The sequence below is a fragment of the Phocoena phocoena genome, chromosome 12, assembly GCF_963924675.1.
Source record: "Phocoena phocoena chromosome 12, mPhoPho1.1, whole genome shotgun sequence".
Lineage (NCBI taxonomy): Eukaryota > Metazoa > Chordata > Mammalia > Artiodactyla > Phocoenidae > Phocoena > Phocoena phocoena.
In genome coordinates this window covers 53457885-53529973 of record NC_089230.1, presented here as the reverse complement: position 1 = coordinate 53529973, position 72089 = coordinate 53457885, and the positions used below count along the sequence as shown (strand labels likewise).

Sequence of the window (72089 nt, the reverse complement as noted above, 5' to 3'; positions counted from 1 at the left end):
GATTTGTGTGATGGCTAAATTAAATGAATGGGTAAAAGGCTACTTGGGCAGTATTTATTACCAATATGAGCATAAATTAAATAGTTTTGACATATCCTCAGATAGCAGTGATCATAAATATAAAACTTACTTATTACAGGACAGATGGGGAATAAATTCCGTCTGAATGAAGGAGGAAAGGTGTGTCCCGTCATCACTAGGAATCATTCTGCGTCAGCCAGCACGGACTGTGCAAGCTTGTGAATCAGGACACATACTTCTTGGGGTCAGGAAGAGTAGCCCGAAACAAAAGTGTTCAAACCCTTTTGGAGAAAGCATTTTAGAATTTTCCTCCAATTTTTTTCCCTAAGAATTTTCAGGTATTTGAAAAGAATAATCAAGGCCAGGTGGCACCAGTACCAAATATCTAAACTGTGAATGTAGATTTACCAAACTTTGTATGCAGCCTTGGTATTCTATACAACCAACTTGATAAAACCACCGAGTTCTATAAATTGGCCAGTCCCACAATTACACCGATTTTCTTTTCTGCTCTACATCTGGATGATTCAGGTTTTTTTCCCCTTGTGGTCTACTATGAAAAACAACAGCAACAACAGCATATAACTTCATCTACCATGTTAGCCAGTTTTAAAGAGTACAGTTCAGTAGTGTGACGTATAGTCACTTGTGCAGCAGTGAGTGGGTGACGTGAAGAGCTCAATCGTGAATGCTCACGAGGAGGTTATTACCTAAACATTTCAACCATGTTTATTTTCATTGATAATCGCTGTTTAAAAGAGTAGCTTTTCGTTGTAGAAGTAGTGCTGTACTTTACTGTAGAGAATATGGAGAACCTTGAAAGAAAATTTAAATGGTACATAATCCCATCACCTGCATCTTATTAATTCTAAGTTTAAATTTAGTTTTATTAAATTTTATTAATTTCAAATATGGACCTTTTAAACACACGTTATCCCATCACCTATAAATAACCATTAACGTTCATTATTAATTTTCTTCTGGTCTTTTTTCAATACATTAGGTATAGATTTTTAAAAATAAATTCCAACTATAATTTCTGTCATCTTCAATGTAGAAATCATCATATATTACCCTTTCTAATCCTTCTTTCTCTCTTTCTCACACACACACACACACACACACACACACACACACACACACACACACTTTCCGAAGTGGTCTTAGGTATCCTGGAAGGTGATAAATGTTTCTGAGTCTGCATATCAGGCATGTTTCTTAGCCCAGTATTTCCACTTAAAAAGTTTCTTGACTTTAGGACATATGTATGCATACTTTGTTTCTAAGATTAATCAAAGTTGAAGGTGTGAATTGTTTTTCTCAAGGTCAAGGACCTCAACTTCTAGTTAATTTCTGAGCTGCCTAGCATCTGGAGCCATCTGCCTGTTCCAGTTTGTAAAAATGCTTTAAAGTACCAACTCCGACCTTGGGATTTTTGCTTTACACTCAAATGACATGGTTCATTTTGCTCTTTTGTCAGGAGAACTGGACTGACACCTAAATATTATGGCAGCAGCAATACTGCAAAATCTGAGCATAGAGAAAGACAATTTCAAACTTAACACTCAAACGATATTTACATTTGACTTAGTTCAAATACAGGTATTATTGACATGTGGTCCTTCCTTACTGTTTTCCACAATTTCCTCTAGGAGTGTGGCCTCAGATATTTCTGTCAGATATTTCAAGTTCTATTTATAATCACTTATTTCCTTTAGATCGTCATGCCGTTACAGTTATCTCCACATCGGCTCTTCAAAGTCTCTCATTTCTTCATGAAATTAATTCTGTATGAATAATTTTCATTAGCTAGTCCAGATATTAGTTTGCCAGTCCTGTGTTAAACTGCTTCTGTCACTCATCCAGAGCAATCCATTCAAAACAATAATAATAAAATCTAATTATGACCATAATAAACTTTCTCATGGTAGAAAAGTTTGAAGAATACAAAGGAGGGGCTGAAGTGTGAGCAGCTGTTGTAGAAGCATTCAGGAGATGTGCCAGAGCTTACTCTATTTCCTTGGGTTTGTATTTTCGTTTTATTTAATACTGCACAGCATTAATGGGGAGACAGATCAGATTGCCAGGGAAAATTTAACATAGAACAAAGTGGTTGGAAGAGACCCTAGAATGTCATTTGGCCCAATATTCTGTCTTTACCTAGGATCACACTGGATCATCCCAGCTGGTTATTCCCAAAACCTGCCAGAGAAGATTCAGCAAGTCCCATCCAAACCCCAGCACAATGTCTAAATATTCCAACGCCATCCCTAACCCCACTCAAAACCAAACCAAAACAAATAGGCAATAAAAAAACCCTCTGGGCCAAGGTCAGATTATTTAAGACATTCCATTTGGAGGTGCCATGTTAACCTACAGTGCTGCTTTTTAATTAAAAATTATTTCTTTTTTTAAAAAATTATTGATTTATTTATTTAGACTGCACCGGGTCATAGTTACAGCATGAGGACTCTAAGTTGCAGGATGCATACAGGATCTACTTCCCCGACGAGGGATCGAACCCGGACCCCCTGCGTTGGGAGCGCAGAGTCTTATGCACTGGATCACCAGGGAAGTCCCTAAAAAGTATTTCTTAATGGAACACTGTCCCGACTAGAATTTTCTTTAGGGCTTCTGTAAAAGGTAACCTAAATAATATAACACAATTAAAAATCATGTTCTGATATAGTCCATTGTACACTGGGCCTCTGGAGGTGTAAAAATTCTTTATGGTTAAGGTGATCGTCTGACTTTTAAGAAACTGTAGAACTGTAGTTTAATAATTCTATGATTAAAGACCAAGTATGATCCATTTCAGTTATGCATGATACCACCAGAGGGCACTCTTCCCTCACAATTTTACATCACCTCATAGCTACCACATATTTGAATTTCTAAACATGAATGATAAACTTATCTAGGAAAATTTCTCCCTAGAAAAATGTCTAATTATAAGTAATGGCTTTATAGGCTCTTATGCAGAAGACATAAGAGGCTGTCAATATGAAGTTCATGATGCTGAAGGGATACTGATAGTCTCAAAGTATTTTATCCAAGTATTTCTAGGTTTTCTTGTAATAAGAAACTTCAAAAATATAAACACCTATATAGCATTAAATGCTCATATTGCATCACTACCCCATAAATTCTCATCTACCTTTTAAGCTATAATACAAGACTTTAAAAATTTTTGTTTGGCATTTTATTACATAAAACTTTGGTGGCGTTCTTCTCACTTGGACATCTTAATAAGTCTGTCTATGCTCCTGTTATCTAAGAATCTTCTTAAAATACTCACACTATCACACCCAGGTGTTCTAGATTTGGGATCTGAACATGTGCACCTAGAGGCAAGGACTAATTAGATACAAGTTCCAAGAGAATTCCCAGGTGTAATTTAGTGAAGAGATATTTCTTTCACCTGAAGCTTCCATTTAAGTGTCACTGGTTAATATAATAATAGCTTTCACTTTTATAGTGTTTTATAGTTTACAAGGGCTTTGAAATTTCGTTCTCACGGAGCCCTTCTAAGGGAAAGATGGCAGATATTTCTATACCTATATTACAAAGGAATATACAATTGGGCTCAGGGAGATGACATTAACTGCTCAGGTCACACAACCAGGCTTGGAGCTAGAAAAGACACTTCAGAATTCTGATTCTAAGTATTCTTTTCTCCCAAACACCAAAACCAGGCAGTAAGCTTCTTTCTGACTCTGCCCAGGAAGCTAAAGGGAGCCAAAGAAAGTGAGTAAGGGAGTTGAAAGGATCACAATCACACACCACCAGTGGTCAAAAGGTACAAACTTCCAGTTACAAAATAAGTAAGCCCTGGGGATGTAATGGACGACGGCATGGTGACTCTAGTTAATGATACTGTTTTACACATTTGAAAGTTGCTAAGAGAGGAGATCTTAAAAGTTCTCACCACAAGAAAAAAAAAAATTTGTAACTGTGTGTGGTGATGGATGTTAACCTGACATATTTTGATGATCATTTCATAATGTATACAAATATCAAACCATTATGTTGTACATTTGAAATCAATATAATGTTATAGGTTAATTATATCTTAATAAAAAAGAGGAAATGTTCCAAAAAAAATATTGGTATTCACAGAAAAAAATCACACGCCAAGACTGCCTACATTTGCTTTGGTCTAACCGTTTCCATCTCTATCGCCCGCTTCTGCTAGTCACTCTTCAACATTGTCGTTTTTTGTTTCCTAAAGCAGGAAGCAAGACCAAGAAAAGTCTTCGCCCGCAAAGTCCAGACCAGCCTGCAGCTACAGCCAAATCACCTGGGATGCGTAGACTAGTGAAGGTTTCTGACCTTCCTCCAGCCCAGTGCTTCTCAAATTTACTACCCATTGGAATCATCTGGGAAGCTTTTAAGAACCCTGATGCCCAGATAAATTACTTCAGGATCTGTGACTCCAATGCACAGCCAAGAGTTAAGACCCACAGTTCTAGGTGTGTTGAGTTACTGGAGCCAGATTTTAACTGGTTCCCTAAGTGACTTATATTAAAAGTTTGGGAACTATTGGCCTAGAGCCAAAACAAAACCAAAACCAACAAAAAACCACACACAAAAAAAGTTGCTTTTTTTTTTTTGCGGTACGCGGGCCTCTCACCGCTGCGGCCCCTCCCGTTGCGGAGCACAGGCTCCAGACGCGCAGGCTCAGCGGCCATGGCTCACGGGCCCAGTCGCTCCGTGGCACGCGGGATCCTCCCGGACCGGGGCATGAACCCGTGTCCCCTGCATCAGCAGGCGGACTCCCAACCACTGCGCCACCAGGGAAGCCCAAAAGTTGCTTTTTTAACTGAAAACCATCGGACTATGAATGAGTATGCTTGGGTTCAACTTTCCCAGACATACCCTCCTCATCTGCTAATAAGGGGGTTGGACTAGTTAAGGGGACTTCAAAGTGTGGTCTCGTTAATAGCAGCATCAACATTATCTGGGAACTTATTAGAAGTGCAGCTTTTGGGCTATACCCCAACTGTACTGAATCAAACTCTGGGCCGGGGCCCAGTGGGCTGGGTGGTTTTGTTTTTTTTTACGATGTTGGGGGTAGGGGTTAATTAATTAATTTATTTTTGCTGTGTTGGGTCTTCGTTTCTGTACGAGGGCTTTCTCTAGTTGTGGCAAGCGGGGTCCACTCTTCATCGCGGTGCGCGGACCTCTCACTATTGTGGCCTCTCCCGTTGCGGAGCACAGGCTCCGGACACGCAGGCTCAGCGGCCATGGCTCACGGGCCCAGCCGCTCCGCGGCATGTGGGATCTTCTCGGACCGGGGCACGAACCCGCGTGCCCTGCATCGGCAGGCGGACTCTCAACCACCAGGGAAGCCCCAACGGGCTGGGTTTTTAAGGAGCCTCCAGGTGATTCTCATGCTGCTCAAGTTTGAGAACTTCTGTGCTAGCTGAAATTTACATACTCTATTTGCTCTAAAATTCTACAATTCTGTCCCCTCCCAAGGAAACCTCAATCCACACCATTCTGGAAGGGCTAGAAGGGGTTTGTCAGCAAGCTGACTGCGTTAAGGACAACTTTGGAGAAACCTTTAAATGATAACACAAGGAAACATTGCTTGATGATGAAAGACGTGGGTGTCGCTCATGATAATGCTATCACAACTTCAAACCGACGCGGCATTCGCGAAGGACAGTCCAAGGACGGGAGCGCCCTGGAAGACAGCAGGTGAGACTTTGCCTAACCCCTCAAATCATCCTCAAGCAAAAAAAAAAAAAAAAAAAAAAAAAGGCCTGACTCACTTGGATCACGAGGCTCGCGTGAAGCAAGGAGACGCCATGTCAGCGCTTAAGTCCGCACACTGGCCAATTACGGGCACCAGAACTGGAAGATCCCTCACCTGGTCGGACCTCCTTTTATAGACAGAACTGAGGCCCCATCAGGAGATGTGAGCTGCCCAGGGTCCTAGCATTCTATAACAATCAAACTGTGACCGGAATACATGTCTCCTGAGTGATTGACAGCTACCCCTCCTCCTTACTCTCTGGGGTCTAGATAAACTTCTCTCCGTCCTTCTATTGTCAAAACGTACTCATCACGTGCTCCAGCCATATCCATCCCACCTGCTCTTCGCTCTCACGTGGTCCCCGTGGGAGATCAACAAGGATATTGGTTGAAAACAACCACAGCTGAAGATGTCCTCTTTACCTCCTGGAGAGCCTCATTTAGCCTAATGCTGGCGTTTTACATCCATAGCCACCTCCCCCGAGAGGCGCTTGCAGCCTCCTTTCTCTGCCTAATGCTTCCTGGGGCCACATGTGGGAGACAGGATGGGCGCCTCTCTGCTTCAGTCCGACAGGTCCAGAGAGACAGCAGCCTGGACCCCGGGCCTGCAGACATTTCTGCCGTGAGCGGGAGGGATCTTGGTGACTGACCCCTGCCCGGCCTGCCCCTCAGGTCCTGCTGGTACCAACCCTGTGTCTCTTTACAAGGACTGTGGTTGCTAAGATTCCAGAAGCCTTAAGGATTCAACGTGGCAACCAAAGGAAAAAGAGAAAAGAGGATGAGAATGAATATGTACTTCATGCCAACTGCATGTTTGGGAAGGTTCTAGAATACACACAAGGACACAGCAGCTTAAAAAGGTGTAACTACTTGCCAAAGATCACATGGTCAGAGCTGGTGTTCAGAACAAGGTAGATCTGACCTCAAAGTCATGTCCAAGGATAAAGACTCGGCCTCCTTTTTCAGGTCGGTGCTTTGAGCTAAGAGGGAGATCAAGGTGGACAACAGAGATAAAAACCCGTTTGGGGCAAAGTGTAACTAGGACCCCACCCTTTCACATGAACTGATAGGTTATTTAAATAAAGGTCAATAGAAATTTTAGCTTTTCTTTTTTTCTAAAAAAGCCTCTCCCTCAAAAGTACAAATTGTTTGTTGCTCAAAAAATTTAAAGCGTTATATTTTTTTATTTCAGCATGGAAACTCCTTGATAACCTAAGGTGAGAAGCTGAGAACAAGATTTGTACTGGAGGATGCAGGCTTCCTATCTAAGAGGATTGGAAAAAGCAACAGAGTGAGCAGGTCCGCAGGCCGAGAGATCTGGGATGAAATCCCCCCCTTCTACTAGCTGGTTTGTTTTGGCAAAATCATTCTTTTTGAGCTTCCGTTCGGTTGTCTTAACCACCTTCTAGGATTTTTGTGAAAATACTAAATCGTGTATTCTCTCACTTTTTCTTTTTTTTTTTTTGGCTGCATAGCACATGGGATCTTAGTTCCCCAACCAGGGATTAGAACCCACCCCACCTGCCTTGGAAGTGCTGTCTTAACCACTGGACTACCAGGGAAGTCCCCTAACTCGTGTATTTTATTTAAATGCCTATAACAGTCTTTTGTAAATAGTAGGCACTCAAGAGACAGCTATTATTACTCATCACATTATATTGTAATTATTCTTATAGCAAAATGTATCAATACTAATAAGGAGAAGAGTTAAAAGAGGTCAGATGAGAACAATAAAAATAGTGGGAAGCACAATGAAAAAGGTTAGCGAGGCCTCCATGATAACAGAAACCCTTTAAAGAGAAATGAGTTCGTTCTGTTTTCCATTCATCACAGCCCCCATGGGAGGCTATGGCCTGAGGCTCGGCCCCTGGTCTGAGCTTTCTGCAAGGGACTCCGGGTTTTACCTCAGTCCGTGTCTGCACAAATGGCCTAATTATATGTAACCACCAGCGAACGGGAGCAGCTCCCAAGTTTTCATCATTTGCAGATAAATATCAAGAGGTAAATGGCGCTAATCATTTTCCCCTGAAGGCTCCCTTCCTCTGTGAGCTGGGTTTTGGTTGTGGGACCTCATTTACTCAGCTGTGAGGTAGTTTAGCTTCGTTGAAACCACGTTTGCTTCTGCTGGTCTGTCATGCGAGAAGTCAGAGGGTGAAATCCCCAGCCACAAGGCTTCGTCCCCAGGAGCGGGCCCAGGGCTGGTCCCGCGATGTGGAGTCCTGCCTGTACCGGGCAGCTGGGCCAGGCAAATGGGGCAGAAAAGCAGAAAGCTTCGCTGCATGCCAGGAAGCCGTGAATTCTCTCATGACAGGATAATGAAGGAGGCTGGGAGAGCTTGACGGTCAGTGGGGATATGTCTGCCCCTAGGATATAGCAAGGAATTTTTTTTTTTTTAATGTAGGACCTTGTGGTTCATCTGTTTTATATATAGTAGTGTGTGTCTGCTAATACTGAACTCCTAATTTATCCGTCCCCCGTCCCCTTTCCCTTGTGCTCACCGTAAGTTTGTTTTCTGTCTGTGAGTCTGTTTCTGTTTTGTAAGTAAGTTCATTTGTATCATATTTGAGATTCCACATACAAGTTATATCATACATTTGTCTTTCTCTGTCTGACTTGACTTCACTTAGTACGATAATCTCTAGGTCCATCCATGTTGCTGCAGCAAGGAAATATTGATGTAGTGTGTTCATTCATATGTATTCATCACACATACACCTTAGCAGAAAATTGTTTACCTATTGGTGACATGGCTTATTGAGAAAGAGAATTAATTACTTTGCTCGTCATGTAAGATGCCTCTTCTAGTTGGGGTCTAGTCTTGGGGCTGATCAGGGCAAGTTTATTAGGTGCCAAGGACCTACTATCAAGGGCCAAGAGATGGGCTGCCTAGTTCCCTTTCCAACACCGAGCACGGGTGATGGGAGGAGAGAAGGGTTTCTCCGTGAATAGAATAGACCCAGGGGAGGGGTTCTGGCTCCTCTATGTGACCCCTTGTGTTGTTGAATCTCAGAAAACTAGAAGAGAATGTTCAGATGCAGTGTATTAAAAAGTTGAAATCTATCCTCACAGTGTAACTCTGGAGGCTTCCCAGTTGCTGCATCCAGGCAACACTGCCCACTGCCTCGTGGCCCTTTCTTTTCACGGCCAAAGGCAGCAAGATGGCAGGCTTTTGAAACTAAGTGGAACTAACTCAAGGGCATGCCCTCTGCAGGTCTGCTCAGATTACCTAAACCAGAGGAATTCCCATAACCTCTGAAGGTTCTTGAACCTTTGGGCATGGCGTTAGGGCAAATCAGCTACATGTAAGAGACATGAAATTAAAAATACGCACATATTCCAAGTAAGAAATGTATTTGATCAAATGACAATACGTGAAGATATTTTAAACTGTAAGGCTCCATTCAGTCGAAATGTAAATTTATTATAAAGTAAAATGGTATCAGTGTAAATGGCACCTAAAAGCAGAAAGAATGCGATCCCTATAAATAATGTGTCTGTAAAAACCATTCACAAAATCCTTGTGTACTTTAAAACTAGATTGCAAGTATATCGGTAAAATCTGTGAATAGTACTTAAAGTGGGTTTCTTAAATTTCCCTTACAATATGTTGTTACATACAAGGTACTTGGGGTCCTGTGATGATCAGAGCATGGCTACCATGAGTGAGAAGATGTGTCCCGAGTGCATGGCAACCTCGAGCTCCCTGCACAGTGTCCTAACCCTTCACATCCTTGGGAATTTGAATTGAGTCGGTGGGAATTTCTAATTACTCTAGTTGGGGATAATTAGAAAAAGAGGTTGGGAAACCAGGGTTGGAAAGAGGGAAGGGAGGGGAAACGGGGTCAACGGTTTCTGCAGAGCAACTTTAGAAATGACCAAGAAGGGCTTCCCTGGTGGTGCACTGGTTGGGAGTCCGCCTGCCGATTCAGGGGACACGGGTTGGTGCCCCGGTCCAGGAAGATCCCACATGCCGCGGAGTGGCTGGGCCCATGAGCCGTGGCCGCTGAGCCTGCACGTCCGGAGCCTGTGCTCCAGAACGGGAGAGGCCACAGCAGTGAGAGACCCGCGTATCACAAAAAAAAAAAAAAAAAAAAGAAATGACCAAGAAAATGGATTTTAAAAATAATAATAACAGTGAATCCTTGGAGCTGTACCTCAGGGTCTGCACCAAGCCCCAAGGGTTGGGACTGACCAGCCTTCCCAAGTGCTCGGCCAGGAGCCACCATGCACTAGCATGAAATCTTCACTGGCAGGCAAGGTCATCACCTGGGTACACTGGAGACGGGGCAGAGTATGTAGCTTACACAACGTTTCCTAAATATTTTTTCCAGCATCCAAGTGACTCTGCCTTTGGGGCCATGATAGGACCTGGGAGGCAGGAATCAGCAGCTCCAAGTTACAGAATCAGAAAAACTTAAGGCATATGGAAGGAGAACCAGACACGAAGAAGGTGGTGTCTCCCAGTGGGCACAGCATTAAAGTGAAATGGACCATAGGGAGAAACGGAAAAGATCCCAGGAAGCTAAGGATGGTAAGTGAAAAATAATTATGTAGCACCCATTATTACTAATTTAAGATCTAGAAACATCATAGGGTTTGTGCTATTAATTTATAAATATAATATTTATGAGGGCTTGCAAAATATCATAACTGACATACATTCTGGTATAAACGTTACAGTCCAGCTTCATACAACGGACTTGATGTTACATTTAAACGTAGTAGATTTGGGGTAATATACAGAATAATTTTTACAGACCATTTTCTGGACCTTGGTCACACAGCTAAGTGAAGGCCAAAGAACACAGGAAGCATCTCATTGGTGGCTTTGGCAGCAAACATGTTTTTTATCTATGCATTATACAAAGATACACTTGTTCATTTGTATACATAAATTTATAAAAATTATCCATAGGAGATCTTTTATGTTTTCTTATCTACTTCTTTGCTGTCGAGTCTAGTGGGAAGACTACTCAATGTCTTCAGCTCCTTTTCTCTGAGACTAACTGTTGTCCTTAGAGGGATGTATTTAAAAATAGTTTCATGTTTCCCATTCAAGCTAAATGGCTCTTTGAAGATTCCTAATCTTTTTTTTTTTTTTTTTTTTTTGGCGGTACGCGGGCCTCTCACTGCTGTGGCCTCTCCCGTTGCGGAGCACAGGCTCCGGACGCGCAGGCTCAGCGGCCATGGCTCACGGGCCCAGCCGCTCCGCGGCATGTGGGATCTTCCCTGACCTGGGCACGAACCAGTGTCCCCCGCATCGGCAGGCGGACTCTCAACCACTGTGCCACCAGGTAAGCCCAAGATTCCTAATCTTGAAATTACAATCTTCCTTATCAATGGCACTGATGTGCACACATGTTTTAATAAAACCAGTAAATGACTTCATATCACCTAATTTTAGCAGTGTGCTTTTAAACATGTTTGTTCCCAGCCCTATAGAAAATAACCTCCAAACACATCCAGGCTGATCACTGGAGATAACACCCTCTGTTGTCTGTGGTTGACAAAGTGAGACAAACCTGAAGATGGGTCAGGGTAAGAAAATCTCAAGGTTCTGTGGATTCACAGAACATGAAAAACACGGCTTTAGCAGCATCTAAAATTACTTTCTACTCAGAGAAGGATGTAATATCTAATTACTCTATAGAGTGATTTTGTAAATTAGGTCTTATGCATGTGTAAACTCAATGGCCTACATAGCTTCACTCCAATAGTTAAAGGAAAGCAGTATTAACACCATTACCGTATATACTTGATTCGGGCATTGAAAGAAAGAGTTCAACCTATTATATCTTTATAGTCTTAAAGCCAAGGCAAAGTCATTCACCTTTGTTTCATGTCCCCAAATAAATTTCTAATTTAGCAAGCAGAAGAGACCACTATAGTGGGAAAGTGAAATCAGCCTTTCTACTGTGAGGCTAATAAGCCAGCATTTGATGGGTATGTTAGGAGCTGGACACCCAGTCTGTGGAAAGTTTCTCAGTGAGTGACCAAGCATGTAGATTTGACTCAAGTGAAATTACTAAAATAACTGACTTTAAAAAATGAGTTTAGGGAAATGAGGTGACCCTGGAGTAGCTTATTTTTATATCTCCTCTCACAGAAATCACCTCTTGGCAAAAGATGCTTTTGGCTCAGCTCACCTGAAAATAATTTCACTGGGAACTTTTCTTAGCTGTTTAACATAATGGGACTGACTCAGAGTTGGTTCCAGTGGATGACACAAAATAAAGGTAGTGGGGCATGACGGAGCACAGCCCATCAGGGGGCTTCCCCCAACTAGGTGGCCTGGTGGAGGGCCACAGTCACACTGACCGGCTGGATGATTTAAGCAGACTTCGAATTTCCCAAACACCACCATGTCTGGAATGCAGGCCCTCACAGCACTATCTAGGCCGGGCGATCATGGCAGAGCTTGTGGTGGACCGTCTGCCCGCACACAGCTGTGTCCTTGTTTGCATCTCTGGCACCTGGTCCCTGGCACACACAGTAAGGAGACATCTATGGACCTGGAGGAGCCATCTGCGTGTCGGAATAGCAGCTGAAGCGTGCAGCGGCTCCGTCAGCCTCGTCATTCTGCGACACTTGTTTGGCCACTTGACTCTCCAGTCCTCCCACCCCAAGGAACGTGCTTCCCACAGCGGAGTGTGGGGCAAGCTGGGCTGGTTTAGCCAAAGGCCGACCCCAGGCTCAGAACCGCTTCCACTGTTAATGTTTCCAGCTTTAGGGCTCAGCCCAACTTCCAAACAGCTTAATATAAGGGTAATGTGAGCAAAGTCTGACGAGCTTTGTTCATTATCAAGCTATCCACACAATGCCCACAAAAGGAAGGCAGTCTAGTAGAATGACGTGTCTGGCATGAGAGAAAAATATACATGAATCGCATCACACCTTTCTTTAAAATTTTCCGGCCAAAAAATCAACTGAGCGAAGCCTGAGATTCCCTGCTTTTTAATGTTACCTCAGCCTCAATTTCGAACTTACATTGTTTGTTAAAACTATCAAACGGACAGCCCCATTGCCACGGCAGAGAAAAAACTGTCTCTGACGAAAAGGAACAGCTCGGAAAGATAAGTGAAGGCATTTGCAATGACAAAGCGCTAAGATTTTTTTAAGTTAAATGATAACATATCTAGAAAACACTGTGAAAATATATCTCTCAAAAATAGCACTCGGTTTAGTCAGAAGGCTCAGTGGAACAGAAAGCTGACCAGTAAAAAGAGAAGATAACCTTCCCATGTTTTGAATCTCCCTCCCTTTCCTGCCCTCAGACTCTCCCAGGCTGGGAGTATCAATATTAAAGCAGAACAATTGAAAAGCTGTGAAAAAGTGCTGGTATTTTTCAGGATCTCTTCCAGACAGTTTCCCTCTTGGTAACGTGAATCCTCTCTTGGGATCAAGGCCAGCGACGAACTTGAAGCGTATTCGAGGACACGGGTTCAAAGACCTCGTCATCGTTTTCCGCCCCTTCCTCTATTGGGTTCATCTTCGCAGAGGCTCGCTGGTGTAGGGGTGACACATCTGTCAGAGACACAGAAAGAAGAACCACTTAACGGACAGCCTTCCCTGATGCTGGCCTGATAGATCAATGGCAAACTCCAACTGGAAGATAAAACTCTCTGGGCATCTATAGCTGGTACCAGGAATGCAGTTTCCGTAAACACTGTATTTTTTTTAACTTAACTTTTATTTTATATTGGAATACAGATGATTTACAATGTTGTGTTAGTTTCAGGTGTACAGCAAAGTGACTCAGTTATACATATATGTATATCTACTCTTTTTCAGATTCTTTTCCCAGAGAGGTTATTACAGAATATTGAGTAGCGTTCCCTGTGCTCTACAGGAGGACCTTGTTGATTATCTGTTTTATATATAGCAGTGTGTATGTTAATCCCAAACTCCTAATTTATCCCTCCCTCCCCCACACCTTTCCCCTCTGGTAACCATAAGTTTGTTTTCAAAGTCTGTGAGTCTGTTTCTGTTTTGTAAATAAGTTCGTTTGTATTAGTTTTTTAGATTCCACACATGTGATATCACATGCTATTTGTGCTTCTCTGGCTTACTTCACTTAGTATGATAATCTCTAGGTCCCTCCATGTTCCTGCAGATGGCATTATTTCATTTTTGTGGCTAATATTCCATTGTATATATGTATCACGTCTCCTTTATCCATTCATCTGTCGATTGACATTTAGGTTGCTTCCATGTCTTGGCTACTGTAAATAGTGCTGCAGTGAACATTGGGATGCATATACCTTTTTGAACTACGGTTTTCTCTGGATATATGCCCAGGAGTGGGATTGCAGAATCATATGGTAGCTCTATTTTTAGTTTAAGGAACCTCCATACTGTTTTCCGTACTGGCTGCAATAATTTACGTTCCCACCAACAGTGTAGGAGGGTTCCCTTTTCTCCACACCCTCTCCAGTATTTATTTGTAAACTTTTTGATGATGGCTATTCTGACTGGTGTGAGATGATACCTCCTAGTTTTGATTTGCATTTCCGTAATAATTAGCAACATTGAGCATCTTGTCATATGGCTTTTGGCCATCTGTATATCTTCTTTGGAGAAGTGTCTATGTAAATCTTCTGCCCATTTTTTTTTTGCGGTACGTGGGCCTGTCACTGTTGTGGCCTCTCCCATTGCAGAGCACAGGCTCCAGACGCGCAGGCTCAGCGGCCACGGCTCATGGACCCAGCCGCTCCGCGGCATGTGGGATCTTCCCGGACCGGGGCACGAACCCACGTCCCCTGCATCACCAGGTGGACTCTCAACCACTGCACCACCAGGGAAGCCCTGCCCATTTTTTGATTGGATTTTTTTTTTTTTTTATTGAGCTGCATGAGCTGTTTGTATATTTTGGAGATTAATCCCTTGTTGGTTGCACCATTTGCAAATATTTTCTCCCATTCTGTAGGTTGTCTTTTGGGTTTTTTTATGGTTTCCTTTGCTGTGCAAAAGCTTTTAAATTTAATTAGGTCCCATTTGTTTATTTTTGTTATTATTTCTATTACTCTAGGTGACTGATCCAAAAATATATTGCTGTGATTTATGTCAAAGTGTGTCCTACCTATGTTCTCCTCTAGGAGTTTTATAGTATCTGGTCTTACATTTAGGTCTTTAATCCATTTTGAGTTTATTTTTGTGCATGGTGTTAGAGAAGGTTCGAATTCCATTCTTTTACATGTAGTTGTCCAGTTTTCCCAGCACCAGTTACTGAAGAGACTGTCTTTTCTCCATTTTATAGTCTTGCCTCCTTTATCATAGATTAATTGACCATAGGTGCATGGTTTATTGCTGGGATTTCTATACTGTTCCATTGATCTATATTTCTGTTTTTGTGCCACTACCATACTGTTCTGATTACCATAGCTTTGTAATAGTATAGTCTGAAGTCAGGGAGCCTGATTCCTCCAGCTCCATTTTTCTTTTTCAAGATTACTTTGGCTATTTGAGGTCTTTTGTGTTTCCATACAAATTTTAAAATATTTTGTTCTAGTTCTGTGAAAAATGCCATTGGTACTTTGATAGAGATTGCATTGAATCTGTAGATTGCCTTGGGGAGAATAGTCATTTAACCATATTGATTCTTCTAGTCCAAGAACACGGTGTATCTTTCCATCTGTTTGTGTCATCTTTGATTTCTTTCATCAGTGTCTTATAGTTTTCAAAATACAGGTCTTTTGCCTCCTTAGGTAAGTTTATTCCTAGGTATTTCATTCTTTTTGATGCAATGGTATATGGGAGTTTTCTTTCTTTTTTAAAAAAATAAATTTATTTAGTTTATTTATTATTTTTGGCTGTGTTGGGTCTTTGTTGCTGCATGCAGGATTTCTGTAGTTGCAGCAAGCGGGGGCTACTCTTTGTTGTAGTGTACAGGCTTCTCATTGCAGTGGCTTCTCTTTTTGCGGAGCACAGGCTCTAGGAGCGTGGGCTTCAGTAGATGTGACTCGTGGGCTTCAGTAGTTGTGACTCACGGGCTATAGAGCACAGGCTCAGTAGTTGTGGCACACGGGCTTAGTTGCTCCACGGCATGTGGGATCTTCCCAGACCAGGGCTCAAACCCGTGTCCCCTGCATTGGCAGGCGGATTCTTAACCACTGTGCCACCAGGGAAACCCCATGGAAGTTTTCTTAATTTCTCTTTCTAATCTTTCTTTGTTAGTATATAGACATGCAACAGATTTCTGTGTATTAATTTTGTTGTTTTTAAAACATTTTAAAAATATTTATTTATTTTTTGGCTGTGTTGGGTCTTCATTGCTGTGTGTGGGCTTTCTTTAGTTGTGGCGAGGAGGGGCTACTCTTCATTGTGGTGCATGGGCTTCTCATTGCAGTGGCTTCCCTTGCTGTGGAGCACGGACTCTAGGTGTGCGGGCTTCAGTAGTTGTAGCACGCAGGCTCAATAGTTGTGGCTTGTGGGCTCTAGAGCGTAGGCTCAGTAGTTGTGGCGCATGGGCTTAGTTGCTCCATGGCATGTGGGATCTTCCCGGATCAGGGATCGAACCTGAGTCCCCTGCATTGGCAGGCAGATTCTTAAGCACTGCGCCACCAGGGAAGTCCCTCTGTATATTAATTTCGTATCCTGCAACTTTACCGAATTCATTGATGAGCTCTAGTAGTTTTCTGGTAGCATCTTTAGGATTTTCTATGTATAGTATCATGTCATCTGCAAATGGTGACAGTTTTACTTCTTTTTTTCCAATTTGGATCCCTTTTATTTCTTTTTCTTCTCTGATTGCTGTGCATGCCAAATCATTTTGGATAAGACCAAATATCAAGGGCCTTTTGGCATGGACCAAATGTCTCCATGGACATTCTGGACAGGACCAAATACGACCAAATATCAAGGACCTTGGTGTGGACCAAATGTCTTATGGACCAAATGCAAGGCATGAAAGTCAAGAAGCCATTCGTAGTCCGTGAGAACAGATGTGGAGCGGATGCCACTGCAGATGCCTGGATGGTATGAGCTTCTCAAACATATGCAGCTCCCAGTGGGTTGCCCCAAGGTCTGTTTAGAACTCAGAATGCACACTCCTACAGTAACATCATATGTGGTGATTCGAGTCCCTTGAAGGCTGGTTTAAGTCCTAATTTCCCTAAAGAATGGTTCTACTCCAAAATTATAGAACCTAACACCATCTGGATCACCACCTAAAAGAACATTTCTTTTTTTTTTTTTTTTTTTTGCGGTGCATGGGCCTCTCACTGCTGTGGCCTCTCCCGCTGCAGAGCACAGGCTCCGGACATGCAGGCACAGTGGCCATGGCTCACGGGCCCAGCCGCTCTGCGGCATGTGGGATCTTCCCGGACCGGGGCACGAACCCGTGTCCCCTGCATCGGCAGGCGGACTCTCAACCACTGCGCCACCAGGGAAGCCCTAAAAGAACATTTCTTGCCACCACCTGTCCAGCCACTACCTGGACTGACGGGGGAGAGGGAGAGAGAGAAGGTGGTGAGAAGGAGAATCCAGGCATGCAGGAGGGAAGAGCCGGGTGGAGGAAATAAATCCCAAATTGCAGCGGATAAGAAACCAAACAGTAACTCACGCATCCTGTCCATCCCTCATTCGTTCATGCATTCACCAAATGCTAATTGAGCATCTACTGTAATGGACACCATGCTTGATGCAGAAAAAAACATTATCTAACAGTAAGAGTAAAAGGTATTATAAATAGGTACATGGGCTTCTCAAGGTGCCTAATATTACAGCAAACTCTCTTCCATACTGTTCCCACGTTCCATGTCAGGCTCCACTTTGTCATGGTCTCCCTTGGCCCTACCCATGCCTGTGCTGGATTCTTGCTCTGCCCTCCAGCAGGGCAGGGTCAGTTAGCAATCAATCAACCAGCAAACGCTGAACTCAGGCTGGGGGTGAGGTTGCTGATGGAGGAACAGTGGGTGAAATCTGACTCTTCAAATACTTGCTGTACAGCAAAGGACAGTAGCAGGATTCTATGAAGACACAAAGCAGAAAGCCTACAAGAAATTTATCAAGATCAGCTGTTAATCCCTGGCCAGAATCAGCTGCAGACCAGAGGGTGCAGCAACCCTGAGAGCGTTCAGCAAGGAGGAGGGGTGGGGGCCGGCCGTGTGCTCCACGCACGGATTGGAATGTGGGAGGCAGTGAACGGTGGTCAGGACCAGAGGCTCAAGGAAACACTTCCAGGGTTCAGATCCTTGCTGTGCCGCTTCCTGGCTGTGCGACCTGTCCTCCATTACTAAACCTCTTTAAGCCTGTTTCTCTGTGGAAAGGAGATGTTCACAGGACCTGCCTCATGGGGTTGTTGGGAGGGTTAAACAAAATAATGGAATGTGCTTGGCATGGTGCTGGGCACATAGGAAATGTTACTGTCATTTTTTTCAAGATATATATATTTTTCATTTTACCTTTATTGATTTGGATGAAAAGTATACTACATTGCTTACGTAACTGATAGAATTTTGAGATCAGGATAAAGATACCTGGGAAATGGACTTTTGGGGGCCTGATATGTACACATCTTGGGGGGAGGCTCTGTGTGTTCCTTCCATGGACAGCTTCGGAATCAACGTGGCCATTGTTAGGAGAGAACATTAATATCGTATTTAGCAAGAAATGATATTCGTTTACATATGAATTATTTTAACTTAAGAAGTCTCTTTGGCATATATGACATTTATCACTGTTTTCCAGTTAAAGATTCATATAACATCATTACATAAACATTAAAAAAACTTTTTGTTAATTTTCTCGAAGTATAGTTGAGGTACAGTATTATGTAAGTTACAGGTGTACATTATAGCGATTCACAATTTTTAAAGTTTATATTCCACTTAGTTATTACAAAATATTAGCTATATTCCTATGCTGTACAATATATACTTGTAGCTTATTTATACAGTTTGTGCCTCTTGACCCCCTATCCCTATCTTGTTCCTCTCCCTTCCCTCTCCCCATTGGTAACCACTAGCTCTCTATAAGTCTGGTTTTTTTTTTTTGTTATATTCACTAGTTTGTCGTATTTTTTAGATTCCACACATAAGTGATCTCACACAGTATTTGTCTTTATCTGACTTATTTCACACAGCATAATACCTTCCAAGTCCACCCATGTTGTTGCAAATGGCAATATTTCATTCTTTCTTATGGTTGAGGTTTTTTTGGGGGGTGGGAGGAAGCAATAAGTTACATACAATAACTGTCATTTAATTATTAACTCTACAGTCATTGCCACACATCTGGGGAGATGCCCTGATCCACAGCCACATCTTCCAACATGAAAAGATCATAATTACGCAGGGCTGGACTTCAGCAGAGCTAGTGTGTTTGTTGTATATACATGGAAATTGTTCACTTTCCAACATTTACAGTCAATTAAAATACTGAGTTTCCAGAGAGACAACTACTGACGTAAACGGTAGAAAAGCACCCTCTGAGCACAGCAAGGGAGAATCTCTCAGACACGTTCTTTTTATCCCTTTTTACACAGGTGACAGCAGACACACCAAACATAACCTCAGATTCGCACGTCTACTCAAATGGCAACGTGACCTATCTGTGAGACCTTGGGCAGGTTACTTCACCTCTCTGTGCCTCAATTTCTCTATCTGTAAAATAGAAATCATAATAATACCATCTACTCCACATGGTGGTTAAGAGGATTACATGACTCAACACTTGTTAAGTTCTTACATCTGTGCCTAGGATGTTATAATCCCTTTGTAAATGTAAGTCAGTAAAACGAGTTAATAATAAGGCCTTAGGAGAGCAATGGCCTAAATCATTAGGAAACTTGTTAAAATTCATCTTCACTCATAGGAACAGCACATAAAGGAAATGGGACTTGTGCTCAAATAGGGGTTTGTGTTTCTCAATCTAAGAGTGCCGCAAAATTGTTTCTTGGTTTTTTTTTAAGAAAAAACAATAGCCATGGCTTCCATCGTATTTCTAGCCTCAAGTTATGATTGGGTCTCATGAAATATTAACTTAGGCTGAGTATTTGCAGACAGATAAAACCCTCAGAACAAGCAAGATGGCATGTCTAAGAGCATTATGCCCAATCCGTTACGTAGAGCATTCAGACCTAAGTGTACAACACACATAACACAAACACGCCCAACGCATTTGGGCTGGGGAAGTGGGGGAAATTGGTTTGTAGTTTTTAAGCCCATCTGTCAAACCAGGGGTGACGTTCTGTGGTAATGTGAGGGTGCTGTCTACATCGGGGCCAAAATGTTATCTGCCCCCTTAACTAACCTCACCAATCACTGCCTTTTTCCATTGAGAGAGAATGGAGAGAGGACCCAATCCCACTGGAAATGACCTAGAGAAACTTTGTGAGAACTTTCAGCTTCTCTGTTGTTGACTGAAAAAAGAATGCACACCCTAAACGTTGAGAATTATGTTTTATTTGACGAACAAAACTGAGGACTTAAGGCCGGGACATAGCCTCTCAGATAGATCGCTCTGGGTGATGGCTCCAAAGAGGGAAGGGAGAAGCCAGGATACGTAGGAGTTTTCGCAACAAAGACCAGGGAGTCAGAGCATCAAAAGATTACTGTTAATTAAAGGAAACAAGACATCGCAAGTTAAGGAAGTTAGCGCTTTTCTGGGTATCGGAAGAGGCAGGAGTCTGGGCTCACTGAAATCATTCCTTTGCTATGTACCTCGGCTATCTGGGGCCAGGATCCTGTGCTTTCGCACCCTGAGTCCCCTCAGGGTGCACGGTCAGGGGGTGGTGGCGGTGGCAGACTGCTAGATGGCGGGCATCCTGTTTCTCTCCTGAGCTCCTTCAGGGCTCACCGTCAGGGTGGCTGTAACATCTTTTGTCTACTGATATAGCCGGCAACATTTCTTTTTCACTGATACTGTGAAAGAAGTTATTCTGTCCCCACTCTATTTACCTGGGAAAGGAAGAGCTGTAGAGCTTATGATGTAACGGTAAAAGACAGTCAAGCAAGAGTCATCCACAGTCCTGGGGTGACATCCAGGGGCCTCCTTCCCTTCTGGTCCAAGCTCTAGCAAACTCACTGCTCCCCAAATCCAGCCCATCATTTTCCTTTTCTCCCCTTGCTTTTCTCTCCCTCCGACTGGTTTCTCCATTCTCCTCTCTACCCACCAAATTCCTATCCACTCCTCAAGGTGCGGTTCAAGCCCCACCTCCTTCCTTTGTAATCTTTCCTAATTCCTTCTGTGGGGAGATTCTGTTCTCCACCGGACAACAAATACTTGCATCTCTCCCTTACTGGAGAACAAGCATTTTGAGGGCAGTCATCACTGCCCCTTCTCTCCTGCAGCCTCTCTGAAGCACCCACACATAGCCAGGTCCTTGATAATTACTGAGTACATGAGAAAAATCCCTCCTCCGAAACTCTGCACGGGGCCTTCAGAAAGCTGATCCTGAGGACTTGGGAATATCACATGGCCATCAAACTGGATCTCTGAGGGTCAGGTCCCTGCCCTGGCAGTGGGGTGCCACCCGAGTCCCTCAAGTGCATGCAGGTCTCGGGTTATGGTAAAACCTCGCTATGAAAGGTGACTGTTATCACTATATTCTTTATCACGTCCCCTGAGGGACATCACTTTCGTATCATTGATGATTCGACAGTGCTTATAGCACAGGCAGGAGTACTGTCCCCTCAAGTCAGCATCAGTGAAGTTTGTCAGTATCGTCACCGGCTACAAAGTTTCCATCCAATCAGCAAAGAGAATCCCCAAGCGACTACATGGCTGAGAGGCTGGGTTAAATGTTGGGGAAATAAAAACGAATCAAACATAGTCTCTGCCCTTATATCATTTTACGTCTCAGGAACTACATTGTACTTTTGGGAGCAATTCATTCTCACCGTATCCATGTCATTATTTCTAATTTATACTCAGAGGCTAAATAAAGCAAGGACAACCAGGACACCTGTGAAGGAAATAGACACGGGGAGATGCTGTGGATAAACGCCTTTCCCACCGGGGCGGGACCCACTCGGAAACGTAGTTGGCCAGGGTAAACCAGGAGGCCCCGACGGCCCAGCGAGACTGCCAGCCCTTGTGCTCTTTTCACACAGAGAAGAAGAGATGCCCTTTCAGCCTTTGTGGCTGCGTTAGGGCCCACCAGCCCCCCAACACCCCAGTTCCCAGCACAGTGCCTGTTGCTCTTTCTCCATCGGCAGATGTACTGGAAGGTGACAGGGACACCGTCTGACTTGTAGCCGCCGGAAGCCGCCAGAGCCAGCCGGCTGCCTGACCCCTCGACAGGAATCAGAGTCGCAGAGAGAGTCCACTCTCTGTCTCAACCTCAGGGAGCCTGGCTTCTGTACCACTAAGGGCCAAGTATGAGGTTCGCCTGGCCCTACACGGGAACTGGCCACCGTCACGGCCAGGAGAAAGGCAGACTTCCCAGAGAAGGAGCTCACTCACCCTGGTGAACACCCGGTGTTCTCCGCCCTCCACAGGACACCTGCTGGTTCAAGTGGAAAGACTCAGGTCATCACGGTGCTGCCAGAAATCATTTCTTTGTCCGCTAATAAATCCAAACCCAATTTGGAGTATGAACAACAACGAAAAAAAGAATTCTGCTTTAAGGGGACTGTCTTACATTTCACAAGTTGAACATTAGTAAATTCTTTCTACAAGTTTGCCCAGTTCTTCATTAATCTTATGCATTGATGCATCCTCAGAACTTGGCCCAGAAGACCCAATACCATCCCTAAGTAGGAGAACATGAGGAGAGAACAGAGGAAGAAATTGAGCTTATCTTTAGCCAAATGCTTTTTCAAGTCACTTTTGCCCCTCGAGGACGTTACTGTGAGGTTCATGACCTCCGTATAATGCTTTACTTTTCATTTATCCCAAATTCTAGAGGGGCAAATCATTCCGTATCCACAAATTTTCCAGAAAACTGATTTTTATCCTTTTTCTATTAAAACCGCTTTCAGAGTTGGGAGACAGAAGTGGTTAACTATATCCTTTGGTGTTTATTATAATCAAGAAGAGATAATTAGCATTATTTTGGGCTATCAGCTATCAACACCTTCCAATTGGCACTGGCTGCCAATTAACACAGTTTATTCTCAAAGGATGTAAAACAAATGTCTTAGACTGAACTTCAGTCCAGACTTATCAGGTGTGAAATTGTTAAACGGCTCCATCGAGTTACTCTTGCTTGGGGGATGTTTCGTATTATACCACGTGACAAAAACAAAAACCCCAAAAACCATCCTGCCAAGAAGACGTACATATCCCTTCCACAGATAGCAAGGCCTGGAAAAGGCACAGCCAGCGGAGCAGAATTTACTCTGAGCTGTGTACCACGTTCGGTGTGTTCAGGTGGGAAAGAGAACGGGAACACCAGGCAGCCCTCCTGAGGGTAAGAGAAAAACCCAAAACTCAGAAACACGGGCTCTGAGCAAATGCAGAAGACAGACTTAGAGGTAAGAGCCCTGAACCAAACAGTGGACACCTCCACACACGCCAGACCACAGGAGGTGACAACACTGGGGATACCCAAGGGGGGCTTTGGATCTGGGAAAAGAGTCTCTTCTCAGCAGACCTGTTCAGGCAGTGGCTCGTGCTGCATCCTAGTTGAGAAGAAAAGGAGCTGGTGATTAAGACCCACTGTGCGTCCTTGAGGGTCATTGCCTGCAGTTGCAAACCAGCCAGGGGCCTCCACGGAGGATGGGCTCAGGCTGCCCTGCCAGGCCTTTTCCTGTCTTCCTAAAGTCCCGAGTTACAGAACCCCAGGAAGGCTTTTTCTACACAGACCACGGCGATCTTACATAAGAATCCATCGAAACTCTGCTATCCAGAGTGGTAAAAAGTTAGGTAAGAGACATTCCCTTTGATACAGCCCTATCCTTATTAAGCTTATTTCTGTTTCAGGTGCTTAAGATTACATGAGGGCCTGAGGGCCTCTCCTCACAGGAAAAAGTAAACAGACATATTTGTTGTTCTTAAATCCAGAGTGAAGGTCACATGTGTTCCAGAGAATGAATAAGCGACCTCAAGTTTGATCTTCAAGTAAGTACAGGACCGTGATATGAAGTTTGTCGAATGACTTCTCGCTCTGCTTCAGAAATACACTTTTTAACAAGGAGTGACACTTCTGTAAACTATCCGATATAATATGGTAAGATTTTTCCCCCTTTTTTCTGTTAACTTTGATGACATTTACTTCATTCCTTTCAAAGTGTTCTTATTTTTATTATGTTGAACCATCTGGCCAACTGCTTTAGCAAGTAATTAAAAACCTTACAGGGGATTAGAATTTTTATTAGATTATACATTTTTTGATGAATGGGAATGGGGAAAAATTTTTTTTTTTTTTTAGGCTGGGAAATGTCATTTGTTTTTTGGTTTGTTTTAACATCTTTATTGGAGTATAATTGCTTTACAATGGTGTGTTAGTTTCTGCTTTATAACAAAGTGAATCAGTTATACATATACATATGTTCCCAAATCTCTTCCCTCTTGCGTCTCCCTCCCTCCCAAGGGGAAAAATTTAATGGCTTCTTTGCTAGAAAGGATTATCATCCCCTTTCCTGCCTTTACCTACTTACATCATAAAACTTTTTTAAATTAAAAAGAGGTTCTTTTCATTGAGGTCATAAGATTGTTTTAAATTGTAGAAACTGAATTTGGACTGAAGCTTTCTGAAGAAGGGTAGGTTTGGCCTTTGTACCTAATTTCCCTTGGAGGGACTCAGCACCAGCACTGAGGGACTCAAGCAAGGAAGTATACAGATTATCACAATTACGGGGAGGAAGAGGTGGCTAGTGGCTCCTATGGGAGGTTCTCAGATCAGTTCCCGACTCCTGAGATGGGCGGTCGGGGCCCTGAGCTGCATGGCAACAGGTGTGAGTAGCTACGGAACAGCGAGAGTCCTGCAGCCCTTTTCTGCCCCAAAGAGAAAGCTTTAGGGCTGCAGAGCTGGTGGATAAACTCCGGGGAACAGGGAAGGCGGTTCCGGGATGGCAGCTGTGCAACAGACCCAGAGAATCACCAGTCCGGGGTGAGAAGCTCTGTGAGGAAGGTCTGAGAAAAAGGGGACACGGAATTGAAGGCCTGAGAGAGCGGGGATGTGAGACCAAAAAGGCAAGGATAAGGAAAAAGAGAGGCCACTGGAGATGCCCGTAAAAACAGAAAGCAGTATGAAAAGGCATGGCTCAAAGGTGAAATAACTACTCAGAGTTTAAGGAGAAATGAAATGGATTCACCCGAAAGAAAAAGCAGCTTTAAGATACGGGGGATCTGGTGACTAAGACAGCCCTAAGAGCAAAGCGACAAAAAACTTCAGGGGGAAAAAAGGAGAGGCAAGGCATGAAGTAAACTGTAGTGTTATGTTTGTGTTTGACAAAAGCAGAATCCATTTGAACTTATTAGAAACAGTCTGCTTTGAAGAGATCAGGAATCATGACACTGGAACCTAAAGAAAGGGGTAGTCATAGCCCACTATTGGGTTCTGAATAAACCATAATGTCAACACTATTTACTTGTTTTAAACTTTACAAAACAACCCACAGACAAAGCAAGGAAGACCTAACTGCAAAGAGAACAGACGTATTTAATACCTCTGAACCATAATTTTAAAATGGATAAGATGGTAATTTGCATAGTATGTGTATTTTACCACATTAAAAACAATTTGAAAACAAAAGAGGGAACAGAAATGTGTATGTTATCAACCTTGATTGTTTGAAAGTTAAAGATGAGACAACAGTTTGAAGGTAGCAGGGGTAAAGAGTAAGTAAGGGTAGGGATGCTAATGGTAGGGGTGCTAATGTCCTCACCTTTAAACAATGTTTCAAAGAGAAAAAAGAAATGGAGGTTTAAGTGTACTATTTAATGTTACAAAGGTAAACAATAAAGGAATAAAAACTAGTAGTGTCATACTGAGCAGAAGGGGGAAGGAAGTTAAAAGTGAGCTAAGTTAGGTTAGGAGATAAAGGTTAAGAGGATAAATCGAATAACAGCCCATTATTCATCATTTTAGACAAAAATTGTTCCAATGTGATTGCTCTTAGGGAGCAGTTAGGTTGGAGGGGGTCAGTTCTTTTCACTGAGATATTTTCTTTACTACTTGATATCTATGTGTGTATATTAACTTGATAATTAAGAAAATTTTTGTTTAAAAGACTAAAAATAGATAACCAGTAAAATCCTTTTACAGTCATTTTACAGATGAGAAAATGCTGGATGAGGATAGAGGCCATTTAGAGGGTTGGTGAGAGTGTGGGCCTTGGAGACGGTCCCCCAGCCAGGAGGGGCTGTGCTCCAAGGACCCAGAGGAGATGACTGTCGTACTCCTCAACCTGAAACGGGGGAAACGTAACACTTACCTCACTGGGGGGTTGTGAAGATTAAATGAGAACATGTATGACAGTGGTCAGCATGTGTCAGTGGCTGCAGTAGGGGTTGAATATCCCCAAACAAGTTTACGCTCACGTATGGTTATGCGTAAGGGCCAAAGCAAGGCAAGACCTTGTAACCCAGGGGTCCCCAAACCCCGGGCCGCGGACCAGTATTGATCTGCAGCCTGTTAGGAACTGGGCCGCACATCGGGAGGTGAGTGGCAGGTGAGCAAGCAAAGCTTTATCTGCCGCTCCCCATTGCTCGCATTACCACCTGAATCATCCCCCCACCCCGCCTGCATGCCCACCCCCGGGAAAGCTGTCTTCCAGGAAACCGGTCCCTGGCGCCCAAAAGGTTGGGGACCGCTGTTGTAACCAACTCACCACTTCTTTGTTTCAGGGTTGGCCCAGTGGCCCTAAGCAGGTTACTTAACCTCCCCCAGCTGCACCCTGCTCGACTATACAGGAGCGCTGCTTCTCACTAGCCCTCTTGGCGGGTCTGAGAACGGCTCACGGGCTCTTCCCCTGGGTACCTACTGCCCGATCACATCCCTGTCTCTCTCTTTCCCTATAATTTTATGTAAAGCTTGTTGTGTATAAGCCTACCGTTGTTCACAGGGGGAACAAAATACAAATTGGGTTGAACAGACTATTTCATGAAACAAGAAGGTTGTATTGGCTTTTTGTATCTTTCCAGGTAAAAAAAAATAGATAAGAGAGGTGAGGGAGACTCATTACGTCAGATATGCTGCCTAGTCTTTACAGCCAAGAATACGAACCAGATGCAAACTAACTCAGCTTAGAGCAGACCTGTGCATCTAGGTCATACGAAATTAGTACACTGTCCACAGCACCATCTTAACATTAATAACAACAAATACTTGTAAAGGTTTTTTTGTCAGTAATAAATATCTCTATTCCATAGTCTATCTAAGAAATCATGAATTTTAATTTCTGAAAAAATACACGGTTTAAACTAGCAAAATCTTTCAAAGATGAGTTCTGACTGGATCACCTACACTGACTCAGGATTTTCCAAAAACAAACCAAACAATAGGTTTATTTAACCCCAATTAACTAAAATAAAGTTCTCAACTTTCAAGGAAACATAGTATGTCCACCTGTTGCCATGACAATGCCTTGCTCAGCACCACTTATCATGATGGAACTGCCAAGTACAGTCGATCTCTGTGTGTGTGTGTTTTATACATCACACGTAGGGAGCCAAACCTTGTAAGGAAGGAAAGACAAGGAGATGACAAGGCACCCTGATGAGCACGTTGGTCCAGGAGCAGAAAGAAGAAAACTTATATCCATCTGAGGGCATTAAATCCTTCTCACACGTCCTGGACATCCTATCTCACAATCGCACTTCTAAACATGGAACTCAAGTAAATGAAGCAACAGGAAAGCGAAAAAGAGTTAAATTAATTGGAGTATGTGCTAGTGAATAAACAGGAAAGTTTTTCTCAGACTATTTCATTATTTTACTTTCTTGCCTTTAAATGATCGTTTGAAGTGGAATCCAGACCCTGGTAAAGAGCAGAGATCCTGGGGCTTCCCTGGTGGCGTAGTGGTTGGGAGTCCGCCTGCCGATGCAGGGGACACAGGTTCGTGCCCCAGTCCGGGAAGATCCCACATGCCGCGGAGCGGCTGGGCCCGTGAGCCATGGCTGCTGAGCCTGCGCGCCCGGAGCCTGTGCTCCGCAACGGGAGAGGCCACAGCAGTGAGAGGCCCACGTACCGCAAAAAGAAAAAAAAAAGTAGAGCCTTCACCAGAATCTATGTGAGCCTCAAGGAAATACAAGAAACATCTTAATCACAACCAGGGGAATGCAATCAGCCAAATTCCAGAATGCAGGGAATTCTACAGCTTCACTACTCAAGGCATAGTTCAGGGACCAGCCACATCAGCATCACGTGGGCGCCTGTTAATAAACACATGGACTTCCAGGCCCCACCCCCATCTGCTGCACCAAAGCCTTTCATGAGATCTCCAAGTTACGCATATGCATAGATATGTTTAAGAATCTCTGCTCTATAGGACAAACAAAAGAAAACAAAAAGCTGAAACACAGACAGAAAGAGATGGAAAGGGGAGCCTAGAGATTCCAAGACTTTTCAGCTCATGGCTCTTAAAGCTCCTGTTTTGAGGTAGCACTTGCCACTTTCACTCATGTCCCCTGGACCAGAGAAGTCACTTGGCCGGAACCACCATGAATGGGTACATCCTGATATTCATTTAAAAAATAATTATGAGAAATATTGAAATGGCTTTTAATATTTAAATCTACGTTTGAGTTAATGACTAGAATGAATAATGTCAAAGTTTTTTGGTTAGGAAAATATATAAAATAAATTTAGTTTTTACAGAGCAGCATTGCTCATCGTTCTGTAAGTACCTATGTGAGGCAATGTGAAAGCTAACTGACTGGAGAATATTATTGGATAATTTTAAATGTCCCTGCGTAGAACCTCCATACAACGATTAAGTCCAACATTTTCTTTGAAATGGAAATTAACTGGTCTAAGAAAACGTATTTGTGGCACTGCTTGGTCCTAATGAAGGATTTGGGGGATGGTAGGTTTCTTGAAGGAAGTGGGATGGAGGGGGAAGAAGTGACCTTTGGCAAACACTACCTTCTCCCTAAGTGTAGTGGACTCGTCTGCAAAGAGGTGAGTAATAGCGGCCACTGTGCCCAGCTGGCAGAGTCATCAGGTTCAAATGCAAGAATGGGTGTGAAAGTGACCTGTAAATTATAAAGCACCGGTCAAACATTTCATGCATTTTTTTTCCTTTTCTTTTTAAACCACAGAGGCAATATGGTCTAAAATCATGGACTGAGGAATCAGACAGGATATGTCTGTCTGCCAGCACCTCCCCCTGAGGATCTGGAACAGTGAGTACACATCTCATATTCCCAATTTCCTCTCGGTAAAGTGAAATGATACTCATCACGGTAGACTGTGTTATTGTCAACATGCCTGCTTTCCCTCCCTTCCTGTGTAGCCCCTGAAGGAGGATTAAAGAGCCACCCATTCATGGTGGTTCTGGCCAAGTGACTTCTCTGGTCCAGGGGACATGAGTGAAAGTGGCAAGTGCTACCTCAAAACAGAAGGTTTTTTTTTTTTTTGCGGTACGCGGGCCTCTCACTGTTGTGGAGCACAGGCTCTGGACGCACAGGCTCAGTGGCCATGGCTCACGGGCGTAGCCGCTCCGTGGCATGTGGGAACTTCCCGGCCCGGGGCTCGAACCCGTTTCCCCTGCATCGGCAGCGGACTCTCAACCACGGCACCACCAGGGAAGCCCAAAACAGGAGTTTTAAGAGCCGTGGGGTGATTCTGCCACCACTGTCCTCCCTATGCCACGAGTGGCAGCTTACCCAAACAGCGGCTGCTCCTTTGGTGTTCCAGAGTGTGGAGGATACAAGCTGGAGCAGCATCCAGTGTGCAGGTGAAGGAGAAAGAAAGCATTGCAGCCAGAGATTCGGGGAACCGTCTGTTGGCACTGCATCATCTAGTGAAAGCTAAGATACCTCTCCTCTGTGTAGACTGCAGTGAAGATTAAATGTGATTATGTATAGAGAATACCTGAAAAAAATAACACCTGCTATTGTCAATAAATGTTTGTGCCCTTCTCTCCACTAGCATTCATGAAGCTGATACTGTTGCTGAGAGCAGCTGCCCCAGCTGCCCCCACGTGCCCATCAAAAATCCAGACTAGTAAGAGTTTAGGCCCTTGTTTTAGGGACCTAACATTGACTGAGGCCTACTGCATGCTCAAAGTGTGCGAAATTTCGTTATTTCAGCCTAACAGTCCTGAGAGATTGGTTTTGTATTCTCTGCTTTACAAGGAATGTAATTTGTAATTTGGAAAAGTCGATGGCATATTGATGGATCTGGCAAGAGAAAAACGAAAACAGCCTTCAGTAGTTCCAGGATAAAATCTAAGTAAGAGAAACAAGAACTAACCAGTTTTTAATGAATCACGCGATAGGGTGAATTAAATAATTCATAATTAGTATCAGTGTTGTGCTCAAATAATAATGTCTTTCATTAAACTGCAGGAGTGATGCCAAGAATGAAGACTGGTCAAAAGGAAGCAGGTAGGGGGCTTCCCTGGTGGCGCAGTGGTTGGGGGTCCGCCTGCCGATAAAGGGGACACGGGTTCGTGCCCCGGTCCGGGAAGATCCCACATGCCGCGGAGCGGCTGCGCCCGTGAGCCATGGCCGCCGAGCCTGCGCATCCGGGGCCTGTGCTCCGCAACGGGAGAGGCCACGACAGTGAGAGGCCCGCGTACCGCAAAAAAAACACGAAGCAGGTATGAACATGGATTTGCTGTGCGGTTCACACACACACACACACACACACACACACACTCAAAAGTATGCACACATATGTGGCTCTCTGCATTTGCATCAATATGTAAGATCTTGTCTAATAAACCTAAGGCTAAAATAAGTAAATAAACAACATAAGCAAGTTGTACACATTTTCAGTACAGCAAAGTACAACTGGACAAGGGAACTGAGAAGTAAAGTTGCCCCCTCTGCCCCCAAGGGCTGCCTACTTCTTCACAGACACAGAAGCTTCAATCATCCATGTGGGGAACGGACTTTTGGATTAAACTCACGATTCGCTATAAGGGAGAGGGAAGGAAACAGAGCAGGAGTTGTGACCAGATCCAGGCCTGTGCTGAGATATGACAGCTCATGTCAGATTAGAAAGGTCATACGGCTTACTCCAAGTGACACAGCTAAGAATTATTAGAGCAAGGACCCAGGTCTGTATGCACAACGTGTGTGATCCATCCACGGAACACCTGGAAATAAAGGTTTCCAAAGGCAAGTACAGTGCAAACATTAAACTTGAAAACATGTTCTAATTCTCTTTAAAGAACATACTCTAGAGAAGCTTTTTTTCTTTTTCTAAAATGTCCAAAAGATTTAGATTATACAAGAAAATATTACAGAAAAACAAAACTGATTTTAAGAAAACGAATGGCCATAGTATAAACTGCCCAGTCTCAGGGCTTCCTAAGCAAGACTGTGGGACTAAAAAAAAAAAAAACTACAAAAAAAGATATTCTACAGGAAAAATAATTCACATACAATATTTCACTGTAATTCCCTTTCTGCTGGCCTTTCTTAGAAATCACTGTACATGTAATTAGGATGGGTCCATTTGAAAATGCTTACCGACCATCAAACTGTTTCAACAAGGCAGATAACACATCTGACATGCTAGTAGATTCAGAGTTTGGTCAACCTCAGCTGTACTTTCTAAAAGTTACTTTGGAATAAAATATAGCCATTTCCACGTTCTCATTTGCGTTGTTCCTGAAATCTCTTTTAGGCCTACAATGCATTTCTATGCCTAGACTTTGCTTTGAAGCTTACATTGACATGGCCTTGTCAATTCCAGCCTCTCCTGACTATGCGATACTTAAAATCCTTAATCCGATTTATCTAAAGCATCCAAAGTTACAAGATCATTTACATAAACGCTTAGGGTTGTTAAATGCGTATCTGGATTTTCTTAAAAGTTACCTTGGATTAACATACAATTGTAAAGATTAATAATTTTTAGCTTATGCAGTGAGAGAATCTGTCTGCCTGTCTGCTCTTTCCCGTGAATTTGTTCCACAGTCTTATACTACCTTTCTTGGAATAATTCTTAAAATAATTTTAAGCATTAATGTTAAGCATTTGATCTTCAACATCTGTGCCATTAGTATTATTTAAAATGTTTTTAAACAATTTAAACTATAGTGGAATCTTGGAAAACTTGCCTCTTGGTGTGAATGAGGAGACTCACAGGGGTGTTGAGTGGCCTTCTTCATCTTCAGGAAAATTCCGTTACCCACTCACCTGTTAACTTCTGGTGGTCACACTGAGATAACAGCTGGCTGTACAACCTCCAGCTGTTGCGTCCTACCATTTTAAACACGATGCTGGGCCTAGGCTTCCACTAAAATCATGAAAACAACAAGGCTTGGATACCCAGCAAACCGTATGGACTCGTTCATACTATTCTACTGAACCGGTGTTTGAGAAAAGCATATGGCAAAACAAGTGGACAGTTTCTGAAATGGAAATAAGCATTCTAGAGTTGGATTTTAACTGATGTGCAATCCAAAAAAAAAAAAAGCTAGAAAAGTTTTGATTATTTTTATTGTTACCTTTAGGTTGCCAAACACTTGCTACTTGAAAAGTTACTTTTCTGATCAAAGTTGTCATTTGTTCTTTTCTAGCAATATCCATCAGAATCCCAGTGTGGAGATAACTTACGAAGAGAGGAAACACTGGAGGTGCCCCGAAGAAACTGGTGTAAGCCGTCTTCATCTTCACTGGAGCTGACTATACTGTTCCTCATTTCCAGCATGGACAGCTGTGTGCAAAGGCTGAGCTGGTGGTCCAACTTTTGGACCGTCTATAAAGCAAAGTTGTAAGATTTCTGAGTGCCGTGAGACTTAGATCACCTATTCCCTGTAAGTAACATTTACTTTTCCTTGAAATAGAAGACTATCCGGTACACAGTCAGTGCCCAATAAATGGTAGCTGTAATTTTTATTATAAGCTATTACTACAAATACATTAGGAAAAATGTAATATACTCAATAGCCTATTTATGAATCTGAAAAATAATAAGCACCAACCTAATTTGATAACCGCCTTCACCAAGATGACTCGAAGAGTACACACACCCATACTCATAGTCCCTGGAGAACAGTACTTATCACGGAAACAAGGTTTGCAAGTTCTCTTCTGTAATCATTTTAATTTCCTTCTAAGCAAATGTGGGGAAGTGGAGATCAAACTGCAAATTGTTGGAGATCTAGACAGCTCTGAAATTCCTAACCGAATGGACGCAGGCTTCCATCCCATACCTCTCGTCACTTATGGGCGTTCTGGGAGGGTACCTGACCAGTAGAATGTGAAAGACTGGAAAACACAGGGTTAAAAAGCCAACCTCCCGCTTGCTGGCGCTGATCAGCCTTTATCAGTCTGCAACCTCCCCCTGCCCCTCCTTCCATGGCCTATACCACTGGCTAGTTCTTCCATTCATTTATCATCTTCCTTAGATTGCTTGAAAGACTCTTTATGAAGAGGTTAGCACCTCATCACCACAAATGGAGGTCCCTGACATTCACAGACACCTCACCAGGTCATGGAAAATATAATAATTGCATAATATTTCCTCACGCTTGAGAAATGATTCCCTGAAGGGTCTCTAAATTACAAGCATCCCCACTTCACTTAACATATGACTAATTAATGAAGATTCAGGAAAATATATATTGCATAAAAGGAGATATACCTAACTATACATATGTATTTAACAAAACAGACTCAGAAAAACACTTACTTTATCATTTAAGGTGGGATCATTCAATGAGTAGAGCTTATTTGTAATGTCTTTTCCTATAAGATACCTAAATATTTCATATAGGAAAGGCTCTGATTCCAGAAAGTAAGTTAATCTTTCTCTTGACCAGCATAAAAATCTACAGTTATCATCTGCAATAATGGTGACCTGCCAAAGAAACAGAGAGAAAAATGTGTATGAATTATGATGTTAGTAACTTGGGGGGAGGGAAGAGTAGAATAATTTAGTGGATATTATCATAGCAATGCTTTGTCATATTAGTTAAAATAAGATCCATACACACTCGCTTCTATAACTAAGTATAACATTACATTTAAAACCAAGCAATCTGTAGACTAAATGAAAGCAAAGTCTTCAAGTTTTGTTGTTCTGTTTTGTGAGGTCTGGTGATAGAAGAATGGCCACCGTGTCAATAGTACTGCTACAGAGTGTGCTAGACTGATGTCTCAATTGGATGTACAATTTATGGCTAAATATTTCTTTATATCCAGATAATTATACTAGAGAATGAGAAAGCAAACTCACGTGAATTGGTTTTAGGGCCCAGATGGTTACTGATAAATATGGCTAGTAAGGGTCCTTCTCTGGGTCCTTCTGTCATAGGTATTTCTTGAGTGTGACCTACCAAGGGTAGCCCACTGGGGACACACACAGAGATCCCCCCGTTAGCTCAGAACTGGGAAACCACACCTTTTCCTTAAGTGTTATTATATAGGAAAATGGGAAAGCATTGTAATTGCACTACACAGAATTTAAGTATTCCTTAAATACATCCTCTCTCCAGGGCAAGGGGCCACGCCCTCACTCCAAGTTCAGGGTCAGGACACCCTTCCTCCCACGCAGGTCCTTCTGTCAGCTTCACGTGGCACTCCTGTCACTGAACTCAAGCTCATCCGTGGTCCACTCTCTCTCCTGAGCACCCTGAGGGCAGGGACTGTGCATCTTCATACTGAATGCCTGGCTTCCAACACTGAGTGGCGCTCAGTGCAGGTTTACCGATGAAGAAATTAACATATGAACTCAAATACTGTTGAAGGCAAAAACCATTTTTACATCTTCAACATTAAACCCAATGCTTGTCCAAGTGGGAGGTTAATAAAGGTTTCTAAATTGACATGAAGTCATATCTGGGCTCAGAGCAAAGATTTCCAAAGGAGCTCTTTACCCTTGGTTAGTAAAAAAATTAAACACATTTCAGATGACAAGGAGGTATTTATGTCTACTAGGAGAGAAAACAGAAAACCCAGCTTCTCTCCTTATGTCAGTGGTTGAAATCTGACCTTTAGTAAATTAGAGGGTTTGGCTACAAAACGTGGGTCAGTGTTCCTAGAAAAATAAAGCTGCACTCATTTATTCTATTAAATAATATTAAATACATTAAACAATAAATCCCCCAAACCAAACACATTGGGATTTAAGAAATGCATCAGCAGCTCTATGGCTCCGTAAAACACTAAATTTCATTTATTCTTTCAACATACATTGTGAGGCTCGTACTTTATGCCAGACACGGTTCAAGGCACTGAGGTTACCATTGTGAACAAAAAAGCCAAGATCCTTGCCCTGTGATGCTTACATTCCAGTGGAGGAAGCCGATGAGGAATAAAGAAATGTGACAATCTCAGGTGGCAGTAAGTGTTTTGACAAATACAGAACAGGGGAAAATGGTAGAGAATGAGTAAGAAATGACAGGTACACATAATGCCGCTCACTTTAAGTATGTATTGTACTTTAACATTTAAGGTGCTTTTACATCTATCATGTAAGCAGGTCCTTAAAACTGCCTTTGAGGTAAGACGGCTAAGATTCTTCCTCATTTTCCAGATGCCAAATGAGAAGCACCAGGGGGCTTCCTTGCTGGCGCAGAGGCTAAGAATCTGCCTGCTGATGCAGGGGACACGGGTTCGATCTCTGGTCCGGGAAGATCTCACATGCCGCGGAGCAACTAAGCCCGTGCGCCACAACTACTGAGCCTGCGCTCTAGAGCCCACAAGCCGCAACTACCAAGCCTGCGGGCCACAACTACTGAAGTCTGGGCGCCTAGAGCCTGTGCTCCGCAACAAGAGAAAGAAGCCACCGCAATGAGAAGCCCGCGCACTACAACAAAGAGTAGCCCATGCTTGCCGCAACCAGAGAAAGCCCGCGTGTAGCAACGAAGACCCAACGCGGCCATAAATAAGTAAATAAATAAATTTATAAATTTATAAAAAAACAAATGAGAAGCACCACAACACTTAGGCAGGTACACATGTTAATGAATGGTGGAGTGAGCACTGCTGACTTCTAGCCCAGGCATATTTTTCCACCAGGCCAAACCCTACCCAATGTGTCCTAGATTCATCAAGACAGTCACAGAGAAAGGCATTTGGTGAAGTGACCACAAGGCTGACTCACCATCAAGAATCCTGCATACAAAGAACAGCTGAACACGATGTCCTGAAGCCTCCATTCTAGTGGAGGAAGCTGATAATAAGTAAAGACATGTGACCAAGGGGAAAAAAAAGATTTAAGGAAGTATAAGGTCAAGTATAAGGTCAAGAGCCATATAAGCCAGTCCTGAGGAGTTCCCAGAGATAGTAGGAGATGGGCACGCAAACAGAAGGCAACCGAGTAACATTCTAGAGGAGTAATTAGAGAAAGTGAGCACCGGGCACACACAGTGGCCCAGTCCGGCACCCAAGTGTTAAAGAAAGGGTTAGGAATGTTGAGGTCCCTTCATTTTGCGCAGATGTCATCCATGCCTTTGGAAGATACAGTTCATGAACAGTGGGGGAAGAAGTTAAAAGAGGAGTCGGAAATCATCCAAGAAAAGAAGTCGTCGTTGCACTTAGGTGATGTATATACATTTAACTTTTCTTCAACCATTTTAATAACCTCAAGTTGCCCTGAGGCAATACTTTCAAAATGATGCTATAATTTGCTTAGCCACCATTTCCTATATTTTTTTAAATGTCTTTTAAAAATTGAAGTATAGTAGGGCTTCCCTGGTGGCGCAGTGGTTGGGAGTCCGCCTGCCGATGCAGGGGACACGGGTTCGTGCCCCGGTCCGGGAAGATCCCACATGCCGCGGAGCGGCTGGGCCCGTGAGCCATGGCCGCTGAGCCTGCGCGTCCAGAGCCTGTGCTCCGCAACGGGAGAGGCCACAACAGTGAGAGGCCCGCGTACCGCAAAAAAAGAAAAAAAAAAAAAATTGAAGTATAGTTGATTTACAGTGTTTTAGGTATACAGCAAAGGGATTCATTTATACATATATATATATATATATATCTCCTTTTTCGGATTCTTTTCCATAATAGGTTATTACAACATATTGAATACAGTTCCTTGTGCTATATAGTAGGTCATTGTTGTTTATCTGCTTTATATACAGTAGGAAGCCACTTATTTTATTGAAGTATAGTTGATTTACAATGTTAACTTCTGCTGTACAGCAAAGTGATTCAGTTATACATATACATTCTTTTTAAATATTCTTTTCCTTTATTGTTTATCATAGGATAGTGAATATAGTTCTCTGTGCTCTACAGTAGAACCTTGCTGCTTATCCATTCTATATATAATAGCTTACATCTACTCACCCCAGCCTCCCACTCCATCCCTCCCCCAACCCCCCTCCTGCTTGGCAACCACAAGTCTGTTCTCTGTCTGTGAGTCTGTTTCTGTTTCATAGATAGGTTCATTTGTGTCATATTTTAGATTCTGCATATAAGTGATATATGGTATTTGTCTTTCTCTTTCTGACTTCCTTCACTTAGTGTGATAATCTCTAGTTTCATTCATGTTGCTGGAAATGGCGTTATTTCATTATTTTTTATGACTGAGTAGTATTCGTTGTATATATGTACCACATCTTCTTTATCCATTCATCTGTTGATGGACATTTAGGTTGTTTCCATGTCTTGGCTATTGTGAATAGTGCTGCTATGAACATTGGGGTGCATGTATCTTTTTGAATTATAGTTTTGTCTGGATATATGCCCAGGAGTGGGACTGCTGGATCATATGGTAATTCTATTTTTAGTTTTCTAAGGAACCTCCATACTGTTTCCCACAGTGGCTGCACCAACTTACATTCCCACCAACAGTGTAGGAGGGTTCCCTTTTCTCCACACCCTCTCCAGCATTTGTTATTTATAGACTTTTTAATGGTGGCCATTCTGACCGGTGTAAGGTGGTACCTCATTATAGTTTTGATTTGCATTTCCCTAATAATTAACGATGTTGAACATCTTTTCATGTGCCTATTGGCCATCTGTATTTCTTCTTTGGAGAAATGTCTATTTAGGTCTTCTGCCCATTTTTCGATTGGGTTTTTTGCTGTTGTTGAGTTGTATGAGCTGTTTGTATATTTTGGAAATTAAGCCCTTGTCGGTCGCATCGTTTGCAAATATTTTCTCCCATTCCGTAGGTTGTCTTTTCAGTCTGTTTATGGTTTCCTTTGCTGTGCCAAAGCTTGTAAGTTTGATTAGGTGCCATTTGTTGATTTTTATTTTTATTTCTATTGCCTTGGGAGACTGACCTAAGAAAATATTGATACAATTTATGTCAGAGAATGTTTTGCCTATGATTTCTTCTAAGAGTCTTATGGTGGCATGTCCCATGTTTAAGTCTTTAAGCCATTTTGAGTTTATTTTTGTGTATGGTCAGAGGGTGTGTTCTGACTTCATTGATTTACATGCGACTAGGCAACCATTTCTTATTGATGGTGGAAAACGATTTTAAACCTGTTAAAATTATTATTCAATTTAAATGTAGTAACAATATTCAAATAGTAAGCTATACCTACAGTATGTATGAGTCTTACAAGTCCCTAAGAGCAGGCATTTAGCTGGAAGCAGGTAGTTAGCATATCGACTGAGGTCATTTCAGTGGATAGCTAATGCTTCATTACTGTCAAATAGATTTACTTAATGATTTCCTGTTACAACAGTCAAGTGAAACATATCTTTAATGAAGAGTTTTTATGATGCAATCTAGGAATTTTTAAAGCTTCCATGAAATACATTTGCTTCTTAGGTTATTAGGGTACCTCAGCAGTGCCATGCTTGAGTTCTTGTGAAGAATTTCACAGAAGAAATAAAAGCAAACACGGTAATGGAAGACACGAAAGAATTTCTCTCAGGTAGGGAATTAGACTAAGCGTTTGTAACCGGGTTTGCTGTGATTACCTCAAGGCGCTGGATCAGTCCCAAACCAATCCTACGCCCTCACATAATGAAAAGACCTTATCAAGGAAAAGAGCGTCGGAGGGAATTGCTGAATGTCCTGGAATGGGAATGGCAGTCTGACACTGTGACTGACTGACTGTCCTCAGGGGAGAATTTATTATTTTCTTTGTGTGCTGCATAAAGTTTCACACACCAGGAACATAAAAATGTCCTGGAGGTGGTCTGTTCAGCTAATTCTTACTGAGTTTTCATCTGCACTAAAACACAGCAGAGTCAAGACTGGCAGATTAAATCGCTTTGTTACTTAACCCAAAGATTTACTTAACACTAAGATAAGGTTTTATTTAAAAGCCAGTTATAACTCAGTGTTCGTTTATTTCACCAGAGCTTGGACATCTGCCTCCAAGACATTCTTCTTCCTTTAAAGTCAATAAAGGTTTGATTTTCAAGCTTCACAGCACAGGATGTGCTATTGACTATGGGAAGGCAACAGCGGGAGGTAAAATCCAAAAGAAAAATGGAAATGGCAAAGCTCGCTGGATATGAAACTGTACAAAGAAGAAACAAACACAAAAAACTACCTTTTGTGATAATGATACTCAAGATTCTCCAACAGTTCTAAGCAGCAGCTTGGGTCTGTAAGTACTAACACAGCACCTAGGAGGCAGCTGGAAGTTTAGAGTCGTTGTCCCAGCTCTGTCACTCTGCCGGTCATCATAATTACCGCACATTCCTGAACAACATTCACTGTGTAATCTCAAGGGACAGTCATCGGGTCCACTTGCTTCCTTTCCTCCTTTCACCCTACGGTAGAATTCAGTAGCACCCCTACCAAAGAATGAATTTAAAGAAAGAAAAATGCAAAGGAAGCGGCTCCTTGTCAGAACACTTGTAACTGTTCAGAGTTAGAGAAAAATGAGATTAGCAGGTAAAAAGGCATGTGGACGGAGACGTCTGGCCATTGACTCTCAGGTGTAAATGCCACTGGCACAGAAAGCGAAAAGTTGGTCCTGGGAGCACCTGCCAGTTTTCACTGCGAACTCGCTTCAGGAAGAGGCAATATACTCCTACACAGATGTGCAACAGCTATTTTTACTGTTGAGTATCTGCCAGTAGGAACATTTGGTAAATAATCAAAACAGAATCTTTCCCGAGGGCTTACTCTGATGGGAATCTGCTCCAGCTGTACAGGAGACAGTCTCGATGATGCCAGGGTAGGTTTTACCCACTGACCCATCAGGAAATGCCACACCAGACTCTATGCCGAGAAAAGCTGACTAGTCTTCAGAAAGACTGAATAAATAGCTTTCACTCAGCTAAGGTACCTCGAGTTTGGTCATGTTTTTAGAAACATGAGGAACATTTCTCAACTACCGAATCCCAATCCCTAGTCCCCAAGAAGAAAAAGAACTGTGACCAGTGGCAGAAATGCCTTTCTTGTTGTTAATTTAATTATAATTATAACATAATTTGAAGTCCGGTGGAAAAGACAGTACATGTTATATCCCAGGGGCTATGTGCTTCTGGAAACAGAGGAGGTTCAGTTCCCACTTTTTCCCCAAATGCCAGTCTCTTCAGGATTATAGGAAACTGAGCTATTGTGTAAAACCACTTGCTACTATAAAGAGAGAAATGGATGCAGCAGATAAATGTTGGGTTTTGGAAGAAGAAATTGTAAGGTGGTCAGAGGAAAGAGGGAGAGAGAAAAGAAGTGGCCCTGTGCCAGTTTGTAGATGGTGGTGATTAAAGATACTATAAGAATAAACCTCAGTGCAGAGCTGACCCTTGAAAACGCAAGGGAAAGTGTAAATGAGGGGAGACAGGGTACAGCAGCTGCTTTCTCCTCTATCTTAAGCTCAGTGTGCTTGCAGCCAGCACTGCAGCCAGGTGGTAAATTTATATGAGACCTTCTAGTAAATGCACATAACTTTAACCAGGTATGTGGTTACTCAGGCCAGTTACTCAGGCAAGGTAGGAGCAGGGCAGGCCTGACACCATTGTAAATAAACTTAAGTAATGTCTGTGAATGTGCCCTTTTATCTCCATGTGGCATCCCAAATTGTGTGGCATTTCAGAATAAGACTCAAAGATAAGATTCTGTCATCAAGAAACACTGATTTTTTTCCTCCCTCAGGTGATAGCATCCCCTTCTATTCCATTTCCTACCTAAATACATTTACCCTCCGGCTCATAAGAAAACCTGTTCTCAGGATATTTCCTTACTTCTGTTTATCTAGAGACTGAGACTAAAGGAAACTCTCACCCATTTTCTTGGTTACTCTCCTAACAATAATGAGGGGAATAAAAAAGGAGAGCTGGACACTCGCAGAAAGAAGCAGAACAAAGTGTCACATAATGGAGTACTTTTTTTAAGATACAAAAAAGAATCAGGCTAAGTAGTCATGTTCAAATTATTGTAATTGTGAAGAACTTCATTCTTTGCCCTTAAACATATTCATTAAATTTAAAAGAGTAAAGTGGTTACAGTTTTTTTTCATAAGGATTAACAAAGTAGGTTCTCTAGGGCAAAGTCAGTTTTCTGTTTTTCCCCAATAAAAGTAACCAATTACATGTTTTAAGAACACTGATTATCTATAATTGACATTTTCCTTTTTTCTCATAACAAGAGCATTAGATGTTCTCTGTGGAGAAATCATAAAAATTCAAATAAGCAAAAAGGAAGAACACAAAAAAGCAATCAAACTCACAACCCAGAAATAACAGTGTTAACACAATGGCTAAATCAGGTTAGATCTTTCTAGACCTCTTCCTGTGTACATATACACACTACTTTAAGGTTTACAAAAATGGGGTCATACTATATGTTCCGTATGGTAATCTCTTCTTTCAGTAAATCATGGCCACTTTCCCATCCATATCCTTTGGATTTTGAATGAGACATTAACTAGTTTCAATCTTCTTAAAAATCATGCCAAAACATACCTGGAATTTTTCACCTTTGTGCATCTGGGTTGATCTAAATTCAGGAGAATCTATAAAGGCACAGGGGTAAATATTATGCAGAAAATGTCCTCGATAGGAGACCTTCATTCTGATAACAGAAATTAGTGTTAATAAATGCATAATAATCCACACATAATGTGACAAGCCTTAAAATCTCCATAATCTTATGGGTTTGTATTTTGTAAAATTTTAAAGACCCCCCCCGACAGGTGACTGACATAATTAAAAAGCCCTTCCTGAGGCACAAGTATTAATTTCAAAATAAATTTCACCAACAACAAGGGAAAAAAGACATGTATTGAAGAAGATATGTGCCTTCCAATGGTTATCATTGCTGTTATAGCTGGAGTGACCATATAATTAATTACTCAAACTGGGACACTTTTGAGAGGGAACAGACACTGGCTGTCTCCCCAGGAGACTGATATTCCTAGAAGTTGTATTTCTGTGATGTTCAAAAAAATTAAGCAAGTCACCTCTGAGATACGCATAAGCTCCTTAAATTTTAACACCCAATTTAAACCTATTACAATTCTGCCTTGTTAAATTTAAATAAAACTTCCCAAAAAGTTGAAAACTTCACAAATGAAAACACTGACATCAACAAGATTCACAGCAATAAATTCTACATAATTTTACCATGTTGCTCTGTAATATTCTAAAATGCAGTTGTCTGATGAAAATTCACCACCAACCAGCTCTGTGATCACTTCCTTCATTGGTCGGCAACATTTCCTTTCATTCATTTCCTACCCAGAAGCCAGAAGCGGATTCCAGGCAAACGAAGCATTTCGATTTCCACAGAGCACTTACTTTCCCTTCAGGAGAATACTCAGACGGTCGTCAACTGAGGTTATATCCTCTGCAGCATAGGTCTCGCCCTTTTTCAATGTTTGGATCATGCAAAACTGTCCAGTTAATCTTCTGAACAAATCTGGAGGCACACGGAGTGGTTCAAACAATCGCTGGTAGATGCTTTTGAGTTCCTTTTCGATTTTTACCTGAAAGGCAGCAGTGACCAGATACCACACTAACGCAGCAACACCAAAACATTGGCTTCTGTGGTCTAAATAGGGATTTTTGAGAATAAACAAATCTGCAGTGGATGCCATCACCCTTCTGTGTGTTGGTCAGTGGAATCTGACACAGAAGAGTAAGTGGTGATGTAAATTTAGACGCTGAAAGGGCACTTTTGCAGTTAAACTGAACCCTGTGAGCATATGGTGAAGATCTGCACCATTGATTACATCTCTTTCTATGCGCTACCAAGCAACCGCAGAGGTTTCGAATGCTGTCACAACATTCACCTTGCCAATCTTAGCATTTCCTATAAACAACGTAAAACCTTTTCATTTTTAGAATACTTTTGTTTCACAGAAGGAAATTACACTAACTTTGAAATATTACAGCAAGAAAATAAGTACATAGATTAGGAATCAACTTGGAAACAAATTTATGAAGATACATACATTAAACATTTTTTCTATATATAATTATTATCTAATGAGTTAATATAGGAAAGCAAACATCCACAGCTGCAACTGCTGCTTCTCATTTATTCTGGAGCAAAATGAAGAGTAAAAAAGTTTCCATGTAGTAGTCTCATCCTGAGCTACCATAATCTCGGTAGAATAGAGAACCCACTGGCCAGTAAGGCTGGATGCTAGAGGGAGGGAAAGCAAAATGGCTCAATCACCTCTGCTGTCAGACTATTCAAGGCCTGGGTCAAGCCCCGTCTTTGCACCCAGCATTAGTCTGGGAAATCTGTACAGCATGTGAATGAACTTTGGGGTTCAAATGATCATCCATCTCAATGAAATCTACGGCAGCCACACCATGAAGCTTACAGACGCAGATGACCAGGGCTGCTCAGATGTCACTGCAGCCTTTGCAATGCTCTCACTTGTCCTGCTGTTTCATTTTAACGAAGTACCAGCATTTATATTTTTCAAAAAGGTAGGTTTATTGTCAGAGAAGAAACGAAAGCACAGATACTAAGTGATTTACTTACCTGGTGCTACCATCACATCAGCAACTTCTGAATCTTATGTTCAGAACTTGGGGTTCTAGTAAGTTCTGATATTCAGAAGCTGAAATCCTTATCATTATTATCATCTACCTTCTCCACTCCACAGCTCTCATAATGAGTGTTTAAAATAATTCACAAATCTGTCTCACTTCCGGCATGCACACTAGCCAATGTGGCACAGCAATGAACATGCAAACTGAAAAACGGACTCATATTCATAATCTGCTCGTCCTGCAAGTCTTAGCTCAAGTCCCAATTCCTTCATGAAGCCCTCTTAATTCTTCTCTTTGAAAGCATCCACTTATCAAATGTTTTCTTGAGCACCAGTTAAGTGCTAACCATGCTTGGCAGGAACCGGGAATACAACAGTAATTGTGGTAGATGATATTATTGTTTCCAGCTATTTGCTGCTTCCACCCCCGTGAGAGGATCATATATCCTCTTATCCTATCCTACTCCCACATCATCAGGCTTGGTCATGTCATTTGCTTTGGCCAGTGAAATGGGAGCAGAAGTTTTAAGAAACATTGGGTGTTTCTTTTGTTCCCTTATATTTTTCTCTCTGCCATGAGAATGCATGTCCAAATAGAACCTGCTGCTTCAGCAGAGACCCTGAAATGAAGAAGACACATGGAATAGAATCACAGCTGCCACAATCCATATATTAGGTTGGTAAGGAAAAAAACCTGTTGCTGTTGTAAGGCACTGAGACTATCGGATTGTTTGTTACACAGCATAATGTAGTGAAAACTGACTAATACAGTACGCAAAACAGACTGGGTTACGATGTTTGAGGAGATGACAGTCTAGTGGAATGCCTATTACATATATCACCTGTATCATCAAAATTATAATTTCCTATGAATTATCTTGTTTTCTAATAGTTTTCTATGTGCATGTCTGGCCTTGAACATAAGATTAGAGCAAGCAGGTTATCTTTTACTTTACTGAATATTTGTATGTGCTTTGGACAGTCAACAAACAGCTGTGGAGTGGTTTCTAGGAGCCATGCTATTTTCCTATTCTGTTTACATCTGTTCTTGGTATGACCAAGGAAATACAACAAGGAGTGGAGAAGAAAAAGTTAAAGACTAGTGTTTTCATAACAACTCACCAAAAATGGTGATTTCCTTAAATGAGTATTTTGGACATAAGAAAAAAAACAGCTATTACATTTTTAAAAATAGCATAAGCTATTTGTAAATCATTAGCAAGTTCACGGAAGTTGTCTCTGAGCACTTAATTTTATAACAAGGCAAAGATTTTCCAGAGTGACATTTGAATATCAATAGGCAAAATAAATAATGAAGTTAGATGACTAAAAAGAGAGAATACTGTCATGTTCTCTCATGTCTAAATTGCCCTAATGATTAAAGCCGTTTTAAAAACTCGTCGGTAGAACAAATTTCGTGGTGCTCAAATATTTCACTTTCAGAAAGAAAGTGAAAGTCTTAGAAAGACTTTCATAGAAAGTCTCATCTTCAGAAAAATGATATTAAAGGGCCTAAAGATGTTAAATGCTCATTCTCAGGTCCGAACAAAGTACTTGAAAAGCAACAGCTTTAAAGTCTCTTCTTTATTAATTAATTGTTAGTAATTACCGGTCTTTTCTTGTACAAAAGATATGAAAGATGCAAAACGTTGATCCCCAGGAACACCGAGTTCCAGATCATGATATCCAAGGCACATCGGTAGAGAGTGGCCCAGACGATGTAAAGGGTACATCCTGTTGAATAATGAAGTGGGCATGTTAGGTGTCTAGAGTAGCTTCAGCATGTAGCTTAATACATTTGTCATCCTCCATGTATAAAATAAACCAAACGCATCTTAGAAATACCTAAGACAAATATCACATGAAGTTACATTTTGGTTTTTGTTTGATTACCAAAACAAACGAAACCAAAACACACTTTGTTGCAGAAAACTTGTAAAGTATAAAAACCATTTTTTAAAGGAGGAAAAACAACTTCATAATTCTACTACTTAAAGACAGCCACTATTGATATTTAATACTTCCTCACAGTCTTTATGTATTTTTACCTGATGGCAAACCTAATGAATTCACAATTTAAAACCTATTCTTGGGCTTCCCTGGTGGCGCAGCGGTTGAGAGTCCGCCTGCCAATGCAGGGGACACGGGTTCGTGCCCTGGTCCGGGAAGATCCCACATGCCGCGGAGTGGCTAGGCCCGTGAGCCATGGCCACTGAACCTGTGCGTCCACAGCCTCTGCTCCGCAACAGGAGAGGCCGCAACAGTGAGAGGCCGGTGTACAGCAAAAAAAAAAAAAAAAAAAAAAAAAAACGTATTCTTTTACTTATTGCAGTGATTTTCCCATTTCATTAAAACTCTTCATATACATAGTTTTTAATGACTGTAATTAATTAAACCGTAATTTACTTAACTATCTCCCTACTGGTAGACGGGTGACATGTTTTGGCTGTAATTTTTGATAAGTAGCAAAAACAGCTTTATACATAAAAATGTATCTGTTCTTGTGACTGCTTGCTTAGTTAGGGTGGATCACCTGCCAGTGAGCCAGGGGAATAACTTTATAGGTTTTGACGACACTAAAGAACTGTTTTCTAAGGGGTTTGTGCAAATCTGCAGTTTCTTTTGATCAGTTTTATGATGGGAGAATCAATATATATTTTAAATTTAAAATAAAATTATCAATATCAATTATCAACACAAATATATCAACAGCACATATGCACATAAAAACTAAATCTCCCATTTAAAAAAGTTATTCATTTGCAATTTTAAAATTTCACCGGAATGATTTGGGGCACCTGAATAATAGCCCAAAATATAAAAAATTTAAGGTTCTTTAGGTAATATTGCGTAGCAAATATTGAAGACATGTAAAATCTTATTACTTAAAGGAGACAGGGTAACATAATGGAAGGACTGACTGAGAAGCTGGAGAACCTGAATTATAGTCCTGGTTTGACCACTTTTTCCTGGTCTTAATTTTGGATGAGTCATTTAACTTCTCCAAGGCCTCAGTTTCTTTGTTTATCAAGTGTTGGACTAGATGATCTCCCTTGGTCTGTTCCACCTCCAAAACTCTGTCTTAAAAGTCATAAGTAGCTTTTGCTTTTTACAGGGTGTGGTTTTATTTTTTCACTCAGTACTCTGCTCCTCCTGCTGTAATCCCTACCTGACTCAGAGGTAACAGCCACAGAAGTCCTACAAGCTACCTTCTAGCTACCCTTCTACCACCTTCTTTGACCCTTTCTTGTCATCTGTCATATATTTCAGGCACAATGAGCTACTCTTCGTTCTCCCTCAACATGCTGAATCTCCCTCTCCTCTGTGCCTTTTACCTGGATACCATACACACTCACACTCAGAGAAATCCTCATCTTCCCAAAACCAGCTCCAAAGTTGTCTCTTCAGTGGACCCTGGTCTGCCTTTCTGCTGAGCCCATCATGGAGTCCATTTCTCCCTGGCACTGGGTGCACACCTGCATCACAGCATCTGATCTGTCCTATGTGACCGCCCATCTGTTTCTCTCCAGCCCCCAAAAGAGTGTCTTTCTCAAGGATGGGGACTGCATTTGTCAATTTCTGTTTGACATATTACAGGTGCTCAAAAATGACCTGAATAAATGAATCACCAGGGACATAATCACACAGAGAGTAATCTGTCAAGGATCACTGGCTAAAATAGTAAAGTTGATTGTTTTAGTATTTTGATGTGGATTAATTTAACGTGCTTCATCAGGGTTAACAGAGCACACCACCCCCCAAATTTTACTTGAACTATTTTGTCTGGGTAACTGTTTTTGTTCCCAGTGTTGCTTTACTTGCTGCAGCAAGTAAATGCCTATTCAAATAATGATAGTTAAAACTATAGAGTACTTACGATGTGCCAGACACTACTGTAAGTCAGATATCACACTCACACTCACCGAATTCTTACAACCCCAGGAGGTGGTATTTTTACCCTTATTTGACACGTGGGGAAACTGAGGTATAGAAAGTTTATTGACCCAGTTACGCAGTTAACAAGTATGTAAATCCTTTGAAACCCCCAATACAAAGTCCATCTGATGCAAGTTATAGAAAAGTTACATAAAGTCTCAGTTAGGTATCTTACCTATAGTTAACATCCCCCTAAGAAGTATCATATGAAGGTGAAGAGTAGTTGGAATAACCAACCCAATTGCAAAAAAAATATTCGCTACATGAAAAACTAGATGATGTATCTCTTTCCAGTTTTCACAAGTGGTCTCATTGGAAGGCACAGGTAGGATAGTTTCTAACTCAGGTGTAAAACCTATTGCAGTTGATTCTGCCAATGGGCTGGACTTGGTATAATTCATCTTGAAAATTCCTATAAAAACAAATAAACAAAAGGACAATCAAAAAATGACAGCTGTATCTTATCACCCCTATGCGTGTTATACCAAAATTATTTCTGAGAACTAAATGTTGGTAAATAGACTTCTCTGGTGGTTATGAATTAGACCTAGGTTCAAATCCCAGCTCTGTCACATATTAAATGTATCTATTTCCTTATCTGTTAAATGATGATAATACCTCATTGACTTTATGAGGAAATGAAATATATAAAATACTTAGCATAGAGCACAATTATTCTCTGATATATATACATATATATATATATATATATATATATATATATATATATCACTCCATATATCTATATGTTTGTATCTAAACATACTTGGAGGGGGAGAGAGAAATGAGGGAATTAACTAGTCTAAAAGACAATCACCAATGTTCATAAACCATAGCTATTACAGTTATTTAGTATAGCTTTCTATCATACTCGCACTAGTGACACTGAATCCAAACACAGGAAAAATAACTAGAAAAAATGATTTTTTTAATACCTTCAAAAAATTAACACCTTACTATTTACTATTTGAAGGCTTAGGATATTTGGAAGGCTTTAATTTCATACTCTTGTTAAATCACTAGAGCGTACATATATACATTCTAAATTATCATATATGACATAATAAATATATTACTATAATCATTTATATGTACAGAGAGAGTGTTAACATTTACTCCTTTAACTGTCTAAAGATTTACTTTCCCATTAAAATTCTAGTTGGTTGCATCTCACAAATTGAAAAATAGTAAACTTCCAGGTTCCTTATATGGAAGATGGGTCATGAGTATACATTTGACTATTTAATATTAGAATCTGTAGCAAATACATTTCAAAGAACATACATTTTACACATGCTTACATAAACCTTAACACAAAAGGGCACTATTTCCTTACTATATGACCTGTCCTCTCTGGTACTTAAAAAACTCTTTCTATTGTTAATTATACAAATTGGTCCCTGGCAAAAACTATGTAGATTTACAGAATATGTGAATTGTTCTGTTTCGGGCAAAGAATTCCCAATGGGGACCCAAAGTATGTTTAAATTTAATTTAGAAATATGATTTTCTTTCCAAATAAGGTTACACAATAAGCCATATTTTTCCATTTTTTTTCTTTTCATCCATCACACTAAAATGAAGGTTTTAGGTGGTAGAATCAATTGGTATCAGGTTGGGCATTTTGAAAGGATGTTAATAAATAAATGTGAAAGAATTCCACATCTCTTAAGATGATAGAAACCTATACATGCCTAAATTTACAAACTGTGAATGAAATGATCAAGTCAATTAAAGATCTCTTCCCATAATTCTAGAACAGTTCATACATATGAGAAATAGTTGACTTAGATATTGATTTGCTGCAAAAAGGAAAGAAATCATTGAAATTCAACTACTTTCCAAATTTTATTTTATTGAAGTACAGGTGATGTACAATATTATACAAGTTACAGGTGTATGATATGGTGATTCACAATTTTTAAAGGTTACACTCCATTTATAGTTATTATAAAGTATTGGCTGTATTCCCTGTGTTGTACAATATATACTTGTAGCTTATTTCATACATAATAGGTTGTACCTCTTAATCCTCTACCTTCCAAATGTTTGGCTCAATAAAAATACAAACCTATTAGGATGGGGGGAGGAATCATTATTTTAATAACTCAATTTTTACAAAGTTTGCTTTCAAGAACCAAATCAGAATTAATCTCATAAGTTTTTCAAGACGGAAAATGATATTAAATGTCCTCTATCACTCATGATGTCAATATCAGCTTATGCATTAGTATTACCTAAGCTAAAAATAACTGCCATTTCTACTGCACTTTAGAATGTGTTTTCATTCCCATTGTCCCATTTGTTCCCCTAACTAACCTGTGTTCTCTACGAGACAGGGACAAAGTCATATTCACCTAAGTATATCCAAGGCCTTTTCTCTGTAGAGAATGCCAGAGGTGAAAGCCATATGGAAGGTACACAGAAATGACAGACATTTTTAGAAATTACTTTTCTGTCTCCCCAAACCTCAGTAGTAAAGATAGGGGAGTGCCAAGCCTGCCTGAGGCTGGGAGAGTCAGGTTCTATACTACAAGCGCCAGGGAGCCACATAAGCCAGGGAAAGTCACTTCTGCTCCTTGGGTTGGCTTCTTACTGGGAATTGAGACAACTGGACTAGATGGTCTTTGAAACCCCTTCAAGTTTTAATAGTCTGTGGCTCTAACAGGTATTTATATAGTCAGTTAAGTAATACATATTCCCCCTCACATCCACCTGATTACACCTGTACTGCCAACTAATTCACTGTAATTCAATTTCAGGCTTTTAAAATTTCTCCAACTGGCACTGAAAGTACCAATTTCTGGTCAAGAGAAATGACAGGAAAACTATGATCTACTAACCCAAGAACCAAGGACACGGTGAAAAGAATTTTTAAAAGGTGAGATAATCCTACAACATATTTTGATGTACCACACCTTGTTAAAAATATATGTATAGTCCATATATTTATTTAATTTTCTATATTCAATATATATTGTAGAGTAATTAACATTATTTATTATACATAATTTATTTTATTTGTATGTTTATATGTCTATTATTTATCTAGGGATACTTATCTATATGTCTCTTTTGAAATGCCAGTAACCTACTGTCAATAAATATGGATCGGATCTTGCCAATAAATATGGAAACCTCTTGCTTGCCAAAGGTTTCAGCTTCCTTTGACCACTACTTAATAGATTTATGTGGCTTGCACTGAACTATCCTTATACAGAGAATGAATGAGTCTAACGAGGAATATTAGACTGGTAAATTGGTGAACGTTCAGGTTAATTTTGACTAAATCAAGAGAAATTTTCTTTTTCCTCCGAGTCTGATTTCTTAAATTACCTGTTCTAGTTAAGGCCTGTTTATCTATTGCTTTTCAGGTAGGTGTGTGCAGGGCTAAATAGCTAAATGGTGAAACTAACATTAATCCTTCACCAAACTACGCAAATGAAGACGATAACAGCAGCGAGCAAAAGTCACGCTCATAGACTAGCGCAATTCATTCCGTGATTCTAACTGAACCTTCGTTTATCTTCGGAATGACAAGGGCACTATGTTGCTAAGAGTATTTTCGTACTTATTCTTGCTCCAAAGCCAGCAGTTTCTGAGACTTATCTGGCCAACAACACGTTTCCCAAAGCCTCAGAAACGAGGGCGCGGGTAGATCTCGGTTTCCCCAGCCATCTGCTCTCCCCAGGCGCCCAGCTCACCTCGCTCCTTAAAGAGGGAAGGTCTGTGTCAACTGGTCTTGATCCGAGGCTCTCGGGCCACGACGGGTGTGCAGTGAGCGCCCTGACCCACCTCGCATTCGCAGCGCGAGGCCAGAGCGCGCTACCCGGTGAGCCCGGCTGCGCGCTGCCTCCGCGTGGGACCCGGAGGCCCTACAGGGGGCGAGGAGGAGCCGTAGTGGGTTCGCGGGCCCGGAGCCCTGTGAACCTCTCGTGGAGGGGAGAAGCCGAGCTCACCTAGAGCTTGCGGGCAGCAGAGCGCGGGAACCGGCACCCGATGCGGTCCAAGCGCCCGAGGACGCTGGCGCTGCCAGACCCGAGTGGCGGCAGTTGACATCTGAGGGTCTGTGACCGCGACGCCCAGACCCAGGGTGAAGGGCGGCTTCCAAGGACAGCGAACCCCGCGAGGGCGCGGCCAGCGAGGAGAGGGCGGGGTTCCCGGCGGCCGGGGAACCGAGAACAGGCAGCCGCCGCCCGGGAGGGCAAAGTTGCTCCCAGTTGAGCAGGGATCCAACTTTCGCTTCCCGATTTAGCCGCGGGAGCTCGAGGCTGCAAATAGCCGGGCGCGTTGTGGGAGCCCGCGGCCGCTGCGCCTCCCGCTCCTTACCTGGCTCGTCCCTGGAGCGGAGCCCGGGCGGTGCTGGCCAAAGTTTGGGGCGGTAGCGGCGGGGCGCAGGGGACACGGACGCGAAGGCTCGACGGGACCCCGACGCGAAAGCCTCGGCCGATCGGCGGGTCGGGAGGCTGCTCGGCCGCTGCCGGGTCTCCGCGTCCGCAGCGGCTTTGACTAAAATAGGCATCACGGCAGCTGCGGCCGGGGCTGGGGCCGCACAGCGCACGCGCCCAGCGTCCCGGCGCCCCCCGGCGGGCGGAGTCCCGGGCCTCGGCCAGGACTCCCCGCCCCGCTGCTCCAAGTCCGCCGCCGCGTCTGCACAAGCGTGGTCCCGTTTGAAGCACCCGCTTCTTTCTTTCCTGGTTTTCCTCTCTACTTCTCGGTTCTGTCCTAGTTTGGGCACGAGTGGGAGACGGGCAACAACTTGGGGCCAGCGGCGTTGGCTGCTCAGCCTCATGGGGATAACTCGAGCAGTCGGGTCCCAGGAGGGAGAGAAATCAGAAGGAGAAATGAAAGCTGGAATAATTTCCCCGCAAAGTCGAACGACCCACTCGCATAACTCCCTTCTGGGACAGTCGCCCGCATCTCAGCACAAGCCGGAAGGACCGGGAGAGAGCGCAACTCGGCGTCTGAGCCTGGCGGCGGAGGCTGGCGGTTTGGTCCACACCGACGCGAGACTGCGCCTTCGGGGACCCGGCGAGGGGCCAGAGCAAGCCCGCCCTTCTGCTGCGGGGGCCACGCGGGAGAGACCTTCGACACGAGCCGCGGTTTTGTTTCCATGGAAGAAGGTACTTATCCGAAATTTGCATTCCCGTGGCCGTCCCTGGCCCTCCACTCAAGGCGAAGCTCCACCCGGAGTTTGCCACGTGAATTTGGCAGATTTGGGACCCTGACTTGAAAAACGAGATGTGAAAGTACGCTCCAGTCAGTCTTTACTGTTTATAGAGCACAAGTCTTTTGGGTAAGAAATGCAGGGCAATTTAATGAAGAGTCGGTATGGGGAAGGAGTTCGAGGACAAAAGAGGAAGGTTAGGTGGGCGTTCACCGTTTCCACCGAAGTGTCCCATTGACAGATAAAATTTGTGCCAGTTATTAGAGTGTGAGGTCGTTCATGCGTGCCAAACATGAGCCAAAGACCACAGGTACTTTATAAAGTGAGGACCTGGGTGTGCACACTCGCCAGGCCTCTCCTGTTGCAGAAGCAGTGCAGCATCTTCTTCAGGAATATGGGCCATAGTGCTGCACAGACCAGGTTTGAATCCTGCCTCTGCCACCAGCCAGCTGTGTGACCTTGGGGAAGTTACTTAGCTTTTCTGTGCCTCAGTTTCCTCTTTTGTATCTTGGGGGTGATGATGGGGATGATGATTGCACCTGTTTCTCATAGGATTGTTTTGCGGACTAAATGATTTAATATACATAGAAGGCTTAGAATGGTACCAAGTAAGTTCTATGTGTGTATGAATATATATTCTACTTGTAGAGCTCCTTCTCTAACATGTTTGAAATTTGCTGTATCTATACAAGATTTATTTTCAAGGCTACTTCTTCAGAGTCTGTTTCTTTTTAGATGCTCTGCCAGCCATTTTGGTAGCTGCCACTACATACATTTTAAGGTGTAGGTTTAATAGTAAATGTGCACAAAGATTTTGCATGGATATTTATTGGAGAATGGCTTGTAGTAATGAACACTGGAAATAATTTGTAATCATAGGGGACTAAGTAAATTATAGGACATCCAAATAATCTTGTTCTAAGCAACCATTAAAAATAATTTATAGAAAGATACTAGAGACATAATAATGTCTGCTAATTATACAGAACAGAGGTCAGCAAACTCTGGCCCAGAGGCCCAGCCTACTACTGATTTTTGCACAGCTCATGAGCTAAAGCGGTTTTTACATTTTTAAACTGGTTGAAATCATCAAAAGAAGAGTAGTATTTCATGACGTGAAAATTATGTGAAATTCAAATTCAGTCTCCATGAAGGCAGCATTGCGGAGTTGTGATAGAAACTATATGGCCCTGCAGAGCCTAAAATATTTACTGTCTGGTTCTTGACTGAAAAAATTTACTGCCTTTTGATATAGAGTGTACTTTGTGCCAGGCACTGTTATAAGTGATTAAATATATTAAGCCATTGAATCCTCATGATAGAAGTAGTTACTATTATTATCTCCATTTTGTAGACGGGAAACTGAGGTAACAGCGAGGTCGAGTAGCCTGCTCAGGGTCACACAGCTAGCGAGAATCTGAGCCAGGATGTGAACCAGACAGTCTAGCTCTACAGCTTACGCTCCCGTCCACTACCTGTACAGTTTCTGCCACCTTCTGTCACTGCCTACACTGCCTCCCGTTAAAAGATGTTTAGTAGAAAAAGGCAGGTTACAAGAATGTGGAGAACATTACAAACCATCGGCGACGTTAAGCAGTATTATGCTTACATTCCTTACTTCAGAGGCTGAAGTTGTAAGTGATTTTTCTTTCTTTTTTTTTTTTTTTGCGGTACGCGGGCCTCTCACTGTCGTGGCCTCTCCCGTTGCGGAGCACAGGCTCCGGACGCGCAGGCTCAGTGGCCATGGCTCACGGGCGCAGCCGCTCCGCGGCATGTGGGATCTTCCCGGACCGGGGCTCAAACCCGTGTCCCCTGCATCGGCAGGCGGACTCTCAACCACGGCGCCCCCAGGGAAGCCCGATTTTTCTTTTTTTCCTCCTTCTTCCCCTCCCTCTCTCTCTCCCTCCTTTCTTCTCTCCCATTTCTCCTTTCTCCCTCTTCATCTTCCAACTTCTACGCCTCCTCCTGCATCTTCTTCTGTGAAATTTTCTATGATGATTATATGTTCCTTTTATAAAAATTTAAACACATGTTTACTAAAATAATAGAGCCCAGGTTCTGGCTTTTGCAGACTGGGATACCGGACTCCAGTTATGGAGTCAGCTGTTACTGGACATACTCCTTACCTAACAGGATCAGATATGCCTGTAAGGCGTTTAGATCATATCAAGATTGCATACTTTTATGAAAAGAATACTAGATTCGATATCATAAGACTGGCCTTGGATAGTCTGTTTGCTCGGAGTTTGTGCTCCACAGAAAGAGGAGACTGAACTAAATCCGTGCCGCCTCACTATAACCCGTCTAAGGATTAAAAGCATAATTTTATGTTTGAATTTCTTATCACTGATATATGACTATCAGCTCTATAAAATTCAAAATAAGAATTCTAGACACAGAAACTTGGGTTTGGGAGTGCCCTAGGCTCCCTGGTCTCCTCCTGCTGGGCATGGAAAGATCAGATTGAAAGACTCAGCGCTATTTGAAAATGAATATGATGCAAGGAGGTAACTTGCATAGAAGTGTAGAATGAAAAGGGTACGAGGCATGAATAACAACACAGGGCAGCCTGTCTCCTCTGCAAAAGCTCTAGCTAGTACAGCTTAGATTGACATAAACAATTATTTCTACCTTTATTTCGCTATGGGCGTCCTAGTCTGCTTTTATCATTTGGACAAAACCTTGATAAGATTTCAAAGTTCATATAGAACAAGTTTGTGAAAATAAAACGTGACCTGAGGGAGTCACTGTTTTTAAAAGTATGTCGCATTACTGGGGCTTCCCTGGTGGCACAGTAGTTGAGAGTCCGCCTGCCAATGCAGGGGACACGGGTTCGTGCCCCGGTCCGGGAAGATCCCACATGCCGCGGAGCGGCTGGGCCCCTGAGCCATGGCCACTGAGCCGTGTCCGGAGCCTGTGTTCCGCAACGGGAGAGGCCACAACAGTGAGAGGCCCGCGTACCGCCAAAAAAAAAAAAAAAAAAAGTATGTCACATTACCTTCCTTATCTCTGTCTGCCCATGGTTTACATCAGTGTAGACTTTCTTTCAAATGTTACTCCGAACTGCAGAGGCCATAGCTGCTTCTGGTATGGTCTCATGGCAGGCAGTTGTGATCAACTCTTATACAATGATTTGATTAGATTCTTTCTGTACCTAAGCTTATCGCGTTAAATGTTACATTAACTTTTTCATTGACCAGTTTGACAACGAGCCTCATTGACTGTTTTAAAATTTCTTTTCCTTTTTTAAAAAAATTAATAGGCTTGGTTTTGGTTTTGTTAGAGCAGTTTTACGTTCACAGATGATTGAGCAGATAGTAGAGAAAGCTCCTATAGAGCCTTTTTCTCCCCTGCTTACAGTTTCCCCAATTATCAACATCTTGCATTAGTGTGATACAATTGAAGAACCCATATTGTTACATTATTATTAACAAGGGTCTACATTGGGGTTCATCTTTGTGTTGTACAGTCCTATGGGTTTTGCCAAATGTATTTGTCATGTGTCCACCTGTGACATAATAAATATAATTCTTGGTCTCTTCTCCCGTTCCTGACCCAGAGTTCCTAAAACCCTTGTAGCAATTTCTTGAGTGACTGGGGTGCGAGGAGCATCTTTTATTCTAATATTTAGTCTTTGATCCCCAATTCCTGACAGAGGGCTCTTAAAATCTTCATAATTTCCTGAGTGATGGGGGCGATAACAGAGTCTTTCACAGAGCTTCCTAAATCCCTTGGAAATTCCTGGGTGATAGGAGTGTGTTTTGTTCTAAGGAGATAACCCTGTGTGGGCTCCTGGATAGCTTCAGGATGGGGTCTGGTCACCAGAAAGACCAAGCCACGACTAGAAGCTTGGAGCTTTCATCCCCAACCCTCTATTCTCTGGGGAGGGGAAAGAGGCTGGAGATTGAGTTAATAATCAACCATGCCGATGAGATGAGGCCTCTCAAAAAAATCCGTAAGCTAAGGGGTTTGGAAAGCTTCCAGGTTGGCGAATATATCCACGTGCTCGGAGGGTGGCACACCCCAACTCCACAGGGACAGAAGCTTCTGCACCTAGGAAGCTTCTGGACCTTGCCCTATGTACCTCTTCATCTGGCTGTTCATATGTATCCTTTATAATACACTGGTAAACGTGTTTCCCTGAGTTCTGTGAGTTGTTATAGCAGGTTATCAAAGCGGAGGACAGAGTTGTGGGAACCCTGATTTATAGGCAAGGTGGACTGAAGGGTGAACTTGGGGGCCCATTACTTATGATTGGCATTAGAAGTGGGGGGGGTGGTCTTCTGTCACTGAGACCTTAACCTGCGAGGTCTACACTAACTCTGGGTAGTTAGTATCAGAATTGAGTTGTGGGACACCCATTTGGTGTCTGGGGAGTTGGAGGATTGGTTGGTGTGGGAAAACCCCACACATATTTGGTGTACGAAGAGTAGAGGAAACAGAGTTTTGTTTTGTTTTTGTTTTTGTTTTAAGTAATGGCACGTACCCACCATTACAGTATCATAGCTAATAGTTTCACTGCCCCAAAATCCCCTGTGCTCTGATTCATCCCTCTCCTCCCTCACTTCCCTAACCTCTGGTAACCACTGAATTTTTTTTCTTACTGTCTCCATAGTTTTGCCTTTTCCAGAATGTCATATAGTTAGCATCATATAGAATACTGACCTTTCAGACTGGCTTCTTTCACTAAGCGATTTGCATTTAAGGTTTCTCTGTGTCTTTCTGTGTCTTGATAGCTCATTTTTTAATCACTGAATAGTGTTCCATAGTATGAATGTATTGTACCACAGTGTGTTTATCCATTCACCATTTTCCGAACATCTTGGTTTCTTCTAGTTTTGACAATTATTAATAAAGCTGCTATAAACCTTTGTGGGCAGGTTTTTGTGTGGACATGTTTTCAACTCATTTGGGTAAATAAATACCAGGGAGTGCAATTGCTAGATTGTATGGTAAAGCTGTGTTATCTTTGTAAGAGACTGCCGAACCGTCTTCCGAGGTGGCTGGACCATTTTCCGTTCCCACCAGCAATGAGTGAGAATCCCTGCTCCTCTGCCTTCTTGCTAGCATTTGGTATAATCAGGTTTTTTTAAATTTTTATCTTAGCCTTTCTAATAGCTGTAGTTTTTGTTTTTTAGACTGACTCGGTTAATTTGTTCAAAAGAACTGGTTATGCATTGAACAGGTGTTTTATATCTTGGCTAAATTAAAAACAAGAAATAAAGCAAAAGTGTATAATCTTTCATATTATTGTTGTTGCATCCCAAAGGCCCACAGTCTAAAAAATGGTTAAAACAATGTCTCAATATTTCTAATACTAAATTCAGGGAGGAGCTCCCTAAAAAGTTGGATTATATTTGATTCATTGAACAATGAGCTTTTACCCCAAACGTTCATCCCTTAAAAGAAACAAAACCTAACTAACAAAACCTAACAAAAAAAGTGACCCAGTACTTTAAGAAGACAGTGAATTATAAAGGTAGTCGAAAGAGTCGGGGATTTGGAATCATCAGCTGGATTTGAACCGTGGTTTTACCTTTAATAAACTGGGTGAATTCAAATCATTGATTAAACTTTTCTGAGCCTCAAGTGCTTGTCTGTAAAACTGTGAAAATAATTCTTAGTTGAAAGGATTATTTTGACCTTTAGAAACTATGTTTTAAAAAATGTCTGGCATCGGGCTTCCCTGGTGGCGCAGTGGTTGAGAGTCCACCTGCCGATGCAGAGGACACGGGTTCGTGCCCCGGTCCGGGAAGATCCCACATGCCGCAGAGCGGCTGAGCCCATGAGCCATGGCCACTGAGCCTGCGCGTCCGGAGCCTGTGCTCCACAACGGGAAAGGCCCCAACAGTGAGAGGCCCGTGTACCGCAAAAAAAAAAAAAAAAAAAAATGTCTGGCATCCGGCTTTCGGTAGCTTAATTGTACATCTTTTTACCCTCCTTATAGTGCTCTGCACATGGTACACAATCAGTAAAAATTATTAGAATTCCCATCATCAAAATTCCCTAATCTGATGAAATAGTTGACGTATTCTATGAACACATGAAGTAAAGATGTGGTTTCATCTTCTATGTATTTGCCTGTTTTAAATAGCTAGAACATAGCATACATAAGACAGAGATTTCAAACAAAATTTGTAGATTGCAAGACTTTGGCTCATGCTAAAATATCCAGTGGTTTGGGATTTCCCTGGAGTAGCCAGAAATGAGATATTGGCTTCAAAAACAAATTCATAAAATATGCAATAGTATAGATTCTAGAAACTGGGCACTTGACAGAACTAAGTTACAGTAACTCACTGTCTGGGACTTGACAGAAATGTGCACACAGTGACTATAGTCAGAAACTAGAACCCTGATACTCCCTCTGTTTATTCTTCCTTACGTAACTTTGCTTCTAAAACAGAAGAGTTACATTTGTGAATTATTTGTTTTAAATATTAAAGTAACAAAGGCCATATATGAAGCATTTAATAGGATTTCCTAATCTTTCAGAAAGTAATTTCCAAAAGAAGGAATTTATTATAAGTAACTAAGTATAACAGAATCATGATTTTTTTAAAAAAGTGTGAAAAGAGGATCAGAGAAGTAGCTCCAATTCACAATCATTTCCCATAGAAGCGTCAAGGCTGGGCCCCGGTTGGATTCTTAAAACAAAAATGGATCCCAGGCCCAGGCAGATCCCCCAGGAAGAGCAGGTTCAAAAGTTTGGCACCAACCACTGTAAAAACTTCTCTTGTGTTTTGTTCTTTCCCTTTTGGGCATTTCTAGAAATTCACAGACGCTTGAAGCCTGTCTTATGAATCCCACGTTAAGCACCTCTACTTCTAGAGAAGAGAAATGCTACAAGCCTGAGGATGACGCTTTTAAAGGTACGGGTTTTTTTTAGTGTATAAGTAACTCCTTTATATGAATAATTAATTTAGTGATTAGAAAGGAGAAGTTGTTAATGATAGAAAAATAACTTTTGGCAGTTCTTAATAACATGTAGTCTGAATGTATAGTCAAGATTTTTATTGAAAGTGAAGCCAGGGGAATGACTTTTAATCTGTATCTGATGAAAGCAAAACTTTCCATCATAGAGTTTCTACTGGGAAGTATCATTCTGTTAAGTAATTAATCCTCAAAAAAGGCTGGTTTTGGAGGCCAACAATAGCCAGCCCAGTAATTGACATTGGCTAGAAACAAAAACCCGAAGCAATGCGTTATAAAGATGGAAAAATAAAATAAAGTTGGGAATAATGGTGCTGCCATCTGGCATTAATTGATGTGCAAAAGCACTCAGAGTTCCCAGGAGAAAAGAATTATTTACATGCAAATTTTCATTATTACGACTACTTAAATTATTGTAATAAATTCATGAAAATAAGACACCTTGCTAGCTTAATGCATATATAAAACCTAATAAAATATTTATGGGCTACATACCAGCAGCTTTATCATTTGGCATAAAAAGTGATAAACAAGATGACATATTTCTTTAGTCCAAGATCAAACATATTTGGTAAAATTTAGGGCCACATAAAATGATGATAATGATGTTTGGTTTGAAAACTGCAGAGACCCTCACACACTTTCATAGGAGAAAAAAAGGTCATGATTTGAAAAGATAGATTTTACAGTCATTGAGTCGCTTTAGCATTTGGGAGGAATAGAACTACCTTGGTTAGCGCATTTTCCCACAGAACACCATTATGGTTTATATGCCATATACAAAACTATTCGTATGCAGTTTTACTGTGTACTCCAACTTAGGGATTTCTTAATATTTTTTACATCAACTACACCACGTTAAATTATCCAAAGAAAAGTGTAATGAATATAAACTCAGAAAATGGCATCTAAAAGCAACAGAGCATTCCAACGTGAGTCAGGAAATCTTGCAGATGATGTCATATGACTATTTAATGAATAAATAAAATTTCTAATACCTAGAAAATTGATGTTGAGTAGGAAAAAATCTAGTAGAAAATATTACTATTAATGGCCATTATAAGATGCCATATGATGAAATCATTAAAATGCCTTGGCATTTATTACTTACATAATTAATGGGTTAACATGTTGGCATGTGATTCCCACGTGTTTTAAAGGGATATTACAGAAGTGGATTCCCCAAAGCAGTTTGTCTCTATCTCTATTACGGCTTTATTACTTGCTACCTTTTAAATAGTTATGTAAAAGCCTTACTTCTCCTTCTAGGTTGTAAGTTTATGGTGGGTAGGAAGTGTGTCTGATTTAACTTTCGTGTCTCCATGGTACCTGACACGTGATGCACATATATTTGGGACTCAGTAAATATTAGTTGATGGAATACTTGCATTTGCTTTTAAGTATTGTCCTCTGATAGAAGAAATATTAAATATTTTAAAAATGGTGTTTTACAACTTAAATTATTATGAATGGTGGATATAAAAGAAGAAATATATACCACCAACATATTAATAGAAATTGGGTTAGCATAGTGAAATTACTGTCTTCTTTTTTCTGTTCTAACTTGTTTATGATATGGTCATATTATCTTTCTAATAGAAGGAATAAATAATAACAAAATGATAATATTCTACTAGACTAAAAATCACTTTATTAGAATTATGGTGACCTCTCCACTATAATAGTGACCTTCCTCTCCCCTCCCCACCCTCATACTCCCCACCACCACCTTCCTCTCCCCCCACTTACCATCTAGGTGATTTATGATGGAACAGGAACAAGGTGGAAAAGATAGGTTTGGAAGGAGAGAGAAGAGGTGATGTTAACCCTGAGATGCTCATTCATTCATTTAGAAATACTGAGTGGTCTGAATGGTGGCAAATGCCCGGGGTCAGGAAGCAGCAGTGGGGGAGGAGTGCAGAGACCTCAATGCCACAGGCAACTGCAGGACACGGGGTGGGGGGGCCACCATCCCAGATGCCCAGAGACCAAGTGGCCAAACAACATTCAGTCAATCCAAGGAGGACTCACAGGACAGAGAGAGGCTGAAACACCTCTCCTGCTCTGCCGTGAGGCCTTGTAAATTTGTCCTGCACCTCCCAGAGCAAGGAGAGAAGCACAGAAAGACTAATGGGTTCATTTTAAATGACTGTTTAAAACGGGAAGAAATTACTTTTAAGTGGTAGGATCAAGTGTATTATTCTGCCATCCCTGGGAAGAGGGGGTGAGAGCAGGATGAGATCAACTGACAGGTTAAAGGAAAGCTGTGTTTTGCGTGTGTCTGATCAGTGTCTCCTCAGTTTACACCTGCTATACATTTTATTCATTTCTTTTTCAAAAAAAATAACGAGCACTTGCTATATACAAATCACTAGACCAGGAGTGATTTTTTCACAGAAAAATATAATTATAATAAAAGTATGGAGACTGGCATTAGGTGAGGTCACTGGAGCTCCCAAACTATAAAGTTTTGAGAAAGATGAAATACAAGGACCAGTTATATTAGTTAATTTATCACTTTATTTTATTTTTTAAGGGTTTTTGTTTGTTTGTTTTAATTTATTTTGGCTGCGCTGGGTCTTAGTTGCGGCACGTGGGATCTCATTGTATTTTGTGGGATCTTTTTAGTTGCAGCATGCAGACTTCTTAGGTGCGGCATGCGAGCATGTGAACTCTTAGTTGTGACATGCATGCGGGATCCAGTTCCCCAATAAGGGATCTAACCCGGGCCCCCTGCATTGGGAATGCAGAGTCCTACCCACTGGACCACCAGGGAAGTCCCCAATTTATCATTTTAAATGGAATTACTTAGAGGGAACACAGTAATCTGTTGCATGTTACCAGCACAAAATTCTCTAAGCTAAGTCAGCTTGCAGGTTTTCAACCCAAAGAATGATCTTGGAACCTGAAAACTAATCACTGTGCATTCTGAACAAGTGCTGTTTAACTCGCTTCAACAATATCAGGAAGAAAAACGGCTTTGAAAGTCATTTAAAGTAATAACAGCTCTGTGTCATGCAGAAAAAAAAATGACGTAAAGAAAAAATGACATTATTACATGTCTTACATTTTATTTCATGATAAAACTGCCGATGGCATTGCATCACTGAAGTCAAATTGGGAGGGGGATTCAGTGTCGAAACTCAGGTATGGATTCAAGAACAGGTGCAATTATTTTCCTTCTACTCAACAAATATTTACAAAGCAGCTGTCATATGCCAGGCACTGGTTCCCAAATGGTAAGCAAGATGTAGACTAGTAGGGGAGTTTAAAAACAGAATTCTTTTTCTCAGAAAAATAGACTTTGTGCTTGTGCATTGGCTAAACTTTTATCTCAGATGAACCAAGTTATATCCCACTTCAGATATATTCCCTGTTCTTCAGAAACCACCAGTTACCTCACGTCAAAAAATACCTTCTCTGTCTTGGAAACCTTACCAGTTACTATGTGAAAAAGCTTCAGTTTACAAAGTTTCATTGTACATAAAATTTTATCCCATCTTAGAAAAGAGAGAGGGAGAGACCTTCAAGATGGCGGAGGAGTAAGACATGGAGATCACCTTCCTCCCCACAAATACACCAGAAATACATCTACATGTGGAACAACTCCTACAGAACACCTACTGAATGCTGGCAGAGGACCTCAGACCTCCCAAAAGACAAGAAATTCCCCACGTACCTGGGTAGGGCAAAAGAGAAAAGAAAAAACAGAGACAAAAGAATAGGGATGGGACCTGTACCAGTAAGAGGGAGCTGTGAAGGAGGAAAAGTTTCCACACACTAGGAAGCCCCTTCACTAGCGGAGACGGGGGGAGGCAGGGGGGAAGCTTCAAAAACAGCAGTTCAGAGGGCAAAGCGGAGAGATTCCTCCACAGAGGATCAGTGCCAACCAGCACTCACCAGGCCAAGAGGCTTCTCTGCTCACCCGCCAGGACAGGTGGGGGCAGGGAGCTGAGGCTCGGGCTTTGGAGGGCGGATCCCAGGGAGAGGACTGGGGGTGGCTGCGTGAACACAGCCTGAAGGGGGCTAGTGTGCCACAGCTAGCCAGAGGGAGCCCAGAAAAAGGCTGGACATGCCTAAGAGTCAAGAGACCATTGTTTCGGGGTGCGCGAGGAGAGGGGATTCAGAACACTGCCTAAATGAGCTCCAGAGATGGGCGCGAGCCGCGGCTATCAGCGTGGAGCCCAGAGATGGGCATGAGACGCTAAGACTGCTGCTGCAGCCAGCAAGAAACCTGTGTGCAAGCACAGGTCACTATCCACACCGCCCCTCCCAGGAGCCTGTGCAGCCCGCCACTGCCAGGGTCCTGTGATCCAGGGACAACTTACCCGGGAGAACACACGCCTTAGGCTGTTGCAATCTCACACTGGCCTCTGCTGCTGCAGGCTCGCCCTGCATTCCGTACCCTTTCCTCCCCCCAGTCTGAGTGAGCCAGAGCCCCCTAATCAACTGCTTCTTTAACCCCGTCCTGTCTGAGCGAAGAACAGACGCCCTCAGGTGACCTACACGCAGAGGCGGGGCCAAGTCCAAAGCTGAACCCCAGGAGCTGTGCAAACAGAGGAGAAAGGGAAATCTCTCCCAGCAGCCTCAGAAGCAGCGGAGTAAATCTCCATAATCAACTTGATGTACTCTGCATCTGTGGAATATATGAATAGACAATGAATCATCCCAAAATCAAGGCGGTGGACTTTGGGAGCAACTGTAGACTTGGGGTTTGCTTTCTGCATCTAATTTGTTTCTGGTTTTATGTTTATCTTACTTTAATGTTTAGAGTTTATTATCATTGGTAGATTTATTTACTGATTTGGTTGCTCTCCGTTTTTTTTTTTGTCAGATATATATATATATTTCCTTTTCTCTTTTTGTGAGTGTGTATGTGTATGATTCTTTATGTGATTTAGTCTGTATAGCTTTGCTTTTACCATTTGTCCTAGGGTTCTGTCTCTCCTTTATTTGTTTGTCTGTTTGTTTTTTGTATAGTTTTTAGTGCTTGCTATCATTGGTGGATTTGTTTTTTGGTTTGGTTGCTCTCTTCTTTCTTTTTTTATTTTTAATTTTTAATAATTTTTTTATTTTAATAACTTTCCTTCCTACCTTCCTTCCTCTGTTCCTTCCTCCCTTTTCTTCTGAGCCATGTGGCTGACAGGGTCTTGGTGTTCTCGCCGGATGTCAGGCCTGTGCCTCTGAGGTGGGAGAGCCAAGTTCAAGACATTCGTCCACCAGAGACCTCCTGGATCCACGTAATATCAAAGGGCAAAAGCTCTCCCAGAGATCTCCATCTCAACGCTAAGACCCAGCTCCACTTAACAACCAGCAAACTACAGTGCTGGACACACTATGCCAAACTAGCAAGACAGGAACAAAACCCCACTCATTAGCGGAGAGGCTGCCTAAATTCATAATAAGATTACAGACACCCGAAAACACACCATCGGATGCTGTCCCACCCACCAGAAAGACAAATCGTATCAAGTATCTTTTCCAGCCACAGCGCTATGAGACTAGATATCAATTACAGGAAAAAAACTGTAAAAAATACAAACACATGGAGGCTAAACAATACACTACTAAATAACCAAGAGATCACTGAAGAAATCAAAGAGGAAATCAAAAAATACCTAGAAACAAATGACAATGAAAATACGACGACCCAAAACCTATGGGATGCAGCAAAAGCAGTTCTAAGAGGGAAGTTTATAGCAATACAATCCTACTTCAAGAAACAAGAAGAATCTCAAATAAACAACCTAAACTTACACCTAAAGCAATTAGAGAAAAAGAACAAAAAACTCCCAGAGTTAGCAGAAGGAAGAAATCATAAAGATTTCTGATCTGATCATCTAGATCAGAAATAAATGAAAAAGAAATGAAGGAAACAACAGCAAAGATCAATAAAACTAAAAGCTGGTTCTTTGAGAAGATAAACAAAATTGATCAACAATTAGCCAGACTCATCAAGAAAAAAAGGGAGAAGACTCAAATTAATAGAATTAGAAATGAAAGAGAAGTAACAACTGACACTGGAGAAATACAAAGGATCATGAGAGATTACTACAAGCAACTATATGCCAATAAAATGGACAACCTGGAAGAAATGGACAAATTCTTAGAAAAGCACAACCTTCCAAAACTGAACCAGGAAGAAATAGAAAATATAAACAGACCAATCACAAGCACTGAAATTGAGACTGTGATTTAAAATCTTCCAACAAACAAAAGCCCAGGACCAGATGGCTTCACAGGCAAATTCTATCAAACATTTAGAGAAGAACTAACACCTATCCTTCTCAAACTCTTCCAAAATATAGCAGAGGGAGGAACACTCCCAAACTCATTCGGCAAGGCCACCATCACCCTGATACCAAAACCAGACAAAGATGTCACAAAGAAAAAAAACTGCAGGCCAATATCTCTGATGAACATAGATGCAAAAATCCTTAAGAAAATACTAGCAAACAGAATCCAACAGCACATTAAAAGGATCATACACCGTGATCAAGTGGGGTTTATCCCAGCAATGCAAGGATTTTTCAATATATGCAAATCAATCAATGTGATACACCATATTAACAAATTGAAGGAGAAACCATATGATCATCTCAATAGATGCAGAAAAAGCTTTTGACAAAATTCAACACCCATTTATGATAAAAACCCTCCAGCAAGTAGGCACAGAGGGAACTTACCTCAACATAATAAAGGCCATATATGACAAACCCACAGCCAACATCATTCTCCATGGTGAAAAACTGAAACCATTTCCACTAAGATCAGGAGCAACACAAGGTTGTCCAGTCTCACCACTATTATTCAACATCGTTTAGGAAGTTTTAGCCACAGCAATCAGAGAAGAAAAAGAAATAAAAGGAATCCAAATCAGAAAAGAAGAAGTAAAGCTGTCACTGTTTGCAGATGACATGATACTATACATAGAGAGTCCTAAAGATGCTAGCAGAAACGAATTTGGTAAAGTAGCAGGATACAAAATTAATGCACAGACATCTCTTGCATTCCTATACACTAATGATGAAAAATCTGAAAGTGAAATTAAGGAAACACTCCCATTTACCATTGCAACAAAAAGAATAAAATACCTAGGAATAAACCTACCTAAGGAGACAAAAGACCTGTATGCAGAAAACTATAAGACACTGATGAAAGAAATTAAAGATGATACAAATAGATGGAGAGATATGCCATGTTCTTGGACTGGAAGAATCAACATTTTGAAAATGACTATACTACCCAAAGCAATCTATAGATTCAATGCCATCCCTATCAAACCACCAATAGCATTTTTCACAGAACTAGAAGAAAAAATTTCACAATTTGTATGGAAACACAGGAGACCCCGAATAGCCAAAGCAATCTTGAGAAAGAAAAACGGAGCTGGAGGAATCAGGCTCCCTGACTTCAGACTATACTACAAAGCTACAGTAATCAAGACAGTATGGTACTGGCACAAAAACAGAAATATAGATCAATGGAACAGGAAAGAAAGCCCAGAGATAAACCGACGCACATATGGTCACCTTATTTTTGATAAAGGAGGCAAGAATATACAATGGAGAAAAGACAGTCTCTTCAATAATTGGTGCTGGGAAAACTGAACAGCTACATGTAAAAGAATGAAATTAGAACACTCCCTAACACCGTACACAAAAATAAACTCAAAATGGATTAAAGAATTAAATGTAAGACCAGACACTATAAAACTCTTTTAATACGGAAAACATAGAATACTCTATGACATAAATCACAGCAAGATCCTTTTTGACCCACCTCCTTAGAGAAATGGAAATAACAACAAAAATAAATAAATGGGACCTAATGAAACTAAAAACTTTTGCACAGCAAAGGAAAACATAAACAAAATGAAATGACAACCCTCAGAATGGGAGAAAATATTTGCAAATGAAGCAACTGACAAAGGATTAATCTCCAAAACTTACAAGCAACTCATGCAGTTCAATATCAAAAAAACAACCCAATCCAAAATGGGCAGAAAAGCTAAATAGATATTTCTCCAAAGAAGATATACAGATTGCCAACAAACACATGAAAGGATGCTCAACATCACTAATCATTAGAGAGATGCAAATCAGAACTACAATGAGGTATCACCTCACACCAGTCAGAATGGTCATCATCAAAAAATCTACAAACAAGAAATGCTGGAGAGGGTGTGGAGAAAAGGGAACCCTCTTGCACTGTTGGTGGGAATGTAAATTGATATACCGTGTTCTCCATAGTGTTCTCCACTATGGAGAACAGTATGGAGGTTCCTTAAAAAACTAAAAATGGGACTACCATATGACCCAGCAATCCCACTACTGGATATATACCCTGAGAAAACCATAATTCAAAAAGAGTCTTGTACCACAATGTTCATTGCAGCTCTATTTACAATAGCCAGGACATGGAAGCAACCTAAGTGTCCATCGACAGATGAATGGATAAAGAAGATGTGGTACCTATATACAATGGAATATTACTCAGCCATAAAAAGAAATGAAATTGAGTTATTTGTAGTGAGGTGGATGGACCTAGAGTCTGTCATACAGAGTGAAGTAAGTTAGGAAGAGAAAAACAAATACCGTATGCTAACACATATATATGGAGTCTAAAATAAAATAAAAAGGTTCTGAAGAACCTCAGGGCAGGACAGGAATAAAGACACAGACGTATAGAATGGACTTGAGGATATGGGGAGGGGTAAGGGTAAGCTGGGACAAAGTGAGAGAGTGGCATGGACATATATACGCTACCAAACGTAAAATAGATAGCTAGTGGGAAGCAGCTGCATAGCATAGGGAGATCAGCTCAGTGCTTTGTGACCACCTAGAGGGGTGGGATAGGGAGGGTGGGAGGGAGACGTAAGAGGGAGGCGATATGGGGATATATGTATACATATAGCTGATTCACTTTGTTGTAAAGCAGAAAGTAACACACCATTGTAAAGCAATTATACTCCAATAAAGACGTTAAAAAAAAAAAAAAAAGAAAAGAGAGAAACAGCACTACAAAGAGCACTGAATTAGTTCACCTAGAATGTAAGTGGGGGAGGTGGCCTGAGATAAGATTTCTGGAGATATGAAAATATCTCAAATGAAATTGGACAGATCCAGAATTTAAAGAATTTATTTAAACTGCATCAAAGAAGCTTGGCCATACTTTCTTATTATATAAACTTATAGCCATTTTAATAGACTTACATTTAATTTCACTTGTAAAGCACATTTGAGCTCAAGGTAGTTGCTGATGATTTGGAAGAAGAAATGTTCGTGTTTGGAAGATGTTCCCCCACTGACAAACCCAGCAAATGTGCAATTAGCATTTTGACTTTGAGTTTTCTTTCAGTTCAGACTGGGGGCATTTTACTTCTCTTCAAGTCACTTGGTAGCACCATGGTCAATATAGCATGAAAAACACAAGGACACTGATTTGGAGGAACTGGCTTGAGTTGAGTGTCACCATTCACTGTGATTCGACCTCTCTAATCTTTTTTAGCCTACTTTTAAAATTCTTTTCCATTGTGGTTTATTACAAGATATTGAATATAGCTACCTGTGCTATACAGTAGGATCTTGTTGTTTATTTATTTATTTATATATAATAGTTTGTATCTGCTAATCTCAAGCTCCTAATTTATCTCTCCCCTACCCCCCTTCCCCTCTGGTAACCATAAGTTGTTTTCTATGTCTGTGAGTCTGTTTCTGTTTCATAAATAAGTTCATTGGTATCATATTTTAGATTACACATATAAGTGATACCATGTGGTATTTTTCTTTCTGACTTACTTCACTTAGTATGATAATCTCTAGGTCCGTCTATGTTGCTGCAAATGGCATTATGTCATTCTTTATATGGCTGAGTAATATTCCATTATATAAATGTATATACCACATTTTCTTTATCCAGTCATCTGTTGATGGACATTTAGGTTGCTTCCATGTCTTGACTATTGTGAATAGTGCTGCTATGAACATTGGGATGCATGTATCTTTTCAAATTAGTTTTCTCCAGATATATACCCAGGAGTGGGATTACTGGATCATATGGCAACTCTTTTTAGTTTTTTAAGGAACCTCCCTACTGTTCTTAGTAGTGGCTGTACCAATTTACATTCCCACCAACAGTGTAGGAGGGTTCCCTTCTCTCCACACCCTCTCCAGCATTTATTATTTGTAGACTTTTTGATTATGGCCATTCTGATCAGTGTGAGGTGATACCTCATTGTGGTTTTGATTTGCATTTATCTAATAATTAGCAATGTTGAGTATCTTTTCATGTATCTTGTATTGGCCATCTGTTTATCTTCTTCGGAGAAATGTCTGTTTTTTTTTTTTTTTTTTTTTTTTTTGCGGTACGCGGGCCTCTCACTGTTGTGGCCTCTCCCGTTGCGGAGCAACAGGCTCCGGACGCGCAGGCTCAGTGGCCATGGCTCACGGGCCCAGCCGCTCCGCGGCATGTGGGATCCTCCCACACCGGGGCACGAACCCGTGTCCCCTGCATCGGCAGGCGGACTCTCAACCACTGCGCCACCAGGGAAGCCCCGAAATGTCTGTTTTTTTGATTGCGTTGTTTGTTTTTTTGTTACTGAGTTGTATGAGCTGTTTGTATATTTTGGAAATTCCGCCCTTGTCGGTCACATCATTTGAAAATACTTTTCCCTATTCTGTAGGTTGTCTTTTTGTTTTGTTTATGATTTCCTTTGCTCTGCAAAAGCTTATAAGTTTGATTACAACCTCTCTAATCTTTATCCATAAAATGGAATTCTTCCAAGGAACAAGCAGATGAAATCATGTGTAGACACATGCTTTGTAAACTATAAAGTATTAAATATACGTAAGATATTGTTTTGTAATTATATAACTTGGGAGATAAGTTTAGATTGAGTAAGAGTGGTAATCTCAAGTTAGATGACTCATAAAACATCTGGTGTTAAATCAAGTGAAGCTAAAAATCCTACTGTAAAATTACATAGAAACAAATATTTTTGGAATCCTATAAATAAAATTTAATTACATTTATTGAGATCAGCAAAGCTTGAATTGAAAGGGAGTAAAGGGAAGAATTATAGTTCAAGACACAAATGATCTAAGGGGGAAAAAACGTTCCCTGTCAATCTTGAATAGCTAGCAAGTTTTAAACCTAATCAAATTTAGCATAATAATAAAACTTCATTATGTTGAAACCGTGCTAATATTGTATGCAAATGTACAATCCAGCATGAAAATGACGGAAATACTCATAGTGATATGACTAAGAGCTAAAGGAACTAATTTTCATTCTTGCCACATCTTTTCATTACTGTAAGATTTTTGATCTTGAAATAATACAGTTTTATCAAATTAAACCTGTATTATAATAGATGCATACGATACTCATATTTGTTATCGATTATGTATGTGTGAACTTTTAGTAGAACGAAGAAAAATAATGGAATTAGGCCCATTGATTTCTCAAATTTGTATAAAAACTGTCTTTTACTAAAAACTAATATAAATTTGGGAATACCATTTCTGAAGATTAATTTCTCCTATAACCGTACGCAACATAATGGAACGTGGAACCTAGTTTGAAAGTGCAATCCGATGCCACATGTATATTTACGCCCTTGGTCAAACCAGGGGACTCAAGTACATAATGCTGTATAATATATTGCTCTTATAGTAATACATACTCTCTGCCGAGTACTGTCTTTCTTATGGCTCTTGCCAGCTTAGTTGAGGGATTTCGCTTTGTAACTGCTCTGTCAGATCAATTGTGTCCTTCTGGTTCTGTACAGTGTAACAGTATGACATCCAGAGCTTATTCAGATGAGCAGAGAGCAAATGAACTTCCTTCTGCTCCTCTGTTGAAGGGAAGAGAAATTTCTTCGACCTGTAAATGTTGAGAGCGTCGTACTATCCTTTACAGTAGATGAATCTCAGCACCGTGAGTTCCTAAGGGTGCAGAGTCCAGGGCGAATCACACTGGTCCCTTTTTATATTTGCACAAAGGTCAGATCAGGTTCAAAGGACTAGCTCCCCTCCACATCCTGCCCCGAGGGGATAGGAAGCTTCCAAACATCCAGGTGAAATAAAGGTGTGTAAGAGGAGCCTGTAGCCTCTGGGAACTGGCCTTGGTGACTAGGGTGGGAGTGTTTATGGGTTCATTTTAAGACAAAGCCCCTCCCTTTCCTCCTCAGGCTACTTCTCAGCTCTTTCTGACTGCGAAATTTAGGACAGAAAAATCACAAAGCAATCACCCCAATTCCTTCAAGTCATAGGGATCATTCTTGGCCAGCACCAGCTGCGTGGGCCTGCGACTTACACAGTCACAGAGAGCCCCAGGCTTACAAGAGCCCCACGCTTGGCATAAATGCTCTACTGTCTCGGTCTTGAAATTCTTAA

The 72089-nt window shown here is 41.5% G+C and overlaps 1 protein-coding gene across 1 annotated transcript; it reads right to left on the bottom strand.

The window, feature by feature from the left end:
- Positions 1-13180: 13180 nt before the first annotated feature.
- BVES (blood vessel epicardial substance) lies at positions 13181-52099 on the bottom strand. The gene is made up of 8 exons (XM_065888562.1): positions 51921-52099; positions 47767-48003; positions 45265-45389; positions 42448-42635; positions 41614-41722; positions 33482-33649; positions 32404-32545; positions 13181-13305 (listed from the first exon to the last, which is right to left on the bottom strand). The coding sequence occupies exons 2-8, from the start codon at positions 47990-47992 to the stop codon at positions 13181-13183; spliced, it is 1083 nt and encodes a 360-aa protein (XP_065744634.1). The 5' UTR covers positions 47993-48003; positions 51921-52099.
- Positions 52100-72089: the final 19990 nt, after the last annotated feature.

Bases quoted from the DNA above. Each gene is read 5' to 3' on its own strand.
- BVES (XM_065888562.1), bottom strand. From the start codon at position 47,992: ATGAATTATACCAAGTCCAGCCCATTGGCAGAATCAACTGCAATAGGT. The intron at 45,390-47,766 runs GTAAGATACCTA...ATTATTCAACAG, and splicing joins TAGGGGGATGTTAACTATAG to GATGTACCCTTTACATCGTC. The intron at 33,650-41,613 runs GTATGTTTTGGC...TTTCTTTGGCAG, and splicing joins ACAAAGGTGAAAAATTCCAG to GTCACCATTATTGCAGATGA.